Here is a 61,713-nt window from a genome sequence, read left to right on the forward strand (position 1 = left end):
AAAACCTGCAAAACTACAATGCTAATGATGGTTGTAATATTATGATCAAGAGACTGTAAACCAAGAACGTGTCTTGACCAGGCGCAGAGATTTAGTAAATACGACTTCGGACAATTGCATAGCTTGTAAGAAATGAGGTCTACGATGACCAACTAGAACCAATCATTTATCATATATGGTGATGAAACGTGCATCTAGTGCACAAAACCTACAATGAATCTAATATTGAATTAATGGACTATGAATTCGATGAAATGAAAATTTCTAAAAATTTGGGGGAAAGTAAATGCGTAGGATGGTCCAATAAAATAATTCCATTTAGTAGATTTCAGCCCTTCTAATTTAGGAGTTCGGTTCTTGATTTCTACGATAACTAATTACTTCTTGAGGGATGGACGGGGTCTTAAATCCGTATAAATGAAACACAAACCCTCATCTTAAATAAAAAAAAAAAGGCTCATAAAGTCTATACCTGAAAATGAACAATTGTTGATTTAACAAGCCTCGTATTGAACTGGAAATCATAAAAACTATTCCCCTTCTCCACTTGCAAGCATTCCTGCCAAAGACGAACAGATTGAAAAAAATGCAAAACTCGAAGCAAAATTTACTAATTGCAAGCAAAAACACTCTGCCTAAAGCTTAAATTACTTAAGCAACACGCCAGAAAATACAGGGTAATGAAAATTAACGTAGGGAAAGTCACCTTTTCCAGTTCCGCTCGAGAACTCGACAGACTCTCATAGTTCCTGTACTGGCTCAAACGATTTTCCCGATAATTATCCCTGGTAAAGGTGAACCTCTCCCAAGGAATTCCCTGGATATCTTTCCCATTCCTAAAATCCAAAGCAGAGGTATCCGTCCTCGGTGTCGTCTATAAAATCAAAACAATTCATAACGGCTATCAGTACAACAGAAGAAAAGTTTAATTGACAGAGAAGTAACAATTACTGACTGTATCAATATCGTCCTCAAAGTCGGAGTCGACGTGCTCCGTATTCTTATTAGTATGAAATTCATCATCAGATAAAACAGAACCGTCGTCAAAATCATCGACTTCATAATAATCATCCACAATATACTCAAGATCGTCGTTCTGAAAATGCTCCATCGACCTACACGCAAACCTCAATCACTAAACAAAAACAGCACCACGAGGATGAACGAAACACAACATAATCCAAAATGAAACCAATCATCAAACAAATTGACGATACGATTGATGAAACATACAAAACAAAGACATGAACGAAAAGAGTAGAAATGCAAGAATGAAATAGTATATACCACAGCGGAAGGAGATTGAAACAGAGAGAAGAGAAGAAGTATTGAGTTGAAGTTCAAAGAAAGGCGCAAATGGAGAGAAGAAGAAGAAGAAGAAGAAGAAGAAGAAGGAAGAGTCTGGAAAGTGTGTTGTGTTGAAGAAAGCGAGGAATAGAATTAAGGAGAGCTTGGTTTTATAGAGGAAAAAACTGAACGGGACGGAAACGGGTTGGGGAGTGAGTTAGCTCGGTGAAGGGAATCGGAGTGGTGACGTGGAGAAGAAAGGTAGGGACAGCCTGTGGGCTTTTGCAGGGAAACCGCCGGTTTCTTTACAAACGGCCGTTTACTTTTCAGTTAAGGTATCTAAGTTTAGGAACAAATTGAGAGTACACCATTATTGCCATTTTGGATACCAACTACGAATCACTTCATCCTTAATGATATCAAATATTTATCTTCTTTTTTTTATTACTATTAAAATGTTCGATGTAAATATAGATTTTTAATTACATTATATTACTATTTTATTCAAAAGTGCTAGCATTATGCTTCAATTGTTTGATTCAAAATGGAAAATGGTTTAAACTTAATAAACCTTTTATCTATTTATAGTATTATCATCCTAAACAAAATAATACTCATTCCCTAACTTACAAACTTATTTAAAACACTCTAACCAAATTTAATAAAATTTGATTAATTACACAACTCTTTAACTATATGTATTTCTTTTAGCCAACTTATAAAATACTCCCGCCTATACATAATCAGTACAAACATAATTTCTTTCTTTCTTTTTTAGCCAATTTATTTTAATGGTCTCCTCTTTTAATTATTTAAATTAGTGTATTTTAAACTATTTTGAGTCGATTTTGATTGCATTCACGAAAAAAAACTCAATTCTATTTAAAATTTGTTTATTCACACTTTTAAGTGGTTAATATTTTAATTTTTTACGAAATCAACAATTAAGCAACACAAAAATATATAGAATCCATCGTACAGATGTAGTAATATTAACTACTTCCACGGAATAAATAAAAAACAATTTTATTAGAGATAATTTTCGGAATATAATATGATATTAAGTTGGATAGTTTAAAAATGAAAGACTATCATATGGGTGGGTGGGTGAAGTTACCGTCATTCATGATAATAAATCTTTTAAAATAAAGTATAGTTTTTAAGTAAAGTATAGAAAGATAGACAAAATTACACTTCATTTGGAAATTTTCACATAAAAACTAATTGAAAGAAATGGTAGTTATAATTCCCATTAAAATCAATATTGCCTTACAAGTTAACGACCATTTCTATTATAATACTCGTTGAAAATGGTTTAAACCAAAATTTATTTTATTGTTTCTTTCCTTTTAATAGAAAAGAAAAGGAAAGAAGAAAATGTGGGAAGTAGCTGCGTGGCATTTTGTCCACAATTATGATTCATTATGTCCACGTGATCGTCTTGCGCCACGAACTCGATGGATATTGTTCACTCCTTACACGTGTCATTCATATTTAACGGAACCATGACGCCCTACTGCCGTTATTCTTCCTCCTAAACTCCAAACACAAACTTAAAATTATTGTATTATACTAGTTTAAGAGTTTAATTACCGTAATTTTAACATAGGAGTATTGCATTAAATTTGTTTGGCTCCCCATTATAAAATAATCAGGGGTAAATATAATAGACTAAAATGTCGAATCAACCAACTTGCGGTCTATCGAAGATAAGAAAAGGTTATCGATGTCGATTTGAGAAGATTCCTAACAAACAACATTTCATAAAAATTTGAAGGGCTAAAACCGACTTCAATTGGTTGGTTTGTGCTATATTATGAACGAAGCCGAATTGAACATTCACCAAATCGACCATAGTTGACTCGAAGTCAATTTGATTGGAAAGCTAACTCCAACGCACCAACAAATATTCATTCATAGTCATAGTAATTAAATACAAAGTAAGATATATTTCTTTCAACAATAAATTTGTTTATTAAATATTAAAGCGAAGAGAAGAAATATATAATAAGAAGCACATAGATATCTCGATATAAATATGCTTTAAAAAATGTTAATTCACGAGGTTTAAATCGAAACCTTTAAAGAGTGTTTATTATAGTTTGTATTTTAAAATGTAAATTATTTTTTGTTTGGATTGTAATAATATGTGTTTGTGACATGAATTATTTTAAGTTGAGAAAAATAATAAACACAGTAGTAAATAAATAAAAGTAGTAAAAATTATAGGTAAATAGTAAAACAAAATTTAAAACTAAGTATTTAGCGTAATTAAAAATAATTATTAAAATATCGTATAATAATTGTGTAATAATAATTAGAAAAAAAAAAGAATGAAAAAGAGGAAATAAGAATAGGGTTGAAGGCGTTAACCGTAGTTGAGTTAGGGGTGGAACCCAGAGTTCAGACTGGGTTAGAAAAAAGTAAATTCCACCGCCTATGATCTCTCAGTTTTAAGGACGCGGGGCCCAACATCCGACCATCTAATCAAGGCACAGACTCGACTCTCCAATGCCGAAAATTAAAAGCCAAAACCAAAACCCTTTTGAAAGTGATATTTTTGTCCATATTTTTTATTCTCTCTTTAACCCATTCCCTTCCCTTCCCTTCCCTTCCCTTCCCTTCCCAACACATATTTTAATTCTTTTAACATTTCATTATTTCTTAAATTAATCCCCATTTAACATCTCTTAATATATTTTTTATATTTTTATTTTCTATCAAGAGAGAGAATAAAAGTATTTTGTTATGTTTATTAGTGATATCTTTAAAAACAATATATGTTATTTTAATTCGTTAGGTGGAAGAAAGGGAAGACCGGTCACGGATTTGAAATAAATTATAATATATGTTTTTACTTCAACAATTTCATCCCAATTACTCCAACATTTATCCTCTTCTTTTCTCTACTAAACTATACATCTCTTTACTTTTTTATATTATTATTTAATTCTCTATCTTTAAAATAATGATTAATTTAATAGGTAATTTTAATTTTAACTAATGCAATTCTAATTCAAGCGAGGGAACTAGTTTACTAAAATACAAAGTCTTATAAGAGACGATAAAAGGGATAAAACACTAATTGCATTTTAGAGATTTATAAACTGTAACTTTCTATTCTAATATGAACAAAAGACAAGTTGAATAGTGAACATTTTGAGAGTAAAGTTTGAGGTTGGAGATATATATATATATATATGGATTTTTTTTTAATATTTAGTTTGTAACATATAAATAGAATATTATGCAATAATGAGAAGCGAAGGGGGATATTTAATCATGCTTTTAGAAAATAGACTTGGCAATTTGTGAAGTGTTGGGGTTGATCTGACATACTACTTGTGGGTCAGTGTGACCCATTGAAATGTAATACAAACAACTATTCCTTTTTATTTATGAAAATGCTAAAAGAAATCAATAAATATTTCAAATACTTTTTCAAAGAAAAAACTATCATTCATTAAAGATGATTGATATATTAACAAAAGATATATATATATACACACACAGTCGTTTGCGTTTACCTAATATCTCTAACTATTATTCAACTTTCAATTATGTGGATCGGAATATGCAAGCTAAATTAAATAAACATGTGTATACTTAACTTAATTTTTAAACCTTTGATATCTTTGGGAGTTAAAATTGATGATTCTACCAATAAGTAAATTTTATTTTCTTTCATAGAGCGGTTTTGTGTGGACTTCGTATATTTGAGTTTGGTTGGTTCATATACATCGGTCTTGAACTCAACCATAAAGCATTTGAGATAAATTAAATATATTTTAAAAACTCCATTGGACTTTAGCTCAAATATTAATATCAAATTGAACCAAATAAGTTATTCAATCCAAGCGTCGTTACGAAAACACTTGGCATTGTTGGGATTAACCAATTTCAATTTGAAACATGCTCTTTTAATTAGCCTTAAATTAAACTATTTGTAATTTTGTCGTAGCAGTTGACGTGAAAAATTGTGATTGATCCAAAATTTCTCAGTCCATATATATATTTAAACGGATAGTCACGTCTTTTATATTTTTAAATTTTATAATATTCGTTATTTCATTTTTTCTTCAAATGAGAAAAAAAGAAAAAACCACCGTATTAAAACCATCAAATAAAGTAAAAAGCTATTGTAATAGTTTGTTTTTCATTTTTATTTTGGATATTTTAAAATAAAGCAAAAGAACAATTGAAACTATTTAGTCTATTAAAATATCTTCAAGCTTTTTCCTCTCCATACTAATTTTCCAATTATTATAAAACAACAACAAAAGGGGGAAGAACATTAATGGCCAATTAAAATTTGGTACATAGTCTAACTCCTTGACCCATTTGTCACACGCAACCAAAAATATATATATAAATTAAATTTCCCCTGAAAATAAATAAATAATTTACACTGCTACTATTTATACCACCACGAGCCAAATTCAGAAGAAAAATAATCCATTTCACCTTTTTTTTTTTAAATAATAATAATAATTCATTTAACTTTAACGTACAATCAGGTTATTATTAAAAAGAGTTTGTCTTTTTTCAACCCAAAAAAAGAAAAAAAGAAAAAAAAAAACGTACAAGCTGACTCAAAAAGAATAAAAATGCATAATCAAAAGGATCGAATCGCTTTTTGCTCACCAAATATATGTTTATAATTGGTAATATATATATAAGTACATCATCATGTCTTAAAAAAATATTAAAATTAAAAATTATGCATAATAATTACACTTTTCATGCTAACTCGGTTTTTTTTCTACACGAAGAAAAAAAATGAAAAGGCAATATAAAGTGGGAAATAATATTAAACATGGTGACATGCTGAGCACGTAGAAATTGTTAAAAGAAATTTATCTTTCTTATTTGTTGTACACATTTACATTTTAGAGAGGTCCCCTGATACACATTTACATTTTATTAGGCTTTAGTAACACCAAATCATGACCGTTGAAATCAAAATCTTCAGTTTCATGAAATTTCGATCAATTATATTAATACTGATTCAATAGCTTTTATTACCATCGCTATCATTTTTTCTTTTCCATAGTTTCAAATATTTTATATATCCATTTTTGGAACTTTGGTGTAGGCAACTTCTAACTTGTTTTAAAATTATTCAAAATTTTATAAAAATTAATGGCGGTTGCTAAAACTAGTTGTTAGGACATTAACCTAAACATATTTTGATAAGAAAAATATCAACTACTTATATATGTTGATGACTGTCTAAGCCAAGACTCAAATTATATGGGTGGACTTGAAATATGCACTAGGGAACGCATATCCCAGGAGAAAAATGTCAAAACCTCTTAACTTAGACCAATCAAATTGAAGTAGTATGTATATCAATAAATAAATAAAATGTAATTGAGTCAATTAATTTGAATTGGTAAATTGCAACTTCAAGCGCGACAATCTATCTCAAGCACTACTAACGTTACACACATAATTGAAGGTTGTATCTAGATATGCAATAATTTCAACATTACACTGCTACAATAAAATCTTACAAAAATTAATTCATATTATCTTAAGACCTATCTAACAAAAAGAAACAAGTTAAAGATCGAAATCACTACCAAAGTGTGGCATCCAACATAAACAATAGTTGAAAATGGTAAATACGTACTACTATTAAGAGTATAAAAGTTCGATTTTCACATTTAATTAACCAATAGTTCAAAATAAAACTAGAAGAATTTAAATTTAAAATAAAATAGTCAATATATAAAAGAGAACTTTGACCTTGATTATGAGGTTGATTTATTGAAAGCCGGCCTTGAATTTTCTTACGAAATAATTTATTAATTAATCCATATGAATGGCTAAATTAGATTCAAAATTTGGATCTTTCACATTAAAGTCTTTTGAAATTTCCTTTCATTTACTTTTGTTTTTCTTTGAAATATTTTTTCCCCTAAGATCAAAATAAAACAAAGGTTGTTGGAACAGAAAAAGTAATTGTTAAAATATAATAATTTATTTTGGTTTGAAAATTATTTTAAACAATTTTTTAAAAAAAATTATATTTAAAAACATAGCAAATTATTACCATCTATCTCAAGATAGATGATTATCTTTGTATCTATTTATTGCAAACTATTGTAGATAAAAATATTATATTTTGTAAATATTAAATTGATTAAATAATAATATACATGAAAAAAATAATCTCATATATATTTTCACAAATTTTCAAGAGGATGTCCAGGTTGGGAAAAAATAACAAAAAATGTAACAGTAGAGACTAATATTGACATTTACTCGAAACACATATAATAAAATTTGATAGGTAAGAACAATAATTCACATTATGTTTTAGGTTGATATAAAACATGTTAATTAATTAATTATTAATAGTTATTGTCAACTAATATTTAAAAAATATTTACAGCTAATTTTATAACTTATAGATATAAGACCAAAATCATAATAACACTATTTAATCGAATTCACTTTGTCATGAATAGAAATTTAATTCACGAAAAACAGTACATAGTACATGTATCTTGGAGGTTTAAAAATAACTTTTATCACATTTAATAAAAACGTCTTCTATTACTTAAATTTAATTGAATATTGGATCTCATACTTGTAAAGGTAATTTTTGTCAAATTAAAATAGAATTTGAACAGTTAAAAAAGTGTTTTGTAAGTTTTTAAAAATGGTAAAATTTGTTTTAACCATTTGAGATTTAAATAAATTTCTCATAAAATTTTTTTATTCTTTTTAATATAACCTTTAAAAACATTATGAAAAAAAAAATCAAAGTTATAAAAGTTATAAAAAAAAAAGAAGATAAATTTCAAAATCATAAAACTAAAAAGAATTATTATTATAAGTATAAATTAGCTAAAGTAAATACTCAATTGTAGATTTGTTTAATTTAAAAAGTGGAAGAAAATACATTAAAACGTCTCAATATACGAACCATATAAATGAATTAGAAGACATGTAGTTTTTCTTAAATTCGAAGTTTTATTAGCTAAAACATGTCAGATCGAAATTTCGCATCTAATAATTTTAAAATTAAAATAAATAAATGAACACAACATATAATTTTGGTATACAAACTGCAAAAAGTAAATACAAATAATCAATTAAAGCAAAAGCTCCTCATAGCTGATTTAAAACATCCAACTACCAATGACTCGAAAAAACAAAAATCCTCTAGTCAGCAAAGCAATGGTACTTCTATTGACCCAACAACTAATATATTTCTTTCCCAAAAAAAAAACAAATAAAATAATTAAATATGAAAAAAATATGGAGATATATATTTTAATTTATAAATCATGAAGTGTGGAATCATATATTATAAATCATGGTGGAATATAATATTATTTTCCGATAAGATGTTGAAACCATAGGTTATAAATCAACCACATGCCTTTTCTAACGATAATTTATTAAATATTTTGGTTGCCCCTTCCAAGTGCTTTAGGTATAGACTTTTGATTCTTTTTTCCATTTACGAGTCTCACCCTTTTTCTTTTCCACTAGCATTCACAACGTGGTGTCATTCGATGTATTATATTAATTGAAGTTGTGTTCACATTACAAGGGCATTTTAGTCTTTAACTAATTTATAATTACTTGAAATCTCTAGAAGATTTAGGACAAATTCAATGTCAACTAATTTAATTAACTTTTCTTTTTCTTATTTATTCTATTTTGTTTAAATGTTTTAACTTTATAGTTCATCATATTTTGACTTTTTTTTATTATTTAGTCTCCAGGAATGTTAAAACTTAATATTAAATGATAATAGATTAAAATTTAAAAACATATTACTAAAATTGTTGTATAATATAAAATGCAAATTAAAAATATATATATATATCAAAAGAACTTTTAAACAGGAGATCAGAGGACAAATAGAAGGGTAAAATTACCGTGGCCAAAAAATTTCAAGAATCCAGAGGGTGATTGATTTAAAGTTGGTTCACGGTTTAAATTGATTTTTTAAATGTTAATAAGTTTTTTAAAATTTCTAAAATTAATTCAAACAAAACTGTAATTTTGATTTTTTAAATTTTATTTTGGATCAATTATATAAACCATTTTTTAACTAATAAAAGTATGACTTTTTTTTGTTTGTTCCATGAAATATTTATATTTTATAAAAAAAATCAAATTTGTCTTTTTGGAGTAAAGTTTGTGAAATTTATCTACTTTTGAAAAAATTCTTAATATTATATATAAAATAAAGATAAAATAATTACATATATACCAAAAAAAGAAATGGTAAAAGAATAAAACATTCAAACATTTTTTTTTCAATTTTCTAACATTAAAAATTATTATTGGTAATAAATAAATATGAACAATAGTTGCTATAAGTTATAATGGTTGATATTTTCTATTAATTGTTATCATCCATAGTTCTACCGGTGATCATTTTTTTTTCCTACTATTTTTGGTGTTTTTTTATTTATTTTTGAAATTAGAAAATTATCAAACTATTAGTAATAGTTATGAAAAAACAGACTTTATAAAAGAAACGAAGGAATTAATTAAAAAAAGGGAATACTTTTACTGTTCAAGTTTTTTTTTTTTTAAGAAAAAGAAGAAAATTAATAAAGTTGTCTACTCGGCAAGCAAAAAGGGGAATAGTTTGCTATGTACAAGTCACGTCATATAATATTGATATTAACCATATAATTATGTGATTAAAAGAAAAGGTTTAGTTCACATGTATCTCTTTAACTTAACAAACGTATAGTTTAGATGTAGACAGATTTTTAGACACATTATTATTCGAAAAATGAATATAGAAATGATTAAGAAGATACGACACAATCAATCAATGTACCATATAGTCAACCTCAAATCTTCAAGTAAAGATACTATAAACATAAAACAAAATACACTAATTAATTTTGAAAAAGCCATTTGGACCAATTATTAAGAAATAATGTTGAAGTAAATAATATTTTCATTAAGTTAGAACATAAATTGAGAAATTTTCAATTTGCCCCTAAACTTTCGACATTATATTCATCTAAGTCCATTAAAATGTTATCAATTTATCACTACAATTACATTTTATTTGAAAAAAACATATAAAACTGATAGCAGTTAAAGTCAATTAAACTCTTAAAAATTTCATAAATAAATCAAAATATAAATAATTTTTAAAATCGTCTGTTTTGCAAAACCAACAATAAAAAAAAGTCTATACATATTTGTGTTGAGTTTTGGTAAAAAATTAAGAGTATCGTTGTCTCATAAATTAGAGAAAGTCCATCTGATATGCTTCAAACACTATAAAAGTAGTGTACGAATGCATTTGGTTTCATTATTGTCCAAATTAAAAACACTTTTAAACTCATGTAAGTTAACCCTAGTTATATTATTTACTTCGATAGTAAGATTAAAGTACGTGAGTAGTATACAAATTTTGAGAAAACATTCTTATACGATTGTTTACGTGGTTATAATAATTTTTCACAAAGTAACACTTTTTTTTTTTTTTCTTTTTATGTTTTGAAGTTTTTTCACATTAGAATTCTTATGTTTTTAGTTCTATAATTTTTTCGTTTATTTCTATAGTAATAACGCAAGTTTTTTTAGTAGCTCGAGAATTAATATATTAATACATAGTTATTACAATAAATTATTTAAATTAATTGATTTATAAAAATTTAAAAGTTTAATTGACTCCCTAATAACGAAGAAACTAATAGATTTAGATAGGAAGCAACATAAAATAAACCAAATTTTATACCCGAATACTCAGTTTGATAACCCGCTACTAATTCTTCTTCTGCTTCTGGTAAATCAAAAGGTAATCTCTCGCATTCTGCTAAGGAAGAAATTAGAAAAATAACAAACCCTATAGGTTGACGCCACAAATTCCAACCCCAAAAACCATATTTTGATTGAGCCTCAACTATATCAACGGTACTCGAACTGTTAGATAATCATAGTCGGTAATAACATCACTGTTCTCATCGAGACTAAAGATGGAATAAACTAAAGATGAATTAAATTAAATAAAATTAAAGGAAAGTGTAACCTGACAAAGTTTTAAAAATTCATAGTAAAAGTGGATACAATGAGTTTAAAATACTAAATTAATAAAAAAAAAGTTGATACTAATTCTTTTTTTTAGAGAATAATTTAGATCCACTTAATAGTTATTAGGATGAACACCATTATGATGAATAGAAAAAAGAAAACGAATAAAGGAATCTTATCCAACAAAAAGACGTATTAAAATGCGAAGCATCTAGACAAAGCCATGGGAGTCGTCTTTGTAATTCGCAAGCTGCAACCCAACAACGATAACATTATAATTCTTCTAAAAAGAATGAAAATTTACTAATTATAATAATATAATTCTTTTTTTAAAAAAATTTATTTATTAGTTGTTTTAATGGTCCCTAAAATTAAACTATATTTTAAAACTTAATTCTTTCAATTATATACGTGCATTTGTATTGTATTTCCTTGTTTTTTTAGGAGTTTAAACGATTTTGACAAATATATAATTAATTTAGGAGGGCTATATACTGTCCATCAATTTTTATTTTCTGTATTAAAAAATTTCCTATGTCACCATACTGATATAATAATTGTTTATAGTTTATTTATTTAAATAAGATTTGTCACTTTTTTTTTTGTCTTATTATATGCATATATGTGAACTTTTGTTTATATTATTAATGAAAACGAGTTGAATACCATGCTAGGCTTGTACATGAATTATTGAAATACTTTCATGCATATCTTCAATATATATCTGTGTGTGTGTGTGTGAAACACATATTTAATATATTAATTTGATCCTTTGTATTAACAATTGAATTAATGAACAAAAAGATGGTTAACTAATGCCTCTGCCTTTCTTTAATTATTATGGTTTGTACACTTTACCCTTAGTTTTACTTTTTAAATACTTCAATTTTAATTTTTTACTTATTTAGTTTACATATTTTTATTATGTAACGTGAATAATGGTGTTCTACTCGTTCTAAAAGAACCAATTACAAATCTAAAACATCAAATATTCAACAATCCTTCATTCTTCACATACAAGAATGGATAAGGTCGATTCAACGTGAATTTCATGTATACCACATACTAATACAAGCGACAAATGAGTATTTGGAAATTTGAAAGTCAATGTTTTCTCAATTGAAGTGAACTATGAGGTAGACATTAAGTTTCCTTGAAGTCAACAATTTGAAGACCTCGTGACTTACTTAATATCACATTTTTATTGTATTTCTATTTGTTTTAATTTAACAAGTTAGGATAACTACCATTAATAACTTAGTATTAAAGATGGAGGTTGGAAATTAGTTGTTGTAAGATAAAAATGTTAGTTAATGTTTTAAAGACTTTTGATACTTTCATTCATTAGAATAGAACCTCTACACGACTATACAATGTCTTTATCCTTTCATTTGTAAGCACAAAATTATTGATGAATTTAATTTGAAATCTCATTTTGAGAGTTTTTTCTTAATTTGCAATTATTATGATAGAATGCATGCGAGTTATTAAATCTAACATTGATCAAGTTTGATGGTAGAGTGACTCAACTTAGAACAAGTTTTCCAAATCTTGCTTCTAGATCCTCGATCTAAAAAGTAATCTAATCCTAACTTTTTATTGATTTGATCTAAATTAGTATAAAGAGGTGTTAGTCTCTTATTTCAAAGGTTCTTGCTACGTTAATAGATTGAATATTTTGATTGATGAAGCATTAGACTTGCCTTATCATTAAGTTTTGAAGTTTATTTCTTTTATCAAAATTGATTAAATAAAAATAATAACAATAACTTTCATGCTATCATATGAATAACATTATATATTTTTTCATAATTTCAAAATATGTTAACAGAGGCTATTTTTGTTTTAGGAAAATCAACAATTAACCTAGCCAACAATGATAATTTTAATATTTGATTGGGAGTATGTATGCTAAAATTTTGATACTACATGAAATCAAATAGCATGAAATTTATGGATATTTGCCAAAAAAAAAAAAAAACTCAAAATTCATCAAACAAATGATATTTTAGCATTTTTATATTTGATAGTGTTTGAAATAAATTATGCCTTTACCAATTCATTTTACCAGCAATTGTAAACCACATTATTTGATAAAGTAATTAGGACAACTTATGAACAAAGAAATTTGTATAGTGTTCGAATTAAGCTAGATTGTCCCATATATATATATATCAATAAATTTGAATTATGGTTGAAAGCATATAAACATAATTTAACCTAATTTTAAATAAAATTCAAAATTCAAATCCCTATTTATATATACCCTTGTAAAGAAGAAAAGAAAAAGGATTCTCAAAAGTTGAAAGAGAACAAACAGATTAAAGGTAAAAAAAAAACCCTAAAATTCCTTAAATTAGAGAAAATGACAAAAATAAAATCCAATCTTTTTCATATGAATACCAAGAAAAAAATCATTTGGAAAAAACTCTCAACTTGAGAATTTGATATTTGACAAGAAGATGTTGCTTTCTCAAAAAGTAAATCCACATCTTCATCCTAATAATTCAGAAGCAGAGCTGTTGTTGTTATGCTTTGAGAGGAATATTTCATCTTCTTTTTCTACATAAAAAATCTTTAGTCTTTTCTTATTTGAACAAATAAATATCTTTAGTCTTTTCTTTTTATCATGCATGTATTTTAGAAAGATAAAAGGAACATCCAGTCGAATCTAATCTAACTTAATAAATACCCAAAATTCCTAAATTTAACTACATATAGTTTGATTTGATTGTAGAGATATAGTAAATTAATCATAAGAAAATGAGTTAATGGATCAATGATTCTACTGATTGTGACAGTACAAATGTGGTGGAAATATATGGTTAATTAATTAACACAAATTTTCAAATAACAGTTTCAAATTGTAAGTCTTTAAAGTTATAATTAATTAATTAGCCTATGGGATGTCACAGTGGTGCCCAGTGGCTCAACACTCTTTTTCAAAAATAATATTTATGTTTTAAACTTCTAGAGCTCTCTCTAAGGACTAATTATTAGTGTAATAAATGAAAACTTGTTTGTTTAAAAATGATCATATATAATAACAGGGAAGGCTTATAGTTTCAAAGGATCCTTCGCTTCCAAATTCAAAACTCTTTTTTATTTCTTTAGAAAAGTTTGCTTTTCTAAGATAAACATTTTGAAAATATTTTTTTTTCTTTCTTTTTTTTTTTTTAATTTTAGAAAGACACTGAAGGTTTCTGTCTTTCATTCTAAAATATTTATGTGAAATATACTAACCATTATCCTCCTATCATTTCTATTTATACAATTTAGTATAGGAAGATAAAAACAAATTATTGGTTTGTAATTTAAATTAACTAAGTTGATGGTTGGTTTGTTAGTTTTCAAATTCAACTATTGTTTTAGAATTTAGTCCTTTAAATTTTATCAAAGTTTAGAGTTTATGTTTTAGTATTTAAGGTTTGACTCGTACATAATGATGTTTCCAAACTTTGGTCATTAAAAAGAAAAAGAAACTTGTAGCTCTATCTTCGGCTATTCTTTTTATCTCCATCGTCAAAATATGTGCCCGACAAATAATAAACATAACAACAACCATTCATAATATATGAATAACGTTCAAAGAATCGAGCTCAACGACCCACACAGTAGAATTCTGAAACATCAGTATGATTTTCTAGGTTTTCCAATTCTTCTTCCTTTTTTTTTTTTTAAACGTTAAATACAAAATATATTATAGTCTTTATCATCTTATTCTCTAAAGCAATTTCTTCAATTAAAATTAAAATTAAATATTATAATATGATTGTTTTTTTTTTTCTTTCGAAAGGCCAAGCTGGAAAAACAATAAAGAGAGAGAATGAAAGGTGAGATGAAGTGAACCTATCTATCATAAAAGCCAATAAAAGATATAGTGAGATATTTTGATATCAAATTGATCATCAAAGTAAAATGCCAAAAGTCAAAATTCCCCCAAAGAAATATCACTCTTTGGTTTTGGTTTTGGTTTTGGCATCTCCTTTTCCCAACCCATTTTTTCTTCTTCTTCTAAAAATATCAATATAACAATGAAATGAAATGTCATTATGATCATCCACTTGCTTACCCTTCCTCTCCCTCCCCCCACCTATTTTCATTTCTATTTGTCCAACAAATATGCTTGACCCCATTCTACGTTTTTCCCTCCTCATCAATAACTTCAATACATTATTCCAAAACATATATATTCTTATTCTTACTCCATCATAATAAATATATATATATATATATATATATATCAAATAATAATAATAATCACAACTTTTTGTGTTTTTTTTTCCTCCCATTTTCATATAAGTAATTATTTGGTCCATGAATCTTAATTTATAATTATTAAATTTTCGTACCTAATTTTAAATGTATAATTATTTAGTTCTTGACATTCCACATGTGACAATTTAGTTCATTTCATGATATATATTATCCACAACTAAGTATGATTTTTTTTTATTGCATAATAATTTAATTTGTTTATAAACAAGTTTGATTGGTGATGAATTTAATTTATCTATGTATCTTGGTATGAAAGTTTGTTAAATCTCAATAATATGTATTATCGATGAGTTTTTTTATTATTCAATCATGGTATGAACTAAACCATTACAACGTAAAGTGTATGGACTAAATTGATGATTAATTACAGTTTAAGGATAAGATGGTTGTAATTTAAGAAATAGAAAGACTAAAATGCTACAAACAAAAGTTCAGTGACCAAAAACATAATTTATAACGAGAAATATACATGATTTGACTAAAAACATGGAATTTACTGTGTTCACCATCATAATTTATAGATAATTTGATATGAAAGTATAATATTTGTAAGATTCATTTATAATTAGCATGCCTGCTATTATATTTTGCTTTATGTATCAAGTAATTATCAATACCGGTATTTTTCCATTGACGCTTGACTAGCAATATTTTGTCACTTCCTATAGAAAATTAGTTTGATGATGGGACATATAAATGAAAATGAAATTTCTTTTGAGTCCTTGTGTTGTATAGTTCATATAAAAAAAGGTATCTGTCATTTTAGATGAAAAAAAATATAGAAACAAATATTTTTCACTCGTGTTAAAAGTCTTTTAAATCCACAATTGATTCTTAGTTAGAAACTTATGGGGAGAACCTAAATCAAAATCATTTTAGCATAAGATTTTACTCCAATAAGGTCAAATATGAAAGTGAGGGATGAAAGGGCATTTGGGAAAAATTGTCTTAACTATGCCATGAAGCCCATTGCCTGATGCTATTGGCCCAGTCATCGTTGTGCTGTACGGCCCATTAGTTGGAATATTTCGGCCCAATTTTTGATGTGATGCACGGAATGCAGTCAGGCCAGGCCTATTACTATGCATGGGTTTTCTACATCTATTAGGTTATAAAGGTTGAATCCAAATTTCATAAATGTTTTATTTATATTTTAAAATATTTTTTTCCAAAATTAAAAATAATTGACAAACTATTTACCTTCCATACAACAAAATTTTATATAATAAAATTATAAACTAACTTAACCGATAAAATCTTTTGAGGTGTTTGGGGAAGAGTTATCGTTGTGGGGTTAGGGTTATGGTAATCCAACACTTGTTTCGGGAATAATTATCATAACCCTTGTTTTAGGTTTAGTATAACTCGTCTTCCCTCTCTTTCTTCTTTCTCAATCCCTCTTCAACACCTTATAATCCTACTTTTTCAAGTCTCCATCATCTTACCTTTTCAACCATGTCATAGTTTTATTGTTTCACTTTTTTACAAAAGCTTACTCTTTTATTTATCAAATGTCATTTGTTTTTCATTAATTTAATAATCTTAAAAAAATATTGTTTTTAATTTAATTTATTTATAAAATTAATTAATTTTGATTAGTTTACACGATTAATCTTTTTTAAAATTTTATTATTTCATGTTTTTTACTTGTTTTTCTTCTTTTATTAGTTTTTCACTTTTCAAATATTTTATTTTAAAATTAGTTATCAATATCTAAACTATTTCCGATAAACTTAAGATAAATAAATTTTTATAAGGATGAATTTTATTAAATTTATAAAAAGTCAAAACAAAATCAAATCTGATAAATTAATATTAAATTAAATAACTTTTGAATTTTAATAAATGTGTAACAATTTTTTTTTTTTTTAAGGATTTAGACTTTAACTATAAGAATTTTCGTTTTAAAAAATTAATTTAATTACGATATTCGATTTAAGATTTATTTGAATTAAATTTTGGATCTAATTTTTTTTATCAAATTATGCTCGTAGTTTTTCAAAATGTACTTTTTTTTTTCTCTTTCTTCTTCCTTATTTTTATATATTTCATTGATTCATTATAATTTTTATCATTTTTGTTGCTCCATGGAACAACAACCCTCTAATTTAAAAAGAGGAAAAAAAAATAATGTTTAGGTAAGAAGAAAACTGAGAATGTTTTATGTTTAAAAGGAAAAACAATAATTTATTCAATTGTAACGATTACTAAAAAAAGTTAAAAATTTCATATCGTATTTAAAGAAATTAAGGCAAGGTATTTTACGAAAGTTAGGATGATTTGATAAATTAAATATACAAAATTTGTGTATTGGATTTGGAATATGTTTTTTCTTTAAAAAAAATAATAATTTATTTACATTTAACAATTACGTTCAAAAGTTAAAAATTGACATTGTATTTAATTATTTAAAATTGTTTTACGAAAATATGACATTTCGAGAAATTAATTATAAAAAAATATGTGTATTTGATTTAGAATACAAATTTCTTTAAAAAATCAATAAATTATTCGCAGGTAACGATTATGTAAAAAAAAATGTTGGAAACATACGTCACATTTAAATAAATTATTGAAAATTGTTTTACGAAAATAGGATAATTTGGTAAATTAAATATACAAAATTTGTGTTGGATTTAGAATAGAAAATTAAAAAAAAAATGTATAAAAAAATAAATTCCATAAGGCTCCCTACCCAACTCTTTCCTCAAACACATTTTATCATAACCATCTCATAATCCTTCCACCAAACACATTTGTTTATAATCACCTCATAATTCTTCGTACTTATAACTTTTCCCTTAAACACATACTATCATAACACTAGTTTTATCATAACACTAACCCTCTATAACTCAACCCTTCCTCCAAACACACCTTTATATTTTAAACCAACATAACATGTATTAAAGGTGATACATGATTTAGTTTTTCAATTTATAAATAAATCAATCAAATTGATGTCTAATAAAAAACGGAAATGAACTAGATTTTTGTTCTATTTGGTTCCACGTTAATTTGATTTTCAATGTTCAACCCAATTCAACATTTTTCTTTCTCATTTGTTCTATCTTTTGGATCTTATTCAAGTTTTTGTTTTGAAGGAAGAGATTTTGCTTTTTTTATCAAAAGAAAATTTGTCCATTCAAACCACAATTCATGGATCATCTAATAAACCGTTATACATTGTCCACATACAAAACAAAAAGATATATACTTTTGGTTCGACAGGTGGAACTAATAATCTTATTTCAAACATAACTAAAGAGCATCTAATACAATCGGATCATACAATTAGATCAACACAATTCAATTACTTTATTTTTGTAGTTCCTTGTTGCACTCTTGGTTTAGATAGAGGTGATAAGATTTATGAGTCATCTACAACTTTGTTTTTGGTAAGTTGTCATAATAATTTTAAAGATATAGACACAATAGAAGGGAAAGAACAAAGCTATTAAAAAAGGTAAAACGATAGGAGTGTACGTTCAATTTTATTTATCAAGAAGGGAACAAATCCACCAAAATAGGACAAAAGACAATATGTCATTTTTCTATTTGGGAGATTTCATTTTTTCTTTCCCTAAAAATATTAAAGATTCGTCTCTATTGCTCCATGTTTGTTGTTGATTTTTCTCTCTTTTTTTTTTTTAAATATAGAAAACAAAATGGTATTTTAACTTTTATAATAATTAGTTTGCACAATACTATAATATATATGATCTAATTTTTTTTTTGTAGATATTGTTTTTTAAAAAATTGTACACATGTCACATGTGATATTTTAAAACTTCTCATTAACAATTTTAAAACATCTCCTAGAGATACCTTTTCAAATTACTATGCAAAAGTCTCAGAAGTTAATTTTAAAAAAATGTTTATTTATTTACTTTTTTATTATTTTGAGATTATGTGTACAACTGATCAAATCTCAGACATTATAAGCATTGTTATTCTTTGAGTTTTTGTCTGTTGGCTTCAGCAATTTAAAATATTTATTGAAAAAAGGAAGATAATAGAGAGGTTGCATATTGGCATTTATGTTATAAAAGTAACACAACATTTTCACATTTTTGTAAATTTTTTAAATAAAAAAGTGTTACTATAAATATATTTGGTACGACATAAAGTTTTTTACAATAGTTGTGTAAATGAGATGTTGAAAACCTTTCACGTATCTTCTAAATAGAAAAATGCTTGTAGGTTCAATTTTAAAAAATTAAATGATTATCAACTGTGACCTTAATTTAGAAATTATGAACGGAAAAGGAAAATAATGATATTCGATTTTTGTTCATATTTTAAGTTGATTTTCTTTTGGTAAATTTAAAATTTAAGATGCTTATAGTTATAGCATACCCAATGTACATTAGGTAAAAAAGGGAAACCAATGTAATTCATGGGTTTGTTTTTATGTTTTGCTCATTATATTATAGCCTTACAAAATAAAACATTTAAATGTGTTAAATAGCTTACATTATATATTTACATTTGTTTTCTTTAACAATTAAATATTATTTTAAAACTTTAATATTTTCAAGTACATTTATCTAAGTTTGTTGTTACATAAAATTATAGTAAATATGACAATTAAAAAAAAAAACAAAAAACACATATATATTTGAAAAATTAGTAAATGTTTGACTCGTAAAGTAAATAATTACTTTTTTTAAAAAATGCTAATTCAATTTTTGAGTACCCATGATTGATTGACAGAAACTATCATTAATATGTGATATCAATTATAGTAGTTTTATAGCACATTTTTCAAATTTGAAAGTCATCACCTAGTATCTACCAATGGTAATAACTAATAGCAATTATTAGTAATAACCTTTAATTTTAAAAGTTTTAGAAAAAACATATAATTTTTAACCTTATACTATATATTTGTATTGTTTTTGGTTAAAGTGTCATTTATGGAAATGATCTTATTATTAGTCTACTACTTGGATAGTGTATTTTATTTCATAAGATATAACATCTTTTTATACAAAGTTGGACCATACCTAAACAAAAGTGTAAAATAAAGAAAATACATATAAAGATTGACTTAAAACTCAGATTTACCATGAGTTCAGTAGAGTAACTATATGAAGATTGAATAAATATTATGAAATATAATGAATATGTTATTTAGTAATCTATATATAGATAATTCCAAGTCCACATAAGGTTGGTTAAGAGTAAGGTGTAACTTAAAATTTAACTAAGAAAAAAAAAACAAATGCTTAGAGAATTCTTAAATCTAAAGAAAAACAACTTTTCTTAAAAAAAAAAAAAAGAAAAAGAGAGGAAAAAAGGAAATATTTTAATAAGATAAAGCTCTGGTCGGGTCCTCCATTCCTTTATTAAATCTCTGAAGAAGAAAGCTGAAGCTTCATTCACCGTTAACAATGGCTTCCTTCTTCTTCTTCTTCTTTCCTCACAAAATCAAACTCCTAACACTCCTTCTCTCCGCTGCCTTCCTCTCTCTCATCGTCGCCGGCTCCTCGTCTCAACCGCCGTACGCCTGCGACTCTTCCAACCCACTCACCAAAACTCTCCCATTCTGCAAAACCTATCTGCCCATCAAACTAAGAGCCCGCGATCTCGTCTCTCGACTCACATTGGACGAGAAAGTCCTACAGCTCGTCAACACCGTTCCGCCGATCCCCCGCCTCGGCATCCCTGCCTACGAGTGGTGGTCGGAGGCCCTCCACGGCGTCGCTAATGTCGGTTACGGCATCCGTCTCAACGGCACCATCACCGCCGCTACTAGCTTTCCTCAGGTCATCCTCACTGCTGCCTCCTTCGACGAAAATCTCTGGTACCAAATCGGACAGGTTGATTCGATTCTCTCACCAAACACTCTCCCCTGAATTGTTTTCCATTTCCCATTTTTGTGCACAATACAAATAAAACATCGGATTCGCATTTAAGTTTTAGGGTTCTGTAGTTTTCTGTCTGTTCATTGGATGCCCTTTCCTTTCAAATTTGCGCTGATTTCTTAGTCCACAAATCTAGGCTCAGTTGCATCTTTAAATTCATTAGTAGGTTAACATGATTCAGAGCAATAAACCCTCTGTTTGAACTCTGGAATTTGATTTTCAATTGATATTGAACGAATCTTATATGAATGTATGAAACAGGCGATAGGAACAGAGGCAAGGGCTGTGTACAATGCAGGGCAAGCGAAGGGGATGACATTTTGGACGCCAAACATAAACATATTCAGAGACCCAAGATGGGGAAGAGGGCAAGAAACACCAGGAGAAGATCCATTGATGACAGGAAAATACTCAGTAGCATATGTGAGAGGGATTCAAGGGGACGCCATCGAAGGGGGAAAGCTTGGAAACCAACTCAAAGCTTCAGCATGCTGCAAACACTTCACTGCATACGATCTGGACCGGTGGAATGGGATGACTCGATATGTATTTGATGCCAAGGTAATAATTGAATTGAAAATGGAAATGGAATAGAATCGATTGGGTTCTTAGGGTTTTGGGAAAATGGATGTAGGTGACGATGCAGGACATGGCGGACACATATCAGCCGCCATTTGAGAGCTGTGTGGAGGAAGGGAAAGCGAGTGGGATAATGTGTGCTTACAATAGAGTTAATGGAGTTCCGAGCTGTGCTGATCATCATCTTTTGACTGCTACTGCAAGAAAGCAATGGAAGTTTAATGGGTTAGGGTTTCTTTTTCTTTTCTCTCTATCCAATGCTTCATTTCGTATCCCTCTCTGGCATTTATTGTCTCTGCATCTTTGTCCCTTCATTATTAAAGTTGCTTTTGTTTTTTAGAGCTTAATCTACTAAATATAGTATATTTTCTTTCTAATGCTATCTATTAGAGGTAAATTTAGCTTATGAATTCAACTAAACTTAAATCAAGTGTTGGAGTTAGTTTATGAACTCGACTAACCTTGAAATGACTAGCGGATTATTTTCACTGCACTCACTCGAATCTTACGAAGATGTTAAACTTTAGGTTGATGACAACATGGGTTGACCCTATTTTCTTATGTGTTAAATCTATTACCTTTATTGACAATTAGGTGCCATTAGGTGGACCGAGGGTGTATGGTTGAAAATCTCCATTTTCATTCTAACCATTAATGTTTCTTTTGAAAAAAATCAATGGGCCTATAAAAATATCGAAACTTTTTATGTTTTTTTTTTCCCGAATAGAAACTTTAAAATTTTATTAGCATGAATTTAATTATATTGAGAGGACAGAATTATCGGGATATTACTTACAGTTTTGTAAAAAGTATTCTTTTTCCTCTCTGAAATAAAATGATAAAATTTCCATTTAAAAATTGAAGATATTTTTGGATTTTCGAGACTTGTGCCTTTCTGTTGTCTCTTGTTCTTTACCGAAGATCCTATTTATTATTAAATAAAGGCTTTTAATTTGTAGTGATTTCCTTTATTTTTCTGATTACCCTTATTGGATTAAAATCAAACAAAGAAAATAGTGTGTACTAAAATAATGAATAGTTTAGGAATCAGGAAAGGCAATTTTGTATAGTCCTTAAATATATGTCAAAGATCCTATTTAACCCATATGTAATATAAAGTTATTATTATTATTTACAATTTGCGTAAAAAAGTTGTGTATAATTTATTTTCAACAATTGACAAAATAACAATTATTGCCACTGACTTTTCACCAAAATAATTTTTTTTTAAAAAAGCTATACCACTGATCAAGGTTATCGGGAAATAATTAGGTACATCACGTCGGACTGTGATGCGGTGTCCATCATTCACGATGCACAAGGTTACGCCAAAATTCCAGAAGATGCAGTGGCTGATGTTCTTAGGGCTGGTATGTTGACTTCAATCCCAAACTTGTATTTCTTTTTTTTTTTTTTAAAAAAAAATCTATGCTTAATTAATAATATATACTTTTGAGAATGGGGAAAAATTAGGAATTTTGAAATAGTTAGATAGATCTAATGAACTCTTATGAGAGGCTCGTGATAATAGAAACTAGTTAGTAATCATAAGTTTTAAATGATTGATCAAAATTGATAGTATTCACAATCGAGATTTTACATATCTTTGGTCTGGCCATTCTTTTAATGTGTGGGCTCCCTTTCGTACTTTGTTCGTTGCTCTTAATGAAAGCTGTTTCCGGATATTATATAATTGCATCTTTGATTAAATTAGAGGTTTAGTAGATGAACGTGGATAAGTCCTTGGAATTTTAGCTGGTGTATTAATAAAGTTTCAAATTTTTAATATTGTGCCTAATAAGTTTTCTAACTTTTATTCTTGTGTTTAATAGATCTTTGATAGATTCAACATTTTTAGAATTAACGAATCTTCAAAGTTAATAACTATAAGACTTGTTAGACTTTTTGGAGCTCAATAACTTATTAGGAAATTACAATGGATGTCTATTTTAGTAATAATAATTAAGGATATAACAACATTTTAAAAAAATTGCAAATATAGCAAAACTATCACTGATAGACTTGTATCGCTGATAGACTTCGTATGATATATCAGTGATAGACCAATATTTGCAATATGGTCTATCAGTCATAGACTTATATCATTGATAGAATTTGACAAAGTTTGCTATATTTGTAAATTTTTTAAAATTGTGCTATATACTTAATTAATTTGAATTTAATTGCTAAATTTGCAACTATTCCTAACTTATTAGATATGATTACATGAATCACGAAATATCTTTTTATGCCTAAGATAATGGATTGTTCTTGCATTTTTTGAATGAAAAAGATATTTCTTATAAAAAACTTATACAGCCTTTCAAAGTCCAATATTTTGAGCTGGCTTTGTTGACTAAATGTGGACTCTTGGTAGTAATTTGGAGTGGACCCATTAGGCCCAAATAAGTGGAGGACCAATCTCAACTTCCTTTTCTATTTGTCTCTCTTTTCCCCCACAGAAAACTACAAACTCTACTGCACGTCTGAACATGTGATACCCCATTATATCAAAGCCTACTCTTTACAGAAGTTATATTTAAAACAGAAAAAAATATCTTTAATGATCTTTCATTTCATTTTTAAAAATCCATGTTATTTTCATTAAAGTTGTCTCATATTAAAAAATGTTTCAATATTTCCCTAAATTTTGAATTTGTTTGAGAAAACCAATTCATTAGAACTATCGTGAGTTGGTCCAGTGATAGTCTCAACAATAACTAGGAGGACTTGGGTTCAGGGTGACCACCTACTTAGAGACCTACGAATTACCTTGACACCCACATGTTGTAGCGTATGCTGGTTTAGACACTCATGGTAATAAAAGAAAGAGGGTAAAATTATAACTTAAACTAATATTAAGTCAATGGGAAAACAGCTCAATGAAGTTAAGATTTCTGTATCACCTAGAGTTTCATACCATTCGTTTGGCTTGTTTTTGTAAGCATTTTGGTTTCAAGAATTAAACCTGAAATACTTCAGAGAAATGAAAAGTCTTGATTTATGACCAAACATACAAATACTTACAGGAATGGATGTTAACTGTGGCACGTACCTGAAGGAGCACACGAAATCCGCTGTGGAGATGAAGAAAGTACCTATGCTTCATATAGACCGAGCACTCCGCAATCTCTTTTCTGTTAGAATGAGATTGGGTTTGTTTGATGGCAACCCAACCAAACTGCCTTTTGGCCAAATTGGTCGAGACCAAGTATGCTCACAGCAGCATCAGAATCTAGCTCTTCAAGCTGCAAGAGAAGGCATTGTTCTCTTAAAGAACTCAGCCAAGCTTCTTCCACTATCCAAATCGAATACACATTCACTTGCTGTTATAGGCCACAATGGCAATGACCCGAAAACACTTAGAGGAAATTATGCAGGCATCCCTTGCAAATCTGCTACCCCATTTCAAGGTTTGAATAACTATGTCAAGAACACTGTTTACCACAGAGGCTGCAACTATGCTAATTGTACGGAGGCTACAATTTATCAGGCAGTAAAAATAGCGAAAAGTGTGGATTATGTGGTGTTGGTTATGGGGCTGGATCAAACTCAAGAAAGAGAAGACTTTGATCGCACGGAGTTGGGGCTCCCAGGAAAGCAAGACAAACTCATCGCTGAAGTCGCCAAAGCTGCAAAAAGACCAGTCATTTTGGTGATTCTCTCTGGAGGCCCAGTTGATATATCTTCAGCCAAGTATAATGAGAAGATAGGGAGCATCTTGTGGGCTGGTTATCCAGGGCAAGCTGGAGGAACTGCCATTGCTGAGATCATATTTGGTGATCATAACCCAGGTTAACATTTTGTTTCGTTTTAACATTTGGTGATCATATCTGTCTTGTTTCGTTTTAACCGTACCTTCTTTATGCTTGAAATCTCAAACCGTTTAGTGAATGAACTGGATTGACCTGATATTTACCCGTAACTTTCCATGTTTGTGTGCAGGAGGAAGATTGCCATTAACTTGGTATCCACACGATTTCATCAAATTTCCAATGACAGATATGAGAATGAGAGCAGACTCTTCAACAGGCTACCCGGGTCGCACTTACCGCTTCTACAACGGACCGAAGGTCTATGAATTTGGCTATGGCCTCAGCTACTCCAACCATATCTATGAGTTCACATCGGTTAGTGAAAGCAAACTACTACTTAGCCATCCAAAAGCCAGCCAGCCGGCCAAAAACTCTGACTTGGTCAGTTACAGGCTTGTCTCAGAGCTGGACAAGAAGTTCTGTGAGAGCAAGACTGTGAATGTGACCGTCGGAGTTAGAAATGAAGGAGAAATGGGAGGTAAGCATTCAGTATTGCTATTCATAAAGCCTTCAAAACCCATAAATGGGAGTCCTGTGAAGCAGTTGGTGGGATTCAAGAAGGTGGAGATAAACGCGGGGGAGAGACGTGAGATTGAGTTTTTGGTTAGTCCTTGTGATCATATAAGTAAGGCTAGTGAAGAGGGACTGATGATTATAGAAGAAGGGTCTTACTCATTGGTTGTTGGAGATGTGGAACACCCTCTTGATATCTTTGTTTGATATCAGCTGGGATGAATAATACTACATTGTAATATGATGCATAATTACAATCAGTTCATTTCATACACAGTAGAGATTATCTGAAGTAAACTTCAATAGTTTGCTTGCTGCCTAAAATGGAAAATGCAGCTTTTAAGTACACGAGTGAAGTTAATTTCATTATGTGAGCAGAGATAAGTAAAGAAATGTTTCTTGCCGTCCACTCCATTTTAAGAGTTCAGATGAAAACATAGCACTGTCAGTTTCTCCTCATATAAAATCCTATTTGGATTTGTAGGAGATAAGTTTGAGTAACTTTGTAGCGACTCTAAAAGTCTAAGTGCTTGGTAAATTATAATGTACTCTCATTTTTCTCCCATTTTTGTTTGCTTTCTGAAGTTCTAGGCTCAAAAGAAAAGATAAACTAATGAGTACGTTTTTTTTTCGTACTATGCTTAATATTAATAATAACATCTTAAATTTGATCTTTGGTTAAACTAACCATAACAAAATACCCTTAAACTTTAAAGTAAGTTTTAACCCTAAATAACCATACAAAATACCCTTAAACTTTGAAATAAGTTTTAATCCTACACCTAATCTCTGAAAGGTGTTTTGAAATTTGTATTGATTATTATAGTAGGTAGGCTATAATCCTTAAACTTTAAAGTAAGTTTTAACCCTAAATAACCATACAAAATATCCTTAAACTTTGAAATAAGTTTTAATCCTTCACCTAAACTCTGAAAGGTGTTTTGAAAGTTGTATTGATTATTATAGTAGGTAGGCTGTAATAATTTGTGTTAATAGTGCAAATGATTTTAGTTTGATTAAAAAATGGTAAACATCTTAACAAACAGGAAAAGAGAAAATGTGTAAAATGGTAATAAAGAGAAGTTTGAAATAGTAATACAGTTAACTAGAATAGTTGAAATTTGAGTAGTTTATAATAACCCACCCACATCCTTGGAGAAGTTTCATATTCCCCTTTTAACTTTGAAACTAAAGTTAAAAGATAAATAAACAACTTGTCTTATTGTTGGAAAAATATCGAAGGAATAACTTGTGATAGAACAGCAGCCATTGAGAAACATCTTCTTTTGATACAGTGGGGATAACTTAACCTTACAAGTTTGGTACAAAGATTCAATCCCTAAACAAGAATAATAACAACAAATAAACAAAGAAGAATTCATACAAAACTATTCATATACTTTCAATTCGAAGGGAAAAAAAACCTACAACAACATTTTTCGTGCAAACTTTTTCCTTTTCCTTGCAGTCTAATTACCACAAAAGCACGTCACTAATAGTTGCAGTGCAATTGGAAGCAAGATCCTGAAAACAAGCAAAAACACAAATTATATCAACCAAATAAAACAATAATGATGTGAAAAGAGAGGTTCAGAATTGATGGTTACCTGTATTTTGGCAACATTATTTTAGTTTAACATCTCATCTAACTTCTGTCTGTAAAGAGCCAAACTCTGCCAAATTTCCAAGTTAAGCAGAAGTTAGTTCTAAATCTATAACAGAATCACCACAAGCCGACAGAAAAGAGTTTACAAGTTTAACAAGGAAGCCATTTTCAGGTTTCTTTAATGTCTTAGCAAGTTGCTCAATTAAAAGTTGAAAGAGTTGTTTTCATCATTTATATCTGTTTTGCACCAAATCCATAAGAACTAGTGAACTACAAAATTTAGCAACCAAGAACAGAAGGTCGGGCCCGGGAAATCCTGTGGTGGTTGTAAGAAGGAAGGAGGTTAAAGTTGCATACCCTGGTATAAGCGTAAACGCCTGCCTCGGAAGGTCCGGCAGGACTTCCCCTCCTAATGAAGCTTCCTTCTTTAAAAATGTAGAGCATTGGGATTCCAGTCGATAGCTCTAAGCTAATAACCTGAAAGATATATTCGTTTACGTTATTATATAACAGTGTATGATCAGTATATAAAACGCTAAACCCAAGGTCAGAAACGGTATATTACCTCTTGAGAAGTTAGTTTGTCTAGATACATAATTATGGACCTCAATGAATTTCCATGTGCAGCAATCATTACATTCTTTCCAGATTGAAGTTGAGGTACAATCTGCAAAGGAAAGCTTGAACAGTCAGATGACAAAATCTCATATGATAAATTCTTGATCTTCAACAATAGCACATGATGCAGTCGAATAGAAGAAGTTACACAAGCAAAAGAGCAGTATTTATACTTGATCTTTGAAATAAGCAACAGCTCGATCTGCACACATTTCTAAACTCTCGCCATTAGGAGGAGGAATATCATAACTCCGACGCCATTCGTGGACTTGTTCTTTTCCATATCGATCAGCAGTCTCCTGCTTATTGAGACCCTGTAGTTCCCCATACCTGCAAACACAATTTGTTTTAGAAAAAAGTTTTGACAAAGTTAATATGAATAATAAAGAGGGTAAATTTGTGATGACAATTACATTCTTTCATTCAATCGCCAAGATGCTATTACTGGGATGGATTGTTTTTTGGTTTCTTCACTAAATATTTGACTCCAGACCCTTGCCTGCTCGGTTTCATTATGAACAATAACCGGAACCTATATGCATGCATGAACTGTTAGTAAAGAGGTTATATATGAAAGAAATGTAAAAAGTAGAACAAAAAAAATACAATTGTAAGTGTGAAATATGGTTTTGTACAACAGCAAAAACTTTCTTAGTGATTTAGATGATGATAAGAAGGGTGCTTGCAATGGGTATCAATTTTACGGTTAATAATTGAGTGTATAACTACACATTTAAAGAATTGCATATATAGTAAAATCGATTAGTAATAGACTGAAGACTCTATCACTATAGACTTCCATTAACAATATAGTCTCATTGATTTCAGCCGCCCAAATAAAAAATGAAGATATATCCAGATATAGCAGAAATGGTTCTCTAATTCAACTAGTAATGGCCAATAGGCACTTCACCAGTAGGGGTACACAGGGTATCAAAGTGTAAAATCTTTAAGGTTAAATAAATAATAATTTTGAAGTCCAAAGCATTTATAAATCTCAAATTACCTTTTTACGACGATGCTGAGTCATAGCAAGCATAGCAGTCATCTGTGCACGAATGAGCGAAGATGTATAGATCATGTCGACAGGTATATTGCTGATTCTCTTGCCAGCTTCAATTGCCTCTTCCACACCTTTCTTGGTCAGTGGTACATCAACACAGCCAGTAAATAAGTTCTTTTCGTTCCACAACGATTCTCCATGTCGAATCAAGATCAGGGCTGCTTCATCTGAGGTGCAGCAAATCACATTAGCATAAAGTATATTTTCAGAAAGCTAGAGCTTTAGCCTACAACTTGTATTATTCCAAGAATAACCAACAAACATGTAGCTTCACCATTTAGACACTATAATTTCTAGAACTACACCAACTTACTTTGTTTTTTCTGCGATTCTTCGGTGGTGTTGATTGAAGGTGATGAAATGTGATCAAAAACTGAAGTTGGAGAAGAAGAAGAAGCTTGAATTGCTTTTATATTCATATTGCCAAATCTAGGAGACTTATTTCTGAAGACTCCAACTTCTACCTTGAAAGACTTTGAATTCAATTTTGTTAAATTAGTTGTACTGTTAGTTTGTCCATGGGAAAGAAGACTCCCAAGAGATTGATGAAATACTGCTGCAGCCATTCTGAAAATAATAAATGATCGCAGGTAAGAACAAATGCTCAACCAAATTTTACAACTGGATAATTTCACGCCTACAAACACAGACTACAAATTCGTAATCTGAACAGAACAGTTTCAATCATGTGAAGAACAAAACATCATTATCTACAAAATGTGAAAATGGGTTTAAGGGAAAGTGGCAAAGAAAGCATTAAACATGAACTCAAAGCTATGTCTACAATATTTTCCTTCAATTCTCATTCTCAGTTCATTTCAAAATAAAAAGAAAACAATCAAATTCAAACGCTGATGTCAACGAAATCATCATCAACACAAAATTAAACTCTCTTCTTATGATCAAAACAAAATCAGGAGAATACAGACTCCCTCAGAAGCAGAAAAGCAAGCGCCACGACAAGAACAAAATGCAAAACAGATATGCTGATCTGAGAAAGAAGAATAGAAAGTACCTTGCTATATCGACCGAGCGATGAAACCGAGGGAGTGAAACAGTGAAAAAACAAATGGGGTTGGAGTTAATTACAAAAAAAAAAAAAGAAAAGGGGTTGTGAGAAAGAGGAAGAAGATGGGGATTGAGGTTACAAAAGTGCAAAAAGAATGGAGTCGTTATCGACGGAAAGATTAAAGAAATTGGAAAAACCCCAAAAAGAAATATGATTATGACTATGATTATTAAGAAGAAAACAAGAAGGTAAAGGGAATGAGTTATAGAAAAAATCGAAGCAGAGATTGAAAATGGAGGCGTGAAGGCTGAAGTTTATAGGAAAAGAGTTGGAGGAGGAGTCAATTTTGGGCCACAACTTGGCGAGTTTATGAGTAGAAATTTAGAAAAGACAAAGGAATTTTGTAGGCTTATGAGTTTCCAGGATCTCTCCCAAGAAGGTTTTCTCAAGGTGGTAGGTTTTGGAAACGGTTGACAAATCACATCTCCTCGTCGACGTCTTATGTCATGTCGATGAAAATTTTATATTCTCTTCTTTATAAACTTTTTATCAAAATATCCATAAATATAACTTTTTAAAAGTTCCTTCCTTTCCACAATCAAAGTTTAGTTTCTCTCCTTTCATTTGTTAAATGTATTCTTCAAATATAACGATTACGGACTTTATTAATGTAGAAATTGATGTTAAAATTAGTTGTATAAATAAATCCATAAACTAATCATATATTTAATACTTTTACAAAATATAATAGAGTCAAAATCATTGAATAATAAAAATTAAAATATAACTTTAATGAGCCTTTTACCTAGGACTAAATTGTCATCCATTTGAAAGTAATAATGTTCAATTATTACCTATCAAGGTTCATTTACAAAACTGTTAATAAAATAAAAAATATATATGAACTAAATGAGGTTCATATACTAAGTTTAAAAATCACAAATATTTCTTAACTTTTAGATGTATTTAAATTAATTTATCATCTCATACAAATTTTATTCATGTTAAATTATAATTTAATTTTATAAAATTATGTATCTATTTGATTTTAAAGTGTTAAATTATAATTATTTTTGTTGAACATTTTTAAAAATAAAAAAATATTAAAATTATTTATAAAATATAATAAAATTAATTCAATTTTCCACATGACAAGTAAAAAAAATTAATTATTATTATTATTATTATTATAATTTGTTGTATTTTGTATTTTGTAATTTTATTTTATCTATTTTAAATTTATCACAAATTAAAGACTAATAGAACAATTTAGAAAATGTTAAATTAAGTAGGAATTTATTAACTGTAATATTAGGAAAATAAAAATCTACCCATTTAAACATAAACTATCTAAAGTTATTTTAGACAATTTTTATAATAGTGAAAGTTTAGGAATTAAATTTGTAATATAATTAGATTAGCGTATTTAATGACTTAAGATTAATATGGAATTTGTTGTAACAATCAATTTGGATGAGAGGTTGAATTTATTAAAAGAAGTAAAAGCAGAACAAATTTGTTGTGTTTTAATTTTTATTATAATGTTTGGGTTGGGAATGCCACTCTGGGAACCAAATAACCTTTGGAGAACACAAAGGGCAAAGCCATTGGCTTACCAAACCTAAACTTCTGATTTTATTTATGTTTAATATTAGTTAATCTAAATTTAGTCCATCAAATTAACTTTTAAAAAAAAAATTATGTGAGTTTACTATATAAATAGACTAATCATCTTTTAATAAATTATTAAAATTAAAGGAAAAGAACACATTTATAAGCCAAGAACTATTTTTAATTAGGCTTTTTGATCTCAAAATTGTGTGATTTATCTGTTAACTTACTTTATACAATTCATTTATGTTAGATATTAAATTTAACTTTTGTGTTTATAATAATTAATTTGGAAAGCAAAGCTTATAATGTTAGGGATTTACAAAACATAGAATTTGAAGCCCATGAAACTGTTAGATATTTTGTATGATAAGTTTGGGGTATAATTGGGTAGATCAGATGATTTGATTGATACTTTCTTAATTTGGTATATAGACTTGGATAGAAATGTTTCAAATTTCAAGATTTTAAAAGATGAAAAAGGTGTGTGTTTTTAGGATTGATTCAACATTTCTTTATTGACAAATACATTTGAGGATTTAAAAATCAAAGTTTATGATATATGTATAGCTGAAGATGAAAATAAAGAAAGAATTGTTGAATCATTTAACATGAAATCATAAAATTAAAAATGTGATCATCACATATTAGAAAGAAAGAAAAAGAGATTGAACAATAAATAAAAAGAAGAAAGAACACCCATATAAAAACTTGGAGACTAAAGTTGTATTACATCCGTGAAAAAATATTAATGAATCAAAGTTTTTTAAAATTAATTTTTAAAAATATTAAGTGAAGATGGAAGATGAGTTTTCTGGTGAGGAGAGAATTTAGAGATTTTGGTAGAACATGTTTGAAGGCCACACAAACGTGTCCATGACCATTTTGTGATCATTCTCGTTAAGAAGTCCAACAAAAGAGTTGTGTTAGTACTTGTAGTTGTGATGATTTCACCTCACCCTTCTTCTGCATGGATAAAGAGTTTGTGAAAGGAGTAAATGTTATTGGTTTTGCAAAAATAAAAATGTATTTATTTATTTGTCTAAAGAGGAGGGGGGTTGGGGCCAGTGGGGTTGCTTTCAAATCGGGGTTTGGTAACATAACAACACAACGCCTACCTAACAGAGAGAAACCGGACCGGTTCAAACTCAGCCGCACGCTAAAGTCATGTGCCTTTCCAGCTCAGCCTCTATTTACTTAAACTTTACCCACTCCCGGCCCCACATTTCCCATTCAAACCAACTTTTTCAAAGTTCTCTATTTTTTAAAAAAGAATTAGATACATTAAAAATAACGTCTCTTAAATTTAAAATATATATATATTCTATTTAGAATTGAATGATGACGTGACATGAGTTATATGATTTTGATTTTTACATAATCATTCATTGTCTTAATTTTCACTAAAGCTTTATCAATTCTATTACCATAATTAAAATGTAAATCAAATTTAAGAGATTTCATAAATTAATATCCTTATTACTGTGATGGTGATTGATTTTTTATTGTTTATAGGTAAGAAATATTTTGGTAGGTGTATGTAAGAAATGAATGTGCCCCTATTATATTGTTAAGTGTGAGGTGGGGGAGGACCCCTTGGGTCAATATTAGCCAAATAATTTTAAAATTATTTTTTTGGCCTTTTTTTGACTTCAAATTTAAGGCAACTCTACCCTCAAATTTAACCTTACTTATTATACATTTCTTTTTCTCATCCAACCTTTTTCTTATTTTATTATATTTGTTTTTAGACAAATATTAAATCTTATCTAATTCTCAACCTTTCAAAAATTTATATAATATTTATAAAATATAACAAAGTTTTAAATTCTATTACTCAAAAACACCCTTTAAACTTAAAATTAAGTCAATACGATAAAATATTATATTTTATTATATTTGAATGTACTTTTTTTTTTTACAGTTTTATCATTTACCATAGAAAATTTGTCTATTTTTAATTTATTTACTTTTCAAAAGTAACCCTACTGATACATTTCATTTTTAATTATAGTTTCAATCAAACAAATAAATTTCGACTATAAATTTGATTTAAGAATTTAATATGGAACAACATGGACATACACGTCAAATGTCAAAGTTTTATTAAAAATTTAAAATAATTTTTTTTAAAAAAAAATATAACATTTTTTTTTATATATTTATAACCTATTTTATTTTTATAGAGTTATTTAGAGTTAAAAAATATAATAGAAATTGTGCTAATAAATTATTTGTTTAATATTAGGTATTCTAATATACACAATAAATCAAACATTTTAAATGATACTTTTAAATATGTATATTGTGCTTTTCATTATGTTCTTATTAAATTATGTTTACTGTAGGTGTGAAATGTTAATTGTAGTTAGTGGATGGTTTTATAACATAATTTTTTTTAATGAAAATCATTTTTAAAAAGAAGGAATGAAAATCTAGAAAGCTAAAATGTTTTTGAAATTAAAAAGAATAAATTGTAATTAATATTTAATTAATGTATTTAGATTTTAATTGTTAATTAACTCTACAAATTTCTTCAAAATTTTTAAAATTAACAAATTAGCATTAATGTTATACTTAAAATTACTTAAATGAAAGAGGCAAAATGGGAATTGAAAGTTTCTTTCTATAGGCCCGTATAAATACTATTGTGGTGGGCTTTTACCTAAGAGTGATACGAAAAATCAAAAATTAGAAAAACAAAACCAATCTAAAATGGATCGAATGGTTTGATTTGGTTTTTTAGTATCAAATTGAACTTCTCGATTTGTATACGAAGAAAAATAAAAAGTATTGGATTGGATCGAATTTTGGTTGAAAAGACTAATGAAAAATAAAATGCCACTCTAGGAACTAGGCAAGTCTGGTTTTGCTTAGACTAAAAGTGAAGAGTTTTCCATGCAAGTTCTGATATCGCAGAACTCATGCCATTTTACATGCCATTTTACTTGACTTAAATGGCTTAATTTTTCTTTTCTTTTTATGAGCTATTATGCTAGGTAGAGAAGTCTATGAACTAGGCAAGTCTTATTTTGCTTAGGCCAAAAGTGAAGAATTCCGTAAGCAAGCTCTCATAAACTCAACACATTCTACTTACCTAATAATCATATTTTGCATTCAAACAATCTTATCCAAATGGATATGACCAAAAAAGAGGAGATTAAAATGAATATAAAAAAGACAGCATCACATATTATTAATGTAATAATTCACAATATTCAGAAAATGAACAATAATTGTTCTATTCATTTCTAAGATATCAAAATAGCATTTTCAAATCTGTAAGATATTTAAATAACTACATGCTTTTTTATGCTAAAAAGCAAAGTACATGGTATTTACTCTAAGAATAGAGCATTTCAAAAGTTTTTAAAATTTGAGATAGAAACTATCGGAGATAGAACCAAAATTCTCTTCCTGAAACTCTAGTTTCCAAAAGACAACAGAAACCCAGAGAAGACACGCCTGGAAAATCAAGCACAACTCTTTGGCTATTTAGACCCCGCACATTCCAAGAACACCAACTAATCACGAGAAGTAATAGAAGCCCTTCCCTCGAGTAGGATTACCATCTGACCCTTAGGAACCATAGTAGTATCATCTACTTGTAAGGGTGGGGGAGCCATCCACTGTAGATAAGGCCCACTTGTGTCCTTCACCTAAATGCATAAAACTGCCAAAAGAGTTCAACATAGTCACATCCACACTTTTACCCTTATGTCAAAGAGAACCCAACTCCCTTTTCTTCATAGTGAAAAGAGTAAAATCATCCATTTTTCTTAATAGGCCTAATGGTTCTAGAAACATCCATAGAATGTTTCTAATAGTTCACTTGTAACTAAATAAATTTAAATTTTAAAGCATGAGCTTTAATTAAACTTACCAAAAATAATAAATCAAGCATAGTTCAACTGCATCTATATAAATAAGCGATTAGTTAGAATCTCTCAACCTTATACATATATTTTGATTGATTCGATCAATATTGCTGGAACCACAAAATTCAACCCTATTACAAAAGTACTATTGTTAGGAAAACGTAGTTCATCTATCACTTCGGTCATAGCTTGTGTTTTGTTAAAACATTAATTGATTAATTAATTATTATATATTAAAAGTTAAATATTTTATTCAATACTCCTGATTATGGTACTTCAAGTGGTGTTCACTTGATTTGTTAGTTTTGACCATTTTAATATTTGGAAAGTCACTCATTCCCATTTGAATACTGAGGTCAAATTTGGGAAGTTCATTTCTTTATATTGTTGTTATTATTTATTATTAACTTTATCATTTGAAACGGACTAGCTATATTCTATTATATCTTTTAAGAAGTACATACATTTTGACTATGTCGGACACCTGGACACTCCGACACTTGACGAATACCTATCGAACATTTTATGACAATAATAACAACTTTTGAGTGTAGAATGCATCGAGCTAAGTCATTTTGGTATATAAATGCATCAATGCATTTACTATAAAGATGATATAAATTTTTTAAAATTTAAACATCTCTTTGTCGTGTCATGTCCTAGATTTTTTTAAAATGGTGTGTCATCGAAACCATGTCGTGTCTTGTCCGTGTCTCATATCCATATCCATGCTTCTTAGTATATCTCAATGCATTATTTATTAGGGGTGTAAGAATATGGTTGAACTCGACAACCCGGATTACCTAACTCATATTATATGGATCGGGTTGGATTATGATTAAAAGGTGGGTTGAGTTGGGTTAAAAACACTGTGGATTTTCGAGTTGGGTTGGGTCTTGGGTCTTGGGTTGAAAAATTCAGTTCAACCAAACTCAACCCGAATTAATATAATATATATATTTAATAAAATAAAACTTAAAAAATTAGGTCTTCATCTTCTCCTTCACCTTCACGCATGGAATATCATTCGCGCCACATCCCTTCACTCTCTTCTCACTATTTTGAACTTTACAACCATTAGAATAGAAAGTAGAAATGAAAAAAACAATACAACTCGACAATCCAATCCAACTCAACTCATATTTTACGGGTTGGGTTGGAAACTAAATTCGAATTATTCCAATTGCAAACCCAAATAACCCGAAAATATGAGTTTGGTTGAGAATGTCTCCCCAACTCAACCCGACTAAAACTCTACTCTTTATTATTAAATCAAATTAAGTTTAACCATCGATAAATTTCCAAAAAAGAAAGAAAATGTATTTTGAGGAGATGTTGACATGGGTTGTCTTCATATGGTTTTAAAACCCATTTAAGATAATCCTACAACTTACTGGAGCAAAGGGCTCGTTTCCTTTCGTCTCAGGATTTGTAGAATCGAGTATCCAATCTAGGATGATATTTTAGACTTGAGCCTAAGTATAAGAGTGGCAGGGAATGGATATTCAACCTCCCACTTAAGCAATCAAAAACCGTGTCTATTACCGTCAAGTTAAGATCCATCAATTCTATTTTCCTAAATTTTAAATAAAATATTTACAATACGAAAATAAGGGTGATTTGAGTATTAAGAAAAATAGTAGAATTAATGGAAGAAAAATTGACAATTACAAATATAACTAGAATTAAAATATTAGCATACACAACATTTTTAAAAAATTGTAAATATAGCAAAATCTATTAATGATAAACCTCACCATATAAATATATCCGTTCATCATCAATAGATTTTCCTGTATTTATTATTTTTAAAAAAACAACGTTATATACTTAATTATTATTCTCAAGATTGCTACCTAAACCTATTATAATTACCTCTATTTGTTATTTAATGGACAACAATTATAGGGACAATTATAAATATAACAAATAAGGGTAATTATAATAGGTTTAGGTAGCTAAATCTATAGCAACATTTATATAAAAAAAGTTTACAAATATAGGAAAAGATTTTAAGATAAACTCATATGATCAAGTGATGCACCAATAATTATAATTCGATACATCACTCATAAATTTATATTATTAACAAATTTAGCTAGTTGGTCTGCAAAGTGGCAAGAAAGTGGTATGGGCGTCGGAGGCCCATAAACATTATTTCGATTTGGATTCGGAGGCATATGGGGAAGAAGAGGAGTCTGAAATTTGTTAATTCAAGATTCTCATATTGCTTGTCGTATTTGCATAAACCTTGAAATATATTTGGCATGGAAGTTTTGAATCTATGTTTAAAATTATCAAGTTTAAAAATATGTATTTAAAAATTATAGATTAAAAAAATTAGTAATAACAAATGAAATTATCGTTAGTACTCATTATTCATTAGAACCTATCCTGCTCACCTCTTCACGAAGATAAAAAATAGAAAACGAAAACGAAGGCTGTTTTGACTATTTTGTATTCATAAATAAGGATCATAGTATCATCCTGATCATGACAATAATAAAGTGAATGAACAAAACATATTAATCATCTTGACTTTAAGAATGCAATATAACAAACTCCGTTTCAGTGTCCAGCCAGAAATGGGGCACAACATTAGCTTAAGCAGATCAGGCCAAAGAAATACAACTAAGTGATTTGTAGCTCTAAAACCACTTCTCTAATCTTCAATGTCCTGGTACTGACTCATCACTTGGTTGCACCCAGACATAGGTTCATCCATCGCAAAACCCATGGCATTCACATATCGTTCGTTTGAGGCAATACCATTGTAACGGGTCAGGATCACACGGGCACGGTCACGGCCTTCTGATACTGATGAACATTTCTCCTGAGGGCTGCTGACTAGTACGGCATCACAAAGTTCATCCCCATGATCCTCATTGACTAAGAGAGTGTAAGAACCGGTGGAGTCCGTTGTGGCCTCATGAGTGTATTGAAGTTCCATGGAGTTCCTGTCCTTGCATTCAATTCTGACCTTAGCACCTGCAAAGACATATCATCTTATCTTATAAGCACCAAGTTCAAAACTCCCATTTGATTTTTGATAATCAAGTTTGTTTTCATAAAACTTTTCTACGATGATTTTTGTCTTTTCTAACTGAAAACTAAAAAAATTCAAGCCAAATTCCATGAATAAAAACTACTTTCTACAGTTCTCAAAACTTAGTTTATTTTGGTTCCTAAACGGCTTTCTAGAAGTAAGAAGACAAATAACTCAGTAGGTGGGAGCGGAACTTGGACGTAGTGTTATTTTTCAAAAAACCAGATGGTTTTCAAACGGAGTCTGAAGTATACCGAGAGATTAAATTAAGATCCAAATCCAGTCTTGAAGGGTTATCAAATGGCTATAACATTGAAATGAATGAGAAGCAAGTACATATTTAAACCACCCTCATCTTCGCAAGGGCTGGAAAATTTGCCCCAAGACCCAAAAAATGGACATCAACCATTGAGAAAAAGATAGACACTGCATATGTCAAAACCCTTGACCTTATAAGACCTTATACACTAAAACCTTTTAATATTACTACAAGTCCTAAAATCTAAAGCTTAAACTGATAAATTTTAATTTAAAAAACGCAAAATAGGTTTGTATAGACAGAATTCTAACTTCTAAAAGCATAGAGATCAAAATTTGTAATTTGACCTTAATATTATTCTTTTTAACAGGGATCATGAGCCGTTGATGACAAATCGACAATGTTATTTAGAAGAGATTACGTAAAGACAGCAGATCAAATGAGAGAATAACAAGACAACAAAATCCCTGTATAGATCCAGATTTGAAAGGAAAAAATACACTCACAAAATTAATTAAGCCCCAAGATTAGTCCTCAACTAAAACAAAAAAGTATCCAAATTAAAAAATATCTTTATCCACATACCACCAGCCAGTAGTCAACATTAAGCTTACCAAAGTCATCTAAACGGACAGTTAGAAAAAAGTATTGCTTAAAAATCGCTTAAGATAAAAGTTATGCACGACATAGAAATAAAATAATATAAACAGATCTTATTAATAAACATAAGTCCAATTATGAAAAAAAAAAATCATATCGGTAAACCCAAATATATTCCACAAACCATCAGAGACAGTAGCCAAGAATCAAACACCAAATCCACTTGAAATCCAACAAAATACACCATTAAACTAGCAAGAAGGCCACTAATCAACAAAAACATCTTAAACTACAACACCGATCTAGCAAAAACACGATCGATCACTACACATAAAAGAAATAACAGACAGATCGCGAGATTTCAGCAACACAGAAGTAGAAAACAAAGAGAGAGAGAGAGAGTGTGTATACCGGGAATGTAGGTAGTAGCGGAGGTTTCAAAGCCGGCAAGGCAAGTATCACAGAAAACTTTACCACGAACAACAAACGGAGTTCTGACAGGGCGGCTTGCGAGGGCGAGTGCAGGAAGCATAATGAGAGCAAAGAGAATGATAACCCTAGCCATGGATTTCGATCTTTTTGTTGTTAGATTCGAAGATTTGGAAATGGAAGAAGAAGAAGAAGTGATGAGGGAGAGAGGAATTTTGATAATATAAAGAGTAAAGTGAAAGGATAAATGAGTTGCAAGCGAGGGAAAAGCCTGGAATTGCGGTGTAAAAATTGAGCCGCGTTGAGTTTTGTTCACCTGTTAATGAAGCTACGATAATGATAATGGAATCTATGAATTTTAATGGGTGACGTTTATGAAATGTGGTGTGATTGGACACGTGTTGGGTTATAAAGTCCGGGTTTAAGGAAATGGGGGAAGGTGGTGTAGTAGGGGAAAGAACACGGGCTTTGGGTCTGGGCCAGCTGGCAAATCGGTGGTGTCGGTGATCACATGGGGAGCGTTGAATGAAGGAAGGGTAAATTGGTCTTTTTATGATGGTAAATTTCTAAAAAGCCAAAAGGCTGTATTCCAATTTTTGGTTGGAATTCTGAAATTAGATTCGATCATTTTAAATAGAACATTCGTCCATTTGTGGGAAAACCAAATAGTTTACCTTTAATAATACTTAATTAAGATCATAATACATAGTATTAAATATTCATGGTGATTTTGATCGATTTAGACTTTAAATTATTCTTTTTTCTTTTTTCTTTTACCTAAATTTGTTTCATTCTATAACACAGAGTGAAAGTATTTCCGTTATGTTCATAGGAGGTAACATAACATAAACAAAATATTATAATTACTATTCCATCCCATTTAATTAGCCTAAAGTTTCTATTTATTAATTTACATATATTTTAATGTGTCTTAAATGTTTACCCATTAATTTAGATATATTACATTTAATCTTTTCCCCCTTCCTGTGATAAAATTTGTTCTTTCTATATATTTGTTGTTGTTATTATTATTATTTTCTATATATTTTCTCTTTTTCTCTTTCACCAACCAACAAATTTCATTTCAATTTTGTTATATATGTAGACATTTTTATATACTTTTATTTTTATTTGCTCTCGTTGAAGGATAGTTTCTTCTTTGGCCTATCTCAACATTCTATTTTGTGCTCTTTTATGCTAAAGTCTAAAGATTAACTTGTCTTTTGGGTTGCGATGTAGAGGTCTAATTCGCACATGTATATACATTTTTTTTTAGTAAGTATAATTTTATTTGCCCATATTTTCTTTTCATTTGGGGTCTTGACAATTTGATTCACTCATGACTTCTCATTAGAATTTTCTTTTTCTTAGCATAATCATGAAAAATAAGTTATCATAATATTGATTGTTAGAATATAGGTGGATCCATATTCAAAAGTCAAAATTAATATTTTATTTGTTCAGCTCTTTTAATGAAAGTTTGTGAAAAATATTACGATGAAAATAAGATTTTATTTGGTCCATTTTTTTAAAAGATTATTTATTTGAGAAAAGATTGTGAAGAATATTTTATGGAAAAAATATTTTTTTTGAAAAATATATTTTCCTTTTTTTTGAGGAATTGTCGTTGAGTTTTTTTTAAGACGCTTGCATGGGCATTATTTTGTGTGCTTCATCCCGTAAAAAATTGGAGAGAAACTTGTGACTGCGCAAGTGGAAGGAAACAGTTTTGTGAAGAACAACTTCATAATTGAACAATTAATTATTCATAAGAACCCGAAATGTGTTTTTTTGTAAGATTGAGAGAAACGTTGCTGCTGTAGAAGAAGACAGTTTTGTGAAGAACGACTTTGTGTTTAAACAGTCAGTTATTCATAAGAACCAGAAGTGTGTAAGTTCCCTCTCAATGTTGTGATTTGTTGTTGATGCTTGTATCATCTATTGTTTAGGTCGAGTTTACAACATTCAAAGTTCAAACTTCTGTAGTATGATGATTTAATAGAGATTTTGTTTACGTTTTGTTGAATGACCTGATTCAGGGGGAGTTCATCCAGTACAGTACTTGTACTTTAATCAGCTTGTCGCGACGTGATCGCTACGCGGAGCGGTCGACCTCCACGTTTATTTAATTTTAATAAATAAATAGTTTTGGAGTTGCCACCAATCATATTAAGGTGTGATTGATCACCCAAAAAAGAAGAAAAAAAATGGTATACGTAAATTCAGAGATTTAAGTTCGAGAGTCAGTTGTGTGTAGGGAAGATGTTAGTATCCTACAACACCCACAAAATGGTTAGCCAATTTTATCTTTTAAATTAAATATCTTGTTCACAAAACAAAGTTTTTATTTAGGTTTTGTTTAAATGTCCCATAAGTAAAACGTAAGCATGAATTAATAATTATGGGTGGCATAGGAGGCATTAGAAAAATAAAGTTTATTTTTGTTTTAAAAGATTTTTATTCACCTTAAGAATATTAAGATACCAAAACTTGATATTTTAATCTCTATCATAGGTGTTTAATGAAAATTTTCATGTATCTAGAATTAATAAATTCATAGAATTAACCAAATGAAATAATTGACATAGCACCCAAATGGATGCCAAATAATAATCCAATCCAGAACATTGATTAATTAAGGCAGTAGCCAAATGGATGTGAAATAAATAAACAGATGCAAAACAACTAATTAATCAGCGCAGCAATCAAATAGTCAAATGTGTGTCAAATTAATTAACTAGATGCATAACTCAACAATCAAAATAGTCAAATGGCCAAATGATGTCAAATAATTAACTCAAGATGCCAAAAATTAAAAACGTCATATTTGACAGGTGCTAATTAATTAATAGGTCAAATGGAAAATAGGTATTGCCAAGTAATGCATAATTATTAATGCAGAAATAAGGTGTAAGTAATTTACACATAATGAATGTGAGATGAGTGTCAAATAATTAAAAGAGATCAAATGGATGCCAAATGATTAAAAGGATGCAAATAATTAAAAAATGTCAAATAAGTGTCAAATGATTAATACTAATTAATGAGTAATTTAAAAGAATAATTAAGACAGCACCCAAATGAGTGCCAAATAATTAAGCCAATATCATCAAGTATGAATAATAAAAAAAAAAACTTACACCTTAAATGCAAAAAGTTCTATGTTGATCCTCTTCACCTCTTTCCAAAAAAATTTCTTTTACGTGGCCCTTTTTCTGCCAAATAATCCTCCCAGCAAAAAAAAATCTTCCCCTAATTGAATATTCTCCTTCTCTTTTTATAGGACAATATCTCATTTTTTAGATTGAAGTTGAGTAGTTTTAGATAGTGAAGTGAAGTACAGCAGAGAAAGGGGAAGAAGGTGGAAGAGTGGGAGAATGTAAGAAAGTGGGAGCGTGATGATCCAAGAAAACAGGGGATGGTTGAGAAAAATAGGGAGAAGGAAAAAAATCTTTACTTTTAATTTTAATTTTAAATATGTTTTATTTTTGTTTTTTGTTTTAAAACATAAATTTAAAAATTAAGATTTAGAATTTAGAATTTAAATTCAAATTCAAATTCTTTTTTAAAAAATAATAAATGAAAAGAAATAAAAAGACAAGACAAAATACGGTATCTACAAGCTGATTGATGAGAAACTTGATTAAGTGGAAGATTTTGGTTAGTCAAACCTATCTTTGAATAAGTTTAGTGATAGAGTTACTTTCTGTAATGTTGTATCACTGATAGTACTGATTGAAGATTAGTAATGTTAAACCTTGAACTAGAAATCATAATAAGTTGATTATGATTTATATATCAAAGAAATAAAATTTTTGATCTTGGATCTAGGACCCCCCAAAACATAGATATTGTGTCATCGAACTAGGTTAACAATGTCGGATTTTTCTTCTTTCTCTACTTATTTGCATTGTTAGTTGTTCTTACCGTTGGCTATCTGTGGGTTCATCCTTATTTACTGTTGTCACTTTCACCGCTTTCTCGATTGGTATCAGAGCAAAGTTTTCTTCCTTAAATGGATTTTGTTCGTGAACGTACTTCTACATCAAGACCTCTTGTTCTGGATGGGGCTAACTATGCATACTAGAAAGTAAGAATGGTTTCGTTTCTAAAATCTATGGACAATAAGTGTTGGAAAGCCGTGATTTCTGGTTGGAAACATCCCACAATCAAGGATGTTGCAAGAAAGATTTAATTTCTCTTAAACACAAACTTACTTGGTCTAAGGAAGAAGATGAAGAATCTCATAGAAACTCCCAAGCACTCAATGCATTATATAATGGAGTTGATCAAAATATTTTTAAACTTATCAATACATGTTCATCTGCCAAGGAAGCATGGAATATTCTGGAGGTCGCTTATGAAGGAACTTATAAGATTAAAATATCAAGACTTCAAATTCTAACGTCTAAATTCGAAGCTTTTAAAATGGCTAAAGATGAATCGATGTTCGTGTTCTAGAATTAGCAAATGAATCTTTTGCTCTTGGAGAAACACTGCCTGATACACAACTGGTAAGAAAAGTTTTGAGATCACTTCCTTCTTGGTTTAACATGAAAGTCACAACCATAGAAGAAACTAATGACATTACCACCATGAGATTAGATGAATTATTCGGGTCTTTAAGAACTTTCGAACTATCTTTTGCTGAGAGCCTACCAAAGAAGAAAAATAGTGTTGCGTTCCAAAGGGTAAGTAATGATACTGTAAAATCTATCCAGAAAACGTCTTAGGATGAAAATCTTGTTGAGACTGTTGACATGCTATCAATACGTCTTTCTAAATTTAAAAGTAAGTTCTATAAGAAGTCAGGAGGTTTCGTAACTCAACATAATAAAGATCCCCACAACTCAAACATTAGCAATTATAGTTCGAGATCCCCCAACGTTTTTAATTCCTCAAGAAGAAGTGACGAAGATCGTGCAGATGATCAAGCTACTATGATTGACAGAAGGTTAAAATGTTACGAATATGAAGGTTTTGGTCATTACCAAGCTAAATGTTCAACTTATCTGAAATGGATGAAAAATGGATTTACTGCTACCTTGTCTAATGATGATTCATCCTCAGGCAGTGTGTGATATCTATGGGAAAACACTGATTAGTTCTATTTTAGAAGGAGTTGTGGAAGATGTACCCAGTTTATCAAAAAAGAAGAGATCAAGACTAATTCCTTATTTGTTGAAGAGATTATGACCATGTGGGAAGAGGATCAGGAAGTGTTAAAGCGTCAGCGCGGTCGTATTATAAGTCTTACTAAAGACAAACTTCATATGACGGAAATGATTACTTCTCTAAAGGAATATTTGAGTAATACACAAAACAATTATAATTCTTTGTCAAAGTCTGTTCATTTTTTGTCCTCTGGCACAAATTCTCTTGATGATATTTTGAGCAAGGAGAAAGTTAAGAATGATAAACAAGGTATAGGTTTTTCTGAAGAAAATTCAGCATCCAAAACAGGTTCTATTGTCTTTCTACGTACCTCTGAAGGCAAGTGTGCGGATTCTGTTTATCATACTATAGTAAAAATATTCACTCTTATAAGAGATGGATATGTCACTACTATGGAAAACCAGGTCACATCAAACCCTTCTGTTATAAACTTCATCATCTTGGTAAGTCTACTCGGTCATCTAAAACTGTCTTTTCGTCTAAAAGAAATGTTCATAATACTGGTTCCTCTAGTAAAACTACATGAAAAAGAAAAGAAACTCAATCCCTTGATAAGTGTAATGTTGCTTTTACAACAACCCACTCTTTAAACTGTGAAAACTGGTACTTTGACAGTGGCTGCTCTAGACACATGATAGGAAATGCAATGTTCTCTATTCTAGAAGAAAGCAAGACATACCAAGTTACATTTGGAGATGGTGTCCAAGGAAACGTGATTGATAAGGGAAATATCAACCACTCTGGTGCTCTCAATCTCATAGATGTCAAACTAGTTGAAGGGCTTTCAACTAACCTTATCAGTGTGAGCCAACTATATGATCAAGATTCAGAAAATCATACTATTATGACAGGTACTCGTCTGTCGGATAACTATTATCACTGGGATAAGAATATCAAGAATCTTATGTACGATTTGTTGAAATATGATGAAGGCATGCCCCCTACTGCATCTTTTGCAAGTACATTTATGTGTGACAGTTGTATCTCCTCTGAAGAAAGTTTAAATCTGTGTAATGCAGAGTCTGTTGCTACAGAATTATCTTATACCCAGTGCCTTGTTTCTTCTTTCAAATATGGTGATAAATTTGATAAGAGTTTATGTTGAAGCATCATTGGAAGTCTTCTGTTTCTGACTACAAGTTGTCATGATAGTGCTTTTGCTGTTTGTGCTTGTGTGTGCTATCAAGTTGATCCTCAAGCATTTGATTAACACTGTACTAAACGTATTTTGAATTGTGTCAGATCACCGTCACACTGGTGGTTCTTCCATGATTGCTGCCTTAGTTAGTAAGGCTCATTCCTGTTCACTCTTGCATTCTGTCCGAACTATTGCTACTGGAGAAACTATTAATCATGACTTAGAATCCTCTAATGATGATGGTAATGTGATCATATTTGTTGCAGTGCATCGAAAGGTTGTTGGTGCATCTTTTTCTATGCCTAAGAAAAGTAGGTCTAAGCCTTCTAAGAAGCCTAAAACAAAGAAGACTTTTGTTGTTGATAATTTATATAATAAGCGCTTTGGTGGTGTCCATTCTAAACACTATGATGATGAAATCTCTCAGAATACTACCCAAAACATACTCGTTTTTTAGTTCATATCTTCCATGGATTCTACAATTCCTACTGTTGTTCTTCAGATTGAGGTTTTTCGATGTTTCTCCTGCTGCTAAGTCTGTTTCTATGACATCTACAATTTTTACCTCATGTTTTTCCTTCAAAGGTTGTGCAATTTTTGTCAAAAGAATTTTGTCTTTAAGTGTTCTATCCAGAATCGTTAAGGAGTTATCTCTGGTTTGTCTAATCGATGAGTTGTTGTTCTCCTGTGTTTCATGTTGTGCATTTAATGCTTGCTGGTTCTTCACCGTCAACTTCTCAGTTATTTGTCAGCATGCATGAGGGAGTTTTGTTAGCCTTTGAGTTACTTGTTTATGGTGCATGTCTGAACAAATAAAGGAAGTTGATCTCAAGGGAGAGTTTGTTAGAATATTTATGGGTCTGTCTTCAAAAGTCAAGATGGATATTTTATTTGTTCAACTCGTTTAAGGAAAGTTTGTGAAGATTTTATTTGGTTTCTTTTTTAAAAAGATTATTTATTTAAGGAAAGATTGTGAAGAATATTTTATGGGAAATATTTTTTTTGAAAAATATTTTTTCCCTTCTTTTGAAGAATTGTCCTTGAGTTTTTTTAAGGCGCTTGCATGGGAATTATTTTGTGTGCTTCATCCTATAAAAAATTGGAGAGAAACTAGTGAGTGCGCAAGTGGAAGGAAACAGTTTTGTGAAGAACAACTTCGTGAATGAACAGTTAGTTGTTCATAAGAATCTGAAGTGTGTTTTTCTATAAGATTGAGAGAAACATTGCTTGTGTAGAAGAAGACAATTTCGTGAAGAACGACTTTGTGTTTAAACAGTCAGTTATTCATAAGAACCAGAAGCGTGTAAGTTCTCTCTCAATGTTGTGATTTGTTGATGATGCTTGTATGAACTATTGTTTAGGCTGAGTTTACAACATCTGAAGTTCAAGCTTCTGTAGTATGATGATTGAAGAGAACTTTTGTTTACGTCTTGATGAATGATGTGATTCAGGGGGAGTTCCTCCAGTACATTACCTTAATCAGTGACTGATGAGAAACTTGATTAGGGAGAAGATTTTGGTTAGTCAAATCTATTTTTGAATAAGTTTATAGTGATATAGTTACTTTCTGTAATGTTGTATCATTGGTAGTACTGAAGATTAGTAGTGTTAAACTTTGTACTAGAAATCAAAATAAGTTGATTATGATTTATATATCAAATAAAAAAAATCTCTAATCTCGGGTCAAGGTGTTGAGATTTTATGTCCTAAATCTCGTAGTTTGTAATAAATTCTATTCAATAAAATCGTTATTGAGAAATTAAAAATTATAATTTTAAATTCGATAAACTAAGTTCTGATGCTATTGTTTAGTAAACTTGAACTTTATGTAGAGACATAAACGTGGATCAAGTTCAAGTAATAGCCTAAATAGTCTATAGTATATGAATACAGGTCGGGCGCCTTATTTAGAGAAACTATGGATGCGACTCGTTTTGTAGTTAGTACAAACGAGATGATCCTGAATCATTCATGTAGAGACATGAAAGTGGGGGGCATACTATGTAAAGTACTTACATAAAACTGAACTATGAAATAGTCACCTTTACGTTATAACATTATTTACTGTTCAAAACTGACTATCTCATTTATTGATGACCTAGATAACTTAATCTTAGTCTTGAGTCAACTATGAACTCATGTTCACGTGAAATTATTCTTAGATCTGCATAGGTGAGGGCAGTTCATCAGTGTTGGTCGAATAAGTCTCCCATTTTAGGGGTAAGATCGGGTGGATAGCTTGAGACATAGGATGCAAGAAGGAATTTCCTCCTACCCGCTTTAGGGTTAGTAGATAGGTTGTTCTCTTAAGCGCTGAATCCAAGTCTTGAACAAGGGGCCATGCCCTTTCATTGGCTCGAGAGAGATTAAGTTTATAGGTTGGACCTTAAACCAATTGTTCAATAGTGGATCAATGGAACTTAAAGAGTAAGATGTAGTCTCGAGGTTAAAACGGTATTTTGACCCAGCCGAGGTTACAAACAATTTGTGAAGGATTAACTTACTAATTATGATTTTATTAAATGAACACAAATATATCTATAGTGAGGGGAGTGCAACTGCGGGACTTTAGTGGAATGACCGGTTAGTTAACGAATGTTGATTAACTCGGTCTAAAAGAGTTTAGCCAATTAATCTTGAATCATTGGAGCTCATGATCTATAGGTCCATTAGGTTCCCCTACTAGCTCATATGGAATCAACTTTAAATAGTGTGATGGAATAAGTTGAATTGTTCGAACGGGGAGAAGAGAGAGAAACAAACAAGTATATGTGATATAGTCATTGGATTTCATATTAGAAATAGAGTTTTATGTTTAAATAGGATTTAATTATTATAAATATGAATATGGATTCATATTTGGAAGCTTGAAAATGATGGAAATAATCAAAGTTGTAAAATATCAAAATATTGACTTTTGACTTCGAAAAGTCAAACTTTGACCAGCTATAGATTCAAATGTGATTTGAATTTTGAGAAAATGAATGTGGATTCATGCTCGGGAGGTCGGATTTAGTCAAGACAGTAAAAAATGTTGACTTTTAACTTAAATGGTCAAATGACCATTTTACCTCTTAACTAAAGTTTGTGGAAAAATCTAATATTTTGTTGGATAATCCTGTTAACCCCTAGTGGGCAGACTCATGGTAATGACACCAAGTCCCCTAATAGAAATTGGAATGGTGAATTAAATTGCATGAATTTTGTATGTAATTTCTTTATAAATTAGTTTTGAATATTTGATTTAAAAAACTTTTGGAATTTTGTTAAAATTTTCAAAATTTTATCTTTTACTAAATTATTATTCTTCACCTCTCTCGCACCAAAAAGAAGAGAAAAAAAATTTTCCCTTCCAAATTTAATATCTCTCTAAAATGATCTATCTCGGTTCCTTCTTCAATTGGGTCCCACAACCCGATTCTTCGTTCAGAGGATAGTAGGTGATTACTAGTGGTGGTCTAACCAATTTCATGAGAGATATAGACGTTCATATTCAAATAGCTACAAAGGTATAATATTTTCTAAACATTAATTCTCTTAGTCAAGGGTTGCATGTTAAATAGGTGCAATTAAGATAATTTTTTATCCTTTTTTTTCACTGTGCATGTCTCTTTCTAACACAAGGATCCCTAAGCGTAAATGTTGTGTCATCGAATTGGGTTAACAATGAAGGGTATTTCTTTTTTATTTACTTATTTGTACTGTTAGGTTCATCCTTATTTTTCACCGTTTTCTCACTAATTTTCTTAATTTTGAAGCAAGTTAGCACTCATTGCTCATTGATTGATGTCAAGGCTAAAGAAATCTTAGCATTCATTTCACATTGATGGCAAAATATGGCTAGAGAAATCTGGGCACTCAAATAACATTGATGGCAAAATATAGCTAAAAAATCTTACCTAACATTCACTGTCTCATTGAAAAAAAAAATTGTAATTTGGTTTAGTGATTGCCTAGAAAACAAATAAATTGAGGAATATTATCAAACGAAGAAGTCAAAAAAGTTATAGTTTCATATCCCTTCCGGGACAAATGATGTATTTATAGGAAGAATGACATAAAGTTTAGGATAATTATAATTAATGGCAATTTTAGAAATAATAATTAAGTACATAATAACATTTTTAAAAAATTATAAATATAGCAAAATATATTAATGATTAACCAATATTTGCATGGTTAATATTTGGAACATGATCTTCTTATTGATAGTCTTTAACATATTTTATTGTATTTGCAAATTTCTTTAAATATTGCAATTTACTTACTTATTTTAAATCTAATTGCTTATTTACAACTATACCTAAAATTTACTTTTTCCTCCCAACATTAGAACGAGATGTTTTTTCTTACTTTCACCAGATAGAATTAGATCTTATCTTTCATCAAATTTGAAAATTTTGTTCTTAACCATGGTCAAGATTACACAATGGATGATATGAAAGTATGTAGAATTTTTTTTCTAGATCTAATTACTTCCGACGAATATATATATATAGTCAATGTAAAACTGGAACTCTAAATCATAAATTTTAAGCTATAGAGAACAAAAAGTTCACCCACTGTCAAAGAACTATTATTTTAAGTACAGAGAAATGCTGATAGATGAATTTAGAAACATAACCTATTGTTATTAGGCTATGGATTGGCAATTAAGTGTAAATAAAAAGAAAAAAATAATCACTAATCATTTTCATTCATCTCTCGCACATTGCTTCCACAACAGCTGAAAAAGAAGCAGCCCCTTTGTTAGCTACCTCCTTCCAAATGAACAGAACAGCTTCTCTCTTTGTCTCTCTGTATATTGTATCTATATGGCAAAACTCTTAGAAAGTCAGAAGGACGCAGCCCACAGAGTGTCATTCTTTTCCCCGCACTTCTCATGAATTTCTTTCATTCTCTCCACTGACTCGCAAATCCCACTGCACTTCCAATCAAATGAAGCAATGCAAGCATTCCCTGCTTGTGCTTTCAACTCACAATCTGCATTCACCGTTCACACAAAACATATAACATAACACCATCATTCAAAAACTCTGCATTTTCTATTTTAATTTCGATGTGTGTGGAGTGACATGAAATTCAAACTTCCAACTTCTTAGTTGGTTGATGATGTATGTCTTAACAAGAGTTATGTTTTTTATGGTTAGATGGATAGATATTGTTGTGAATGTTTTCAATGGAGGAAAGGGGCATACCTAGTTCCGTGGGGCAGCACATGCTGTGGTCATCAATATGCTCAACCTCGAGACCAATGAACCATGCACCAAGTGAAACATCCTCATTTGCATACTTGTGCAATATTTGCCTGCAGTCACATAGTTTTACAACTTTAAACAACCTTGTAAATAGAAGGTGAAGCAACATAAAATTGTTTAGATAGAGCTCATTAGGCAGCGTATCTGTTAATTGACCGTGATATTTAAATAAACAATTATCCTCACCGGTTGGTTGAGATATAAGAAGCTAAATCATTTGAGATTGCATAAATCTGTCCAGTTGCATGTCTGAAATACTTGTTCCCATCCTCTCCGAACTTCCAATATTCTGGTTCATGGTATTTCTCATTCCTGTCACAACAGAGTTATTTCTTTTATCAAGCATACATTACATGGTGATAAGACCATTTGAGGTAAGGTTCACCGATACAAAGAAAAAGAAAACTGCGTTCTTTTAGCCAAGGGGTGGCTAATTAATAGACAAATGAGTAGGTTCATTGATATGTACAGTTCATTCACTAAGCTCTGAAAAGTCGTCTCAACAAACCATTACAAGTAAATCAATGGAGGGAAAATGAAGGGTAAATGCAATGAAGCAATTGAAGGAGTACGAAGGTGGTAAGATTTTGTAGTCTGTCTGCAGACCTTAAACTATTTCCAGTTTACAAGAAAGGAACAAGAAAATTCATGTTCCCTTCCACAGTTCCATCAGATGCTTGTGATCAGCATACGGGAAAACAGATAATGTACAAACTATTGCCAATCAAGCCTTCAAGAATTACCTGTCAGCGAGAACAGGTCCAGATTTCATACATCCCATGTACACTCTCGGCTTAGTACGATGAGTCGCAAGAGTTGTAGCTAAAGCACCTACGAAGACAACATACATTTTTGTTTAAATTCCAAAGAGAGAAATTACAATAAAATGTGCATTCTTTTTTTCTTCAAAAGAACATAATGGTTATCTATTGCGCTCTAAGATTTTGATGATAATCTCAAAGAAAAACAAGCAAATTAACACCAGACCACTACTCACACTATTACTACCATAAAACTGCGAGAGATTCCAATGCATACCTAAATTGACATGGACATCATCATCAACCTTAATATAGAAGTCAGCATCCCATTTAGCATAAGCCGTGGTGAAGAAAATCTTTGTTTTTGCAGACAAGACATGGTACCCTTCAATGTGCTCCTGTGAAGTAACAAACGGCTCAGACCAAATTCCATTTCCATCTCAACGTGTAGAATTCTAATCATCCATATATCATGTGTTATGTGCTTTCTTACTTACCAGCCTTAGAAAATCCTTGTGTTGAGCATCTTCTGAGTCAATGGCACGGTCCAAGATACTGTTGGACTTTGCACTGTTTAATAGTACGGACGTTAACTTCTATCAATTCCACAGCAGAAGGAAAACAAATAATGCAATCTGGAATAATGTTATTGGTACCTATGGCCAATCATGAATCTAATGATAATTCCCTTCTCGCTCTCCAATTGCAAGAGTCTTTCCCCTGTCCAAACAGGAAATGACATTTTTTTAGCTATCAATACAACCAAAGATTAATGCACTGTACCATAATCCTTGAGAGTGATCCTAATGAAATGAAAGTTCCCTATCCTTGTTCACATGTAAGAATTTTCTAAAAAATATACACATCCATGGTATTAAGTCCTATCTCGCTATTCCAAGCAGCGGTGAGCTCGGAATTTTGACAAAGTTTTACGAGCTAAGTTTCTCATTTTGAAAATTTAAGGGCAGATATATTACTTTAAGCCAAACTAAGGGGTTGCTCTCCTTCCTTTTCTGATTCACACCTGAGTCCAAAATGTGTTTACAAGCCCCAAAGCAAAAGACATAGTTATGTCTATATATGTATACAGAATTGAATATACCATAATCTACTAGCTTTCTATGGTAACATGGTATCCAATAGTCTTATTCTCCATTGTCTACAGTGTAATTGCATTTGAACGGAAGATAAATAACTTTTCAAGTAGAAAGTTGTTTTATATCAAATTAATCAATCTGCCTGTGGACGATCATTTTTTTTAGATACAAGTTGGTAGAAAGTGCCAAATACCTTGAGGCATCCATGTCTCCCTCACAGTATCACGCCGCTTTCTACTGCTAAAGGCAGTATTGATTCCAATCACTATAAAAATCTTCTTCCTTGGGAAATGATTTCTATCTGATGGCAGATCGATGACAGGAGGTGTAACCTTCCGAGCTGCAGCCATTTCCGACTTCAGTGTAGAAACTTGCCTGCCTAGAGATCTATAACGCCCCCCATAAAACGCAGAAATTCCAATCCAGATTATCAATTTAAAAGACGAAATCAAATTGATCAAAATACAAAGAACCAAATCAAGACACTTACTGAATTGCTGCCTGTGTTTTGTGAAACTCCGCCAACACTCTCTTGTCCTCCACAGATTTCTAAAAACGATCCAAACCCCAAATATGTTCACAACAAAACCCAACTTCTTAAATGTGAAACAACGAAACTGAGTATTTTAGACTTTCACCTGATTCGTAGTGATGCCTTCAGAAACACTCCGGAGTTGTTGCTGTTCATTTTGTAGCCGGGAAACAAGGCGTGAATCCGATTGCTTTGGTGTCCAAATCCTGCAACATCATTAACCCAATTCCATAATCTCCTAATAAGATTTTTTTTTTTAGAAAAAAAAAAACTCCCAACATAGAAATCAATTACAAAGAGAAATCCAAGAATCAGAGGGAGAAACAACCACCTGCCACTGGAAGTGAGAAGCATCCCAAAGAGGAAGAAAGCGAGGCAAAAGAAAGGAACCCATTTAGCAGAAACCTTTCTAAGGCCGCGGTTTTTCATTTTGGTTAAACACTGTATCTCTCCCCCGATTGAGACAGAAAAAGGGGGAGATGAATACAGAGCTGCGAAGGTGAAAATGCAGAGAAAAGAGAGGAATATATAAATGGGGAATTTGAGGTCGAGCTGCCATGAGAAAGCAGGCTTTAAAGGGAAATTGAAGAGCTCTGGTTACGTTATTTCTTGGGGGAAAAAACGGAACGAAACTCTTCTTTGCTCATGAAGAAGGGAATTGAATGAGCCAATTGTGCTTTGATGGCTCTTATTCGTTAACCGATGAAAGGCAAATCAATCACTGCTTGTATCTGCAAACTCTCCATTTTTGCAAGAAACTGAATCGAGAGACTCCGAATTTCTCGAGAGAGAGAGAGAGACGGAAGAGTTCGTAGTGAGTAACTAATTTTGGAATTTGAAGACGCTATTTCTTCATTTACATGGTGTGTGTTTTTCCCACCGTTCCACTATCGTATAGGTTCTTTCACAAAAACACTCACCCTCGTGCCTCACATCAAAAAAGAAATTTCAAATTTTATCATATCTCAAATTCATTTTTTATATATATAATATTTTAAACCTTTTTTAAAATATCGAAATATTTAAAATTAATTACAAAATACACCAAAATCAAGGTTACTACTTCTTTTCTCAATTCTCATATTTTTATTTATTTGTGTTAATCTTAATAAATACAAAAAATGGTGTATCTGATCACTCTTTCTAAGGTTATTAGTATGAACATTATGTAACACATTTCTGTTTTTGGTCATTTTTTAAAAATAATAAATAGAATTAAATAAAAGTTATTTATTTTCTTCCTTTTTTTTTTTAGCTGGAGTTTAGGTCTACCCTCTACCTTAATAGGACATTGAAACTGTTTTGTTTAACTCTTATGTATTTTATCTTTGTAGAAAATAAGTTTTGAGAAAACGAGTATATTTACTAAATTGGTTTGAGATGGTCCGTTTTTATCGAATTGTCAAAAATAGCAAATAAAATATTTATAACATATACTAAAATTTCAGATTATATCAATAAAAAACATTGATATGTTTCTATCAGTGACATCGATAGACAATGTAGGAATCTATCCGTTTTTATTATTGGTAGAATCCAAAACGTTACCATAGTTGGTAAATATTTTAAGTTATTTTGCTATTTCTAAAAATGTTCCTTTTATAAAATTAATTTTGAAGTAATTAAATTGGTAATGTTTTCTTTATATTATATAGAATTATAAAATAAATATCTTGTTTATCTCATTTTCACTTTGATTGTGGTATGCTACTACTTACTTCTAACATCTAATATCGACAACCTACTTTGTCGAAACTTTTAGCAACCTTCTTAAAGACAACAAGCAACCTCTAACTGCCAACTCTAACAACCACTTTTCTACGACCAACTTTGATAGCCAATAAATAAAAGTTGTGTCAATGAGTTATCTATACACGAAAGGTTGAGTGTTATTTATTTAGAATATAAAAAAAATCGATCTTTTAAGGTTGAAAAATGTGTCAATTTGGTAACTGTGATTCAAAATGTTTATTTTCTATTTCACATTTTTAAAGTATCTCTATTCATCAGTACAAACATAAACTTTTTTAAAAATAGTATTTCGCACATTTTTTAAGTCTAAAATATTGATATTCACATATGAATTTTTCATACACAAGAATAACTAAAACTAAAGCATAATTAATTATTTAGATTAATTTTATTTATGAATGTTTTCTAAAATACAAGAATTCACAAATTATTTACCAAAATTTTAATCTAAACTCAAAGTGTCCATTTTTTTTATAAATATTTTTTATTTTCTTTGATTTATGTAAATTCCCCATTATTTATTCAGTATAATTAATATCAATTAATAATGCTAATTTTTTAATTGATTACAAAACACCAATATGTTATATAGACAATCAATCTTAACTAATACATTCATAATTACTATTTAACTTTATCTCATCTAATACAAAGCTTTTTGTTATTACTATTATAATTAATAGTTGTTGGTAGCATTAAAATTTAATTAGAAAAATGATATTAGATAAAAAAAAAAAAAAAAAAAAAACTCATAATACATTTTTTATATTATAAATTTGACAAATATGATGGTAATCCGACAATAAACTACCTTTAAATTTGTTATTTTTTCAATTTTGAAAATGTAAGTAACATGGACTCTATTATCATAAATTTTTTTGCTATTTATATCGAGTCTCTATTTAATTATTTACATTCCAATATCAATTTCTAACCTACAAACATTGCTCTATACGCTTTTCTTAGACAATTATTTATTTTTATTCATTAATCAATAGATATAACAATATATTAAATCATATCAATTTTAGTTAAGATGGGAATATCATGTTGGTTAGTGTAATGCAAGTCTTGTTCTATGTTTGTCATTTATACTTTAAATGTAAAATTCTAATTTCGGTGTATTTCATTAAATCCAACTCACAAATTTAAAGAATTTAGCATATTCTATATAGAATTTTGCATGAAAGTTATTACTATTACTATTTTAATAATCAATAAGAAATCTTCTCATATAGTAAAATATAGAATTATTTTGGTTAAATGATAAACTGATATGGTTTTCATAAATAATATTTATGATTTAAAATTATTTACTAAAATTTTATCACATCCCTGTAAAGTTACGGGCAAATATCAATTTACATGGGTAGTTTTTTTATATTGTATCAATTTTAACTATAAAATAATTGTATCAATTCAAATTATGAACGTGTAGGGTTTTACCGATTTAAATTCTAAATTAGTAATTATAATAATTTAAACATTGTAATTTATATATATCAACTTTCGTCAAACTACTGCAACAGAGTTTAATTTGAAACATATGTAAAAATTTAGAGTTTAAATTAATATTTAAAGTTTAAATTTGTTATGTATAAATGATATTTTTTCTAAGAATTAAGATTATTGTAAGGATTAAATTATAAATTTCACATAGAGTTATATTTGTAATTTAACCCATGATTTTCTATCGTGGCCCTATTTCTCCTGTTTGCAAAGCGATCTCTTCACACTCGCCATAACTGCTCAAGCTTCTTCCTCGTCTTCGTGGTCTCTTGAAGTAACCATACAATTAATTAAGGTTAAGAGTTAGGTAGCCTAAAAACTCACAATATCGGAAAAGGAGAGAAAGAATGTTTGACAGTTTCATGGTAATCTGGTAACTTCTTGGAGTAACTCTTGAATTAGTAATTGATCCAAAAGCTTAAGTTTGTGGGTGTAGTGAATGTTAGATATTATATTAAATTTCACTTTACCTATTAATTAGAGATTTAAGAAAGAGGTAAATGATAAATCTAACATGCTTTTGCTTGAATTCGATGTGAAACTTCAAACTATTGATACTTTGGGTGCACTTCCTTAATTATCTCTTCATTTTCTAAGATTACTTTTAGGAATTTGGAGTTTATGTTCATACTCTATGTAGTTGCATTGTTTTAGTGCTTTCAGGTGTTAAAGCTTAAATAATCCTCACGAATAACTAGTCTTAAAAATAGGGATGGTTTTAAAATTAATTTTTAAGTAAGTGATTACTATAAATGTACTCATGACTTTTTAGTCATTTATTTAAATTTTGTGTCATTTTATATCACAGGATCAATCCATAATGGTTACGTTATTATACTATTTTTTGTTCTTATAAGATACCAACTAATTGATTTGAAGAACTTAGTACCTCCCTTTCTTGAGATCACTCGAGTCAAAACCAAATCCAGGCCCTAGGAAAGAGTGACGACAACCAACAGTAAAAGTGCAGCACACATCACACATTCCCTACCCTTTCTTCAATGAGATTGAAGGACATTTTATGTTGTATTATGATATATTTTACATAGTCTGAGTTTGACAAATTCCTTAATGTTAAAAATGTCATTTAGTTGTTTAAATTAGTAGACATGTTATTTTAAAAAAAGCAACAAATCTATTTGATAATATGAAACTTTCTGTTTCGTGTCTAATGAATTTTTGAATTCTAAAAGATATTGAATATGCCAATAAGTTATTAGACAAAATATTGAAATTGCACGAACCTAGGTATAAAAAATAAAAATTTTAAAGGATCATTAAATATTTTAAACATTAGAGAACAAAAATACATATAATCCTAAAAAGTTAGAAAACTAAAAGCATACAAACAGACTAATAGTTCCTTTGGCGTATGAGTTTGGTCTTTCCTCATGTTTTGTATTTTTAGGTTAGAAAGTTGGAAATGTCTTCAACTTTAAAGCTCAATGTAATGCACTGTACGTCTGTTATGACTCTGATTTCTAATGTCTGTTTTTGTTTTCTTATGCTTTAGTTTTTTTGGATCAATTTGTCACAATCAGAATCAGATTTCTTTAAAACTTTGTCCCTTACCATCAATGGCTTCCACCAAGAATCTTTATGGTTTGGTAAGGTTTTCTTCCATCTCTCTTTCTTTTCTTTTCTCGGTACATTACAAACTGAGTATGAATGAACTGTTCATACTTCAATTTAGGGCATGTTGATGCAGGTGTGTTGATCACACCATGATAGGTTTGATTTACATGTCGATTGTAATGGACATCAATTACAAAAGAAACTACATATCTTTAAACCTTGTTAATATTAGACAACATGTAGTGGTAATTTGATATTTATACAAGTTGTACATGTTTATATTAACATTGGTAATGATATTGAATGGGGTGCTTAGTATATTGTCCTCGAAATATAATAAAGCTACCAAACTTTTAAACGTTGGTGATTTCATTATTTCAAATGATCGACCATTTTTGCACTTTAAATCGTCTTTCCTCCTACTATTTCTTACCCAAAATTTGTTTGTTCGTTGTCCATTCAATATCAATTTTTATATCATAGATATCCATGATACAACTGCATATGACCAAGAAAATTGAGACTACATGTAACATGATTTAAAACAACGTAAAGTGTATGTTGATACACGTATTCAGATGACCAAAAATCAATTGATCATACCGATTAAGATGTATGACCTTTTATATATAGATGTTGATATTGATTTTAAATGCAACAACTATATGAATGGTAATTGATGAGACGAATGATGTGTGATGGCAAAATCTAAAATCATTCCCAAGCCCAACATTGATTGGGATTACAAAATGTTTGTGAACACCAACCACCATAATCAATTGTGCCCTACCTTTCATACTATTGATTAATTACTAGTTTAGTATTCATCTTGTCTAAACAGAGAAAATGACAGAAATTTGAACTAATTATTGGTAATAAAGTATATTGTTTCACATGCTTTAAATAAATCAATACAATAATGTAGACTTTCAATTATGTTTGTACGTAAAATCTTTTGTCCCAAAGCGTAAATATTTAGCGGTATACTTTAAATTTTATAATTATTTAATTTCTAAACTTCAGTAGACAATAATTTCGTTTTCATAATTTAGTTCAAAATAAAAGAAAATATCAAAATTAGATATCAATTTTTTTTATTTTATGACTGGGAATTTGTATTTAATAATAACACAAATCTCTAATTTGTTTATCAACTTTTTTTTATGTAAAGTATATTATCGGATCGTTATGAACTAAATCTTATGAAACTAAATTATTATTTTTATAAAAGTTTAGTAGCTAAAAGTAATTTTAACCGTTTAACATATTTATCTAGTTGGCAGTAAAGATTTAATTAAGAATTTTACTATTACAATGATTTAGTTCATATTTTAAAAAATCCATTAATTTTTAGTTTCTATTTATCTATACAATTTACAAATAAATTTGATTCTCAATTAATTTATAAATTTATATTGATAATAAATCATACAAATATTTACAATAAATTTATTACTTATTTGTCTGAGTTATAAAATTGAAAATAAGATTAAACGTTACTTCAGAAAAATTAATTAAATTATTTAAATTTTTAATAAAAATACTTCAATTATTTCCTTTTAAAAGAATAATATAATAACAACAAGAAGAGTAAAATTTCCACTGATTTGAACGAATCGGTTACCTTGATCGGAAGTTACTGGATATCTTTTATATTTATATATATATATTGTTTATTTTAATTTTATTCTTTTCTTGAAGCAAAATATCTTATCTTTTGTAGTAAGAATATTTTTATAAAAAAAATTGGTTTTATTTTATCTGTGGTTTTACTAAATTGACATCTTTTTTCTAAAGCTAATTTAATAGGGTATCATATTGAATGGAAATAAATTAATATGTGAAATAAACTTAGAGTTGGTTTGGACTGAGAAAAAAAAAAGTTTTTCAAAAACATCATTTTTATTTAAAGACTATTAGTAAAATAGATTAATGGTGTGTGTGGATTACATAAAAATATATTTTGAGTAGCTCTTAGATACTTTATTTTTCTTTCGATGACTTATATTTTAAATTAAACACATTCTTAATAATTTTGAGTATGAGTTCTTGAGTTTGTTATCATACAGTAAATGTTATTTGAATTTTGTTTATAAAATTTTCAAACTTGTAATCTCTAACAATAAAGAACGACTCATCTATTTATAAGATGTTCGTGAAGCAATGTGCATTTGGGTTTAGGTTATCTCTAGGCCTAGTCAATTGGACTTTTAGGCTTGGTTGACCTTTAGCTAAAATAGTTTGTTGTTAAAATCAATTGATGTTGTACTCAAATATCATGATTCAATTGAATCAATCTAACTTGTATGATTGAACAATCGTGATAAAATTTATAGTACTATAATAGTATTGAAATTTTTTTACACCACTTCTATTTATTGTTTGTCTTGTTGATAGGCTATTAAGAATAGTTTCTAGTCAACTGA

At 29.6% G+C, this 61,713-nt stretch overlaps 5 protein-coding genes across 7 annotated transcripts in view; 1 reads left to right on the top strand and 4 right to left on the bottom strand.

Annotated features, from left to right (window-relative positions):
- The window catches only part of LOC101222353 (uncharacterized WD repeat-containing protein C2A9.03), a 5,304-nt gene extending 3,857 nt beyond the window's left edge, over positions 1-1,447 (bottom strand). Inside the window, exons 1-4 of one of the 3 annotated variants that reach the window (XM_011651107.2) lie at positions 1,288-1,447; positions 956-1,115; positions 707-874; positions 473-559 (exon numbers count right to left, since the gene is read on the bottom strand). In XM_011651107.2, the coding sequence (XP_011649409.1) occupies positions 473-559; positions 707-874; positions 956-1,111 (411 nt within the window). In that variant the 5' untranslated portion in view covers positions 1,112-1,115; positions 1,288-1,447. Of the gene's footprint in view, positions 560-706; positions 875-955; positions 1,116-1,287 lie in introns of those variants that run through there. The other 2 variants (XM_031880776.1, XM_031880775.1) reach the window with 2 other exon arrangements.
- A 19,470-nt stretch (positions 1,448-20,917) lies between these two features.
- LOC101211121 (probable beta-D-xylosidase 7) lies at positions 20,918-26,936 on the top strand. The gene is made up of 6 exons (XM_004150648.2): positions 20,918-21,419; positions 21,726-22,025; positions 22,099-22,268; positions 23,316-23,413; positions 25,073-25,837; positions 25,989-26,936. Exons 1-6 carry the CDS (start codon positions 20,991-20,993, stop codon positions 26,576-26,578), a joined length of 2,352 nt encoding a protein of 783 aa, XP_004150696.1. The 5' UTR covers positions 20,918-20,990; the 3' UTR covers positions 26,579-26,936.
- A 634-nt stretch (positions 26,937-27,570) lies between these two features.
- On the bottom strand, positions 27,571-31,162 carry LOC101211372 (2,3-bisphosphoglycerate-dependent phosphoglycerate mutase). Its single transcript, XM_031880426.1, has 9 exons — positions 30,674-31,162; positions 29,972-30,225; positions 29,602-29,825; positions 29,009-29,127; positions 28,769-28,925; positions 28,543-28,644; positions 28,335-28,454; positions 27,979-28,044; positions 27,571-27,895 (listed from the first exon to the last, which is right to left on the bottom strand). Exons 2-8 carry the CDS (start codon positions 30,222-30,224, stop codon positions 28,000-28,002), a joined length of 1,020 nt encoding a protein of 339 aa, XP_031736286.1. The 5' UTR covers position 30,225; positions 30,674-31,162; the 3' UTR covers positions 27,571-27,895; positions 27,979-27,999.
- Positions 31,163-38,578: 7,416 nt separating this feature from the next.
- Positions 38,579-40,814, bottom strand: LOC101211620 (protein DOWNSTREAM OF FLC). The gene is made up of 2 exons (XM_004150650.3): positions 40,473-40,814; positions 38,579-39,144 (listed from the first exon to the last, which is right to left on the bottom strand). The coding sequence occupies exons 1-2, from the start codon at positions 40,624-40,626 to the stop codon at positions 38,819-38,821; spliced, it is 480 nt and encodes a 159-aa protein (XP_004150698.1). The 5' UTR covers positions 40,627-40,814; the 3' UTR covers positions 38,579-38,818.
- A 10,483-nt stretch (positions 40,815-51,297) lies between these two features.
- On the bottom strand, positions 51,298-55,340 carry LOC101211857 (beta-1,3-galactosyltransferase 7). Its single transcript, XM_004150651.3, has 11 exons — positions 54,783-55,340; positions 54,558-54,657; positions 54,410-54,468; positions 54,113-54,306; positions 53,479-53,542; positions 53,320-53,392; positions 53,100-53,220; positions 52,805-52,892; positions 52,248-52,373; positions 52,002-52,111; positions 51,298-51,786 (listed from the first exon to the last, which is right to left on the bottom strand). The coding sequence occupies exons 1-11, from the start codon at positions 54,878-54,880 to the stop codon at positions 51,638-51,640; spliced, it is 1,182 nt and encodes a 393-aa protein (XP_004150699.1). The 5' UTR covers positions 54,881-55,340; the 3' UTR covers positions 51,298-51,637.
- Positions 55,341-61,713: the final 6,373 nt, after the last annotated feature.

The sequence above is a fragment of the Cucumis sativus genome, chromosome 1 (assembly GCF_000004075.3).
Source record: "Cucumis sativus cultivar 9930 chromosome 1, Cucumber_9930_V3, whole genome shotgun sequence".
Classification (NCBI taxonomy): domain Eukaryota; kingdom Viridiplantae; phylum Streptophyta; class Magnoliopsida; order Cucurbitales; family Cucurbitaceae; genus Cucumis; species Cucumis sativus.

What these genes read in the sequence shown, in the direction of transcription:
- LOC101211857 (XM_004150651.3), bottom strand. Translation starts at nt 54,880, where the DNA reads ATGAAAAACCGCGGCCTTAGAAAGGTTTCTGCTAAATGGGTTCCTTTC. An exon ending in AGATTCATGATTGGCCATAG is followed by an intron (nt 53,393 to 53,478) that starts GTACCAATAACA and finishes ACTATTAAACAG; the next exon opens with TGCAAAGTCCAACAGTATCT. An exon ending in GGACCTGTTCTCGCTGACAG is followed by an intron (nt 52,374 to 52,804) that starts GTAATTCTTGAA and finishes CTGTTGTGACAG; the next exon opens with GAATGAGAAATACCATGAAC.
- LOC101211620 (XM_004150650.3), bottom strand. Translation starts at nt 40,626, where the DNA reads ATGGCTAGGGTTATCATTCTCTTTGCTCTCATTATGCTTCCTGCACTC. An exon ending in CGCTACTACCTACATTCCCG is followed by an intron (nt 39,145 to 40,472) that starts GTATACACACTC and finishes ATGTCTTTGCAG; the next exon opens with GTGCTAAGGTCAGAATTGAA.
- LOC101211121 (XM_004150648.2), top strand. Translation starts at nt 20,991, where the DNA reads ATGGCTTCCTTCTTCTTCTTCTTCTTTCCTCACAAAATCAAACTCCTA. An exon ending in GATATGTATTTGATGCCAAG is followed by an intron (nt 22,026 to 22,098) that starts GTAATAATTGAA and finishes AAATGGATGTAG; the next exon opens with GTGACGATGCAGGACATGGC. An exon ending in ATTTGGTGATCATAACCCAG is followed by an intron (nt 25,838 to 25,988) that starts GTTAACATTTTG and finishes GTTTGTGTGCAG; the next exon opens with GAGGAAGATTGCCATTAACT.
- LOC101211372 (XM_031880426.1), bottom strand. Translation starts at nt 30,224, where the DNA reads ATGGCTGCAGCAGTATTTCATCAATCTCTTGGGAGTCTTCTTTCCCAT. An exon ending in TTGCTTATTTCAAAGATCAA is followed by an intron (nt 28,645 to 28,768) that starts GTATAAATACTG and finishes TTTCCTTTGCAG; the next exon opens with ATTGTACCTCAACTTCAATC. An exon ending in GCGTTTACGCTTATACCAGG is followed by an intron (nt 28,045 to 28,334) that starts GTATGCAACTTT and finishes GAAATTTGGCAG; the next exon opens with AGTTTGGCTCTTTACAGACA.